The 72089-nt window shown below is 33.5% G+C and overlaps 1 protein-coding gene across 2 annotated transcripts; it reads left to right on the top strand.

The window, feature by feature from the left end:
- Positions 1-29140: 29140 nt before the first annotated feature.
- On the top strand, positions 29141-42359 carry LOC143063547 (GATA-binding factor 2-like). Of its 2 annotated transcripts, XM_076235757.1 has the most exons (7): positions 29141-29280; positions 29598-29958; positions 32325-32786; positions 34121-34186; positions 35097-35242; positions 38120-38245; positions 41422-42359. In XM_076235757.1, exons 2-7 carry the CDS (start codon positions 29742-29744, stop codon positions 41797-41799), a joined length of 1395 nt encoding a protein of 464 aa, XP_076091872.1. In that variant the 5' UTR covers positions 29141-29280; positions 29598-29741; the 3' UTR covers positions 41800-42359. The 2 variants fall into 2 exon arrangements, with proteins under 2 accessions (XP_076091872.1, XP_076091879.1); XM_076235764.1 differs by lacking the exon at positions 34121-34186.
- Positions 42360-72089: the final 29730 nt, after the last annotated feature.

Below are 72089 nucleotides of genomic sequence, written 5' to 3'. Positions count from 1 at the left end.
TATACTATTGTTTATTTTTTGGTCGTGTTTAGCTTGTTGCATGGGTATTGTCAGTTTTTTTTTCGACTAAGACGTTTGATTGCCCCGATTAATAAGTCCGTTTAAATTCCAATGTTAAAGTGACGATATTTACCACAAAAACAAGTAAAAGGATACATTTCCTGAAAATAAAATTGAGAATGGAAATGGGGAATGTGTCAAAGAGACAACAACCCACCCAAATAAAAAAACAACAGCAGAGGGTCACCAACAGGTCTTCAATGTAGCGAGAAATACCCGCACCCGGAGGCGTCCTTCAGCTGGCCCCTAAACAAATATATACTAGTCCAGTGATAATGAACACCATACTAATTTCCAAATTGTACACAAGAAACTAAAATTAAAATAATACAAGACTAACAAAGGCCAGAGGCTCCTGACTTGGGACAGGCGCAAAAATGCGGCGGGGTTAAACATGTTTGTGAGATCTCAACCCTCCCCCTATACCTCTAACCAATGTAGTAAAGTAAACGCATAACAATACGCACATTAAAATTCAGTTCAAGAGAAATCCGAGTCTGATGTCAGAAGATGTAACCAAAGAAAATAAACAAAATGACAATAATACATAAATAACAACAGACTACTAGCAGTTAACTGACATGCCAGCTCCAGACTTCAACTAAACTGACTGAAAGATTATGATTTCATCATATGAACATCAGGCACAATCCTTCCCGTTAGGGGTTTAGTATCATACCATCATAACATATATGAGAAGAACATAACCCGTGTCATGCCAACAACTGTTTTTAGAATAAATGTGTTTAGTTCCGATGCAAAGACCTTATCAGTTACTCAATATTAACGCCAAAATATGCAATCTTTAATGACTTGACAACAGTATCGTAATTATATCCCTTCTTAATAAGTCTATTCAAAGGTTTTGTAAGTTTCTGAGGTGAATACTGACACCTTTGTGCTTTATAAAGAATATTACCATAAAAAATTGGATGTGAAATACCTGAACGTATTAGAAGTCTGCATGTTGAGCTATATTTACGAATGATGTCTTTATACCGATGATAAAATTTAGTAAATGTTTTGACTAGTTTGTGATATCGAAAACCCTGGTGTAATAATTTTTCAGTAATACATAAATTTCTCTCGTTAAAATCTAAAACATTGTTACATACACGAGCGAATCGTACAAGTTGAGATATATAAACACCGTAAGATGGTGACAAGGGAACGTCACCATCTAAAAACGGATAATTAACGATAGGAAATGAAAAATCATCCCTTTTATCATAAATTTTAGTATTCAGCTTTCCATTAGTGATATAGATATCAAGATCGAGAAAAGGGCAGTGGTCATTGTTAGTATTAGCTTTATTTAAAGTAAGTTCAACAGGATAAATTTCATTAATATACATACTGAAGTCGTCATTATTGAGAGCCAAAATATCATCCAAATATCTAAAAGTATTATTAAATTTGTTTATCAGATGTTGTTTCGATGGGTCTTTGCTTATTTTTGTCATAAATTGTAACTCATAACAATACAAAAACAGGTCCGCAATAAGTGGTGCACAGTTAGTCCCCATTGGAATTCCGATAATCTGACGATATACGGAATCCCCAAAGCGAACAAAAATGTTATCTAGTAAAAATTCAAGGGCATATATAGTATCAAAGCATGTCCAATTAACATAGTTTTTTTGTTTATTGCTACTAAAAAATGACCTAAAAGAGTTTGAACATATATATTCACATTCTGATTTTTTGAATGCCCATTTAATTAAGTGTGTGAATTTTTTCTTAATGAGAATGTGAGGCAATGTGGTATACAGGGTAGAAAAATCAAAACTTTGAACAGATTCAAAATCACCAATATAAGCATGCAATTTATCAAGTACTTCCAACGAGTTCTTGACACTCCAAAAGTAATTTTGGAGTGTCAAGAATGCATGAGAATAACATTTTATAAATTTTGTGCTTTCGAAATGACCAAACGAGACACAAAAAGAATAGCACACGCCTTATATAAATGGTCGATTTTGCCTATAAGGGCATCCGATAAGGAGAAACAGACTTTCAATTTTGTTCAACATTAAACATTTCCATCCAAAATTCCTATTTCTGGAACCATTCAAAAATGAATTTTATTAGTTAACAAAACTGACGTTTAAACATTGAAATCGTCAGTGTTATGTTAATTTCAAAACATGAAATATGCGAAAGAATCTTATCAATTTCCTGTCATTAAAACGGCTTTTGTTTTATAAAATATAATCACTGCTTTGACAAAAATTAAATGTGTGCTTCTATGTAGAAAGCAATCTGCGTAAATTCATTAATAAAAAGTTGACTGTTTCTGAGAGATAAGAAGAATTAACAGAGGCAGTGTTGTGTATTCGATGCTTGTCATGTATCAAATATGACCTAGAAGATAAAGCCGATGACTATCAGCTCAAAGATGGATGGTTTCTCCAGAATTGATCAATCCTTTAATTATATTTTAGATAAACGCATTAAGTTTTTTCTTGTACTTCAGCAAGTTAAACCTATCAAGATTGTTCCTTATCGCTATCTCCAACCGATATGAAAGATTTCAATCAGATTGGAATTTATAACAGGATAGTCTTTAAGGTTTTCATCTTATTTTTATTTCTTCCGGCGTTCACCTCCACTTGTGATGCTTAAATCAGAACATAGTTTTTCTACAATCTGTTTTCTTTTATTCGTATATGTTTGCACGAATCAGTAAAACTGACTTAACATAATAGTTCGCGGACAACTGGATTCGTATTATTTTTGTTATGTATAATGCAGTGTGTTAATTTGTTTTCATGTATGTCATCAATCCCATTGGGGTATAATTGTGCAATATTTCAATAAGAGTGATATATGGATATATCAATGTACATGTACCAACACATATTTACCTTTTGTAAGATGACATTAGTAGATGAACAAACTGTAAAGGTAGAATCTCTTCAAGAAACAGACTTAAAACGACTTATTTCGTCAATGTGAGAATCCTAACTTGGTACACTTTTTAATGGATGCCACATGTTTTTTCGGATATTCTTAACCTTCTGGACACCTGAGATCAACCCAAATATTTGTTGGGTTCGTGTTGCTCAGTCTTTAGTTTTCAATATTGTATTTTGTGTACTATTGTTTTCTGGGTCTTTTCTGTTTGTCTGTTTGGTCTTTTTTCTTTGAATAATCATGGCGTTGTCGTTTATTTTCCCTTTGGTATCTTTGCCTCTCTTATTTTTAACAGTGCCGTGTATTGTTGCTTGATGTCAAATGATCTTAAACACGTTATTGGGGTAAACCACCACCTCCCGATGTCATATCTTGTATCTTCCAAGAGTATACACTATAAGTACACTAAGAGTACAATACACCTATATCAAGTCTGATAACGAACTATCAGAACATCTATTTCAACAGCAATTTTGAAGTACTGTGGCAAAATACCTACTTTCACCAAGATGTGATTCAGAAATAGATCATTTCAATTATTGATATCTTGTTCAAACCAAATGTCTTTAGAATTTTTAATCCTTCATCGTGAAATTGAACGAGAGTGTCAAAACTTCTCTTATATGTTACCCTAATGTAATATAAGAAAACATACTTGCTGTTAGGGAGCTAAAAGGGTCATGTTTGTTGTCAAGAGCACACTGATAAGAATAAAAGACAGAATTCAGAATGAGTTTTTAATCAAAAATATTTTGTTAAACTCGGTAGATCGATTTTCATTCAAATAGTTTGTACTTCGAGTGCATGGCACTAAATGCACATTGCTCATTGCAAATTTATTTCTTAATTCGTATGAAGTAGAATTAGTTATGCATGATTTACAGCGAAAAACAACACGAATAGATGTTAGCATGTAATCATAGAAGATGAGCTTCCTTTTGCTGATAACAGATTAAAAACTTTATCTACATCTCATTTATCCCAATGAGCTAGAAATTACGGAGAGTACGGAAACAACAGTCAATTTAAACTATACATGGACTTTCACCTTGGATTTTTGATACATTTAAGTCTGCCTCATCCGTTGCCATGCATCCACTGAATAACCGATGAGGGTTGGGTGAGAACAAAATTTTACAATAAAACAGATCAATTTAGCTATCTAAATTTTAATTTATATTACCGACTTTAATTTTGGTTTTTCTGTTCGATTTTTGATTATCTTTTTGATTTCTTAATTCGATAATTGTTTTAACAATGATCTTCATGAAAAACGTGATTAAATAAGACGGTAAATTTTCTTTTTCGAGTAGCAGTATACCTGAATCATCTGCATCTCCTCTATCCTGTATTTACTCTTTGATGACATTGAAATGAAATCGGTTTTCCTGCATAGATCATGCTTCACCAAAGTTTCGGACGAGATTGTATACAAAACCAAATGCTACCCGAACACCATTTGAAACATAATGCCCATAACCCACTTTTCAGAATTTAGCTATCACACTGAGGAACGTTCAAACCTAACAATTTAAAAGCCAAGTGAAATAGTCTTTCACATTAAAGAGTTGAACACTTCATCAATTCAGTGCTTTTGTATGTATTTTTATCAGGAAGGCTCAAACCTAAGAAGAATTCGTTTTGGCTGTGCGGGATGTATAAATACGCAGTCACGTCTCTTTGAAATGAGGACGTTAAATGCGATATTTTTTTTGACAGATCAAAACATTTGTTAATTGATTGATTGATTGATTTTTGTTTACTCAATGTCCAGCGACACATATTTCATGTTTAGGATGAAAGCAAAGTTACCAATACACACATTAGGAAGGCATTCTAATATGCTGTCGAAGGGGTAGAAGCGCCAAATTTGGACTGCCACAGAGAAATAGGAGTATATTGTATATATAAAGACTGAAATTTTGCCTTTGAACACACCAGCGATATACAGGTTCCTAAAAGATTTGTTGCCTAGCTCCTTAACGTTCGGAGAGCGTGACATTTCATTTTCAGAAGGTTTTTGGTTAAACGTCCGCGTTCTGATCGGACGTTGTTGTGAATTTATACAACCGGCACAGCCAAAACGGACGCCCTACTTAGGCTTCGGTTTTACTACGGCTGTCTAAAGAAAATATCTCTATAAACTAAATGGTCGACTGTTGAAACGAAATATTGTCACACGGATTCTCACATTCGTTGTAGTAAACTCTTGCTACAGAGGAGTGTCCGTTTCCGGGCTGTACGGGATGTATAAATACGCAGCCATGAACGGATATTGGCCCCATTTTGTAACATTAATACGCCCACTAAACAATACATGCCCAAGTTTTGAGTTCCCATTTTTTGTAACCTGAAAAATACGAAAATTCTGAAAAATTATTTTAGATTTTATAGGACTCGAAATAATGCCGTTTTGCCTAATTTCCGCCAATCGCCATCTTGGAATATCAGTAACTGCAGGTATAGGTGTCAGACCACCAATTAAAAATCCCTATCTGTTCAACCAAATTTTGCAATTTTCACAGCTTTCTAAATATTTTACTTCATAGAAACCAGGTATATCCTTAATTTTACATGTATCAGCTTTCTACATGCCAATTTTCACTATGCCTTTAAAGCCTTCTAACAAAATAACTGACCTTCAAACAGAGGTACTCCAAAGAAAAAACCTGGTTTTCTGGAAATCTAAAATTAGTATACTATGGAGCGCATTAATCCTCATTTTTTAATGCAAACTCATAGACAAGTAAATTTTGGCTCAAAATGATCTAGATATATTTCTCTTTCACCAAAAGTTTCATTTCTGCAAATTTGTTGGTTAGTTTAAGTAAACAAGGACATCAAAAGCACTATTTTGTGTCAGAGTAGGGCTACCTTTACGTTCTAAATTGGAGGGAGTAATTGGTGGTCTGACACCTATAGACACCAGTTGACTCAAATCAGTAATCAATAAACAACCCAGATTAGGAAACACGTAAAGCTGAGATACAAGTTGATCCTTAATGATGATATGGTATGAGCAAGAAAATGAGAAAGGATCCTTGCTACGAATGTAACATGAGCAAAAGATACCAGAGGGAAAGTCAAACTCATAAATTGAAAATAAACTGACAACGCCATAGCTAAAATATAAAAAAAGATAAACGATCAAATAATAGTACAAACAACACAGCAAAAAAACTAAAGACTATAAGCATGAATTGTTTGAGTATTTTGAACTAGCAGTTAGTTACTGCGAGTATTCTCAGATCTTCACTTTGAGTGATTTTTTGTTGTAAGGAATTTATAAATTCACTCTCATAAAATTGAGAATGGAAATGGGGAATGTGCCAAAGAGACAACAACCCGACCATAGAAAAAAACAACAGCATAAGGTCACCAACAGGTCTTCAATGTAGCGAGAAATTCCCGCACCCGGAGGCGTCCTTCAGCTGGCCCCTTAACAAATATATACTAGTGCAGTGATAATGAACGCCATACTAATTTCCAAATTGTACACAAGAAACTAAAATTAAAATAATACAAGACTAACAAAGGCCAGAGGCTCCTGAATTGGGACAGGCGCAAAAATGCGGCAGGGTTAAACATGTTTGTGAGATCTCAATCCTCCCCTATACCTCTAGCCAATGTAGAAAAGTAAACGCATAACAATACGCACATTAAAATTCAGTCCAAGAGAAGTCCGAGTCTGATGTCAGAAGATGTAGCCAAAGAAAATAAACAAAATGACAATAATACATAAATAACAAAAGACTAGTAGCAGTTAACTGACATGCCAGCTCCAGACTTCAATTAAACTGACTGAAAGATTATGATTTCATCATATGAACATCAGGCACAATCCTTCCCGTTAGGGGTTTAGTATCATATCATCATAACATATATGAGAAGAACATAACCCGTGTCATGCCAACAACTGGTTTTTGAATAAATGTGTTTAGTTCCGATGCAAAGACCCTATAAGTGAATCAATATTAACGCCAAAATATGCAATCTTTAATGACCTGACAACAGTATCGTACTATAACTATATCTCTTCTTAATAAGTCTATTCAAAGGTTTTGTTAGTTTTTGGGGTGAATACTGACACCTTTGTGCTTTATAAAGAATATTTCCATAAAAAATTGGATGTGAAATTTACAGTATGTGTTTTTAGTTGTTTTTTGTTTTTTGCTTTGTTTCGATCGTACGAGTTTTATTTAGTCCTTTCAAACTTCTGTTAATATGTTGATCTGTTACATCACTGTCTAAGTTTAGGCAGAAAGTTTGGCGCTAGCAAACATTTTTACACCTTTCTCAAGTCAGGAGCCTGTAGTTCAGTGGTTGTCGTTGGTTCATGTCTGTCATATTTATTTTTCGTAAAAATTGATTTGTCATAAATTAAGCCGTTAATAGTTTTCTCAATTGAATTTATATAATAATTCACATTTTTCATGTTGAACTACAACTTGTATAAAATGAACAAACATTAGATATTTTGGGTAACAGATATCCTTCTTCAATAATAGCACGATGTCAAATAAATCATGTCAAAATATTCAAACTGAGAAACTTTTTCTAAATCTTGAAATTTATACAATTTAAGCGAACACCACAGACGCTGATACAATTTTTAAATTTCCAAACACGGCGCAAAGATTACAAAGATATGCCAAATGAAAATAGTAATTTTCGATGTGAACTGGCACAACTCTAAATTTCCAAAAGTTGTGACAGTTTAGATGTAATAACTGCATTGAGGGCAGTCCTCAAACAAAAATATCAAAAATGTCCTAACCGATCCAAGTTTGTATAATATTTCAAATTTGACAACGGTAGGGCACAGAAACTACATATTTAAGCCTCCCAAAACGAATAGCAGTCTAATAATAATGATTAGAAAAATAAGTTTGATCTAATAAGGTAAAATAATTGAACGTGGCTACGTACTCATACATCCATCCTGAATGAATGAAACCCTGTAATTTAAACTGGTATTTTAAAAAGAATTTCGAACTGTAAAGCCAGTACTAAAGCCAGAGTTACTGGAAACAAGTGATGACAGGAAAATGTTTTTCATTAATGCCCTCTGGGGCAACTGTCCGTAACTTTCTTATCCAAAATCTTTCCCGAGCGACTCTGTCGACCTTCGACCAACCCTCGTTGTGGTCTATGATTGTGATGGTAAGGTTTTTGAGATCAGCTTGTGTGTGCCCAGGTGATCTCAAATGACGACTTACGGGTAGGTCGGGCTTGCAAGTGTAGTCACTTCGATGATCATTCATGCGTTTGTTGAATGGCTGCTCTGTCTCGCCAACATACTGCATGCCACATCGACACTGAAGGAGGTATACAACATTCTGGGTTTTGCAAGTTACATTGCAAAATATAGTGTACACAGACCCAGTTGCGTGGCAAGTAAATGTTTGAGTATTTAGTATTTGTTGACAAGTCAGACAACGTCTGTTACCACATGACTTGCACCATCCTGCAATTGAACAACTTTTATTTGAGGAGACGTCAGCTCTAACAAATAAGTCTTTGAGACTTGCTGGTCTCCGAAAAGCTAAGACAGGAGGATTGGGAAAGATCTTGGATAATTTAGGGTGTTTGGCAATAGTTTGGATTGTATGTTAGAACAAACGGGACTATTTTGCTGCGCCTCTTCTGTTTGTACTGTAAGAGGTCATTGCGGCTGTTATTGTTAGCGCGCGCAAACCCCTTATCTATGTTCAATTTCTTATAACCTCGTTTTGTCAAAAAATCCGCAAAGTTCCTGTAACCGTTTCGTGACAACCTCAGAGGAGCAAATCCGCTTGACTCTGAGAGCTTGACTGTACGGGATACTTTTTGTACAGTGTTTTGGGTGACAGCTTTAAGGAGAAAGGTACTGATGTTTATCTGTGGGTTTACAGTAGAGGTCTGTTGATATGACACCGTCCTTTATAGATGTGGTTGTGTCTAAGAAAGATATCTTAAGAGTCGGAAATTTCATACGTAAATTTAATTGAATGGTGGGCGTTGTTTGCATGTCTGATGAAATCATCCAGTTTTTGTTGGGATTCAATCCATTTCATGTCTCAATGACTTATTTGTTAGAGCTGACGTCTCCTCAAATAAAAGCTGTTCAATTGCAGGATGGTGCAAGTCATGTGGTAACAGACGTTGTCTGACTTGTCAACAAATACTAAATACTCAAACATTTACTTGCCACGCAACTGGGTCTGTGTACACTATATTTTGCAATGTAACTTGCAAAACCCAGAATGTTGTATACCTCCTTCAGTGTCGATGTGGCATGCAGTATGTTGGCGAGACAGAGCAGCCATTCAACAAACGCATGAATGATCATCGAAGTGACTACACTTGCAAGCCCGACCTACCCGTAAGTCGTCATTTGAGATCACCTGGGCACAAACAAGCTGATCTCAAAAACCTTACCATCACAATCATAGACCACAACGAGGGTTGGTCGAAGGTCGACAGAGTCGCTCGGGAAAGATTTTGGATAAGAAAGTTACAGACAGTTTCCCCAGAGGGCATTAATGAAAAAACATAGAATGAGTCCCTCTGCATTTTCCTGTCATCACTTGTTTCCAGAACTCCGGCTTTAGTACTGGCTTTACAGTTCGAAATTGTTTTTAAAATACCAGTTTAAATTACAGGGCTTCATTCATTCGGGATGGATGTATAAGTACGTAGCACGTTCAATTATTTTACCTTATTAGATCAAACTTATTTTTCTAATCATTATTATTAGACTGCTATTCGTTTGGGAGGCTTAAATATGTAGTTTCTGTTGCAATTGCCCTACCGTTGTCAAATTTGAAATATTATACAAACTTGGATCGGTTAGGACATTTTTGTTTGAGGACTGCCCTCAATGCAGTTATAACATCTAAACTGTCACAACCTTTGGAAATTTAGAGTTGTGCCAGTTCACATCGAAAATTACTATTTTCATTTGGCATATCTTTGTAATCTTTGCGCCGTGTTTGGAAATTTAAAAATTGTATCAGCGTCTGTGGTGTTCGCTTAAATTGTATAAATTTCAAGATTTAGAAAAAGTTTCTCAGTTTGAATATTTTGACATGATTCATTTGGCATCGTGCTATTATTGAAGAAGGATATCTGTTATCCGAAATATCTAATATTTGTTCATTTTATAGTTATTTAATGGTGATGTTGTACCCTTTTTGACTTGTTATATATTATATTTTGTAGTGTACAGAATCATATTACATGATCCAACGCCTTAGATTGATCGTTGACTATTTATTCAGTCATTTTATATATATGTATATATATCAGTCATTTTATCTCATACCTTCAAAAAGAGAAAAGAAAGACCTCAAACGGACTTTCAAACCCATAAGTGAAAAATAAACTGACATTGATTGCCATGGTAAAAAAATGCAAAAAGACAAAAAGACAAACAACAGTATACATTTACACAACATGAAAGAAAAATACTGCATGATAAACACGAACCACACCAAAACCGGGCGTGATATCAGATGCTTCGGAAGGGCAAGTACATCTTGTTCTACATTTGGCACCCCTTCTGTTGGACATGTAAGTACGAACCCAGTGATGTTTCCAATTCGGTATAGGACATGATTTTAGTGTTAACGATAAATGGTGAAGCTTCGTATCTTAATACCAGTACTATACCTAGAATAAATAACTTTCACATGCATGGCCGCCAACATTCTACTTAAATAATCTTATTATATCCCCAAACTCTATATATACTAGTGCAGAGTGATTTCAACTCTCATTATTGTGACTGCCGACACTAAAATTTTTAATCAAATATGATACGGAAAATTTCACAGTTCATATTTATCTTTGGAGTATCAATTAAAAAATGAATTAAATTATAATTAAAAAAATCCAAGTCAACATGCTAATTATTATAATATTTTATCATTTAAAAGCAATGGTAGAATTAACCATGTAAATCAAGTACAGATGTCACACCCGTGTTGTGTAACATTGCTTTAGTAAACCTAAAGTGTGCAGTGTTAATTTGTTTCTCCGTACCCGCTGATGACACCGGAGTGAAAAGCGGTGTGCTTCGACGTCATCGAGTCCGAATACGAGTCGAAAATTAGACAGTAGAGTGCGACATCAGAAACACGTGACATTGACAGCTTAACTGATCGAAATAAATAGTTTTTTAATCGCATAAAAAGTAGACGAGAATTAGCTCTGCTGTAATAGTCCAACGTTACCATCAGATTGGTTATAACTGAGTGATCGCTCCTGTTGATTTACACGTTTCATTGTCGGGAAACTGTAAAAGGAGAAATTTACGCACCCCGGGTATGCTCGGAAATTGAATTTTAATGACATCTTAACTTAAAGAAAGGGTTAAAAATTGTATTGGGTTTTGTAAGATATTCTGTAAAGGTTAATGCGGTTTACAATGAATTGAAAAGAATATTAAAAAATATTTGTTTTAAGTATCTGTATCCATGCAGACAACGCAGATTTTGTCATTTTAATAAAAGACATTTCAGTGATTTTAGAGAAGACAAAAATAAACCCTTAAAATAAACCCAATCATTCAAAAGCATATATAAAACAAAAAACAAGTATTCATATATCTATATAAAAAATGCCAGAAAATACGATCGTCTTTCAATTAATCTACACCTCGTTCTATGATTTTTTTGTTGTTGAAATGAACTGGAGATGGTATAAAAAAGATTTCTCAAGCACCTGGTGAATATCATCTTTCTGAACGGGAGCTGATCATAACTCTCAGGGAAGAGCGGATCGTAACCCTTAGCTATAGAGAGGATGGCTGAATATAGGATTTAACTGATTCCCAACATATTTCCTAAATATGAGTGCCCTTGCGCACGATCTTAAATACATATCTGAAGCAAATCCTGCACGCCTTCTGATTCGTTCGTCTTGCTCGAATCGGTTATATGTGTACTTTTAGTGGACTTGTCTTTCTTACTTTTTCTTTTGTCCGTGGTATTATTGTATGTCTTTTGTTCGCGTCAGAAATTATTGGTCTCACAAAATAGCGAATGTGTACGAAGTCTGAAAACAACGACGTTATATCTGATGTATGTAGATATATTTGCAATGACCGAATTACAATAATTGCAGGTTGATATTAATTTATTAAATCCATCAAACAAATCGTGATGGCATCATATATGATCAGTCCTTTCTAATATCATGGTATATTGATTTTATAAACTGATTTATGGTTCCTGCAAAAATTCAAATGCATGGTTTAGTTGAAGTCAATCCTTCGAGCATTTGTGAATGCTGTAAATTTGTTTGATCATCTCAGAAATTTCTAGGTTACAACAGTCCATGGATATAAGTTCCGTCTGTTGTAGCCACAATCCCGTCCGGTCTTGATAACATTAATTAGCTATACACGATGGGTGCTAAAATGGAAAAGGAACTACTTCACAAAAAGAAAATACACGCACTACAATTTAAAGCAGTTTTATAGGGGTGTATTAGGGTGGTGGATGAGATAAATAGGAGTTCCATTCATATCCCTGATTGGGATGGAAGTAAAAATAAATTTTATAATTATTAACTGTAACATATTAGGGCTTCACTGACAAAGAATGATATATCAATCATATATTTATAGGTGATAATTTTTTAATCAACTCACGTATCTGAAAATATGTTTCATTAGATAGTTCTTGTCTATACTCATCTGAAATGAATGTGTCACTTGAAAACAAAATGATCTGCATGCATTTTCGATAGTAACACATTAAAAGACAATTTACACCATATTCTACAGTGTATAAACTTTCGAACCATACACTGTATGTATATAATTATATATATATCTTCTATCATGCATGTAACTGGCAAATATTAACTTGTGCATGTATATTATGTCAATCAATTGTATCTGATTGTGTGCCCTTTATTGGCCCTGTAATTTTGGAAATAAAAATATTTCATTCTATTAAATATCTTTTATTATACAATTATTGACTTTTGATGAGGTTGAATGATACAATGATTTATCAACCCCAGAGATGTGATATTCACCAAGGCCAACGGCCGAGGTGAATATCACATCTGGGGTTGATAAATCATTGTATCAACTGATATCAAAAGTCAACAATTGCTTTATTATATGACTCTTTAGTTCTCAGTGTCATTTTCATATTTTTAGATTGTGAAATATATCTATATAAAATCTTCTTACTTTCCTCATTATTTAACGATGGAAAGCGTTTTCAGTAGCTACTTATGCTGCTCCAGCCATACTTTGTTGCCGGAAACATGTAACTGTCGTCTGTTAGAAACGATTTTATGTCGAGAGCGCTGATTGGTTGATATTTATTCGGTCGTCCAATTAAAAACCATTTTATTTATACAATCCTTAAATAGCTAACAAGAATTCCCCGTTTCTATATTTAGGTACACGGACGCTGTTCCAAATCTTATATTAACCTCTCGTGATTTTTGACGCGGTGAATATAATGTTTTATCAAAGAGGATTTCCTATGCTTTTACCCAATGAGAAAACAGAAAATTTATAGTCATATAATAAAATGTAATGGCGAACCACTCTATACATATTCATATATCTTATACAGTGTGACTGCAGAACTACACACTCGGATACATTTTTTCGGGGTCAGATCAGTCATTTCACAAACTTATGAATGGTCATCTTAATATATAGTTAAAACCAAATATAAACAGTTTATTTCTTGTTAAAGCTAGGGACATCAACGGTATGTCAACCACAAACAAGGGAAGAAAACAAAACGAGACAAACAAAGAGTATTACATATAAACATTCAAAGACATTACATGTAAACAGTATTATATACTAGTATATGATTTTTATAAAAAGTTTAAAAAAAAAAAAACGACTACACATGACGATTGGAGATTGTACGCTCGTATAAATTATCACTAACTTGAACAAGGAAATAAAATGGAGTCCTTCCGCTCAGTATAGATGACCGCTAACTTAGACAAGGAAACAAAAGGCGACCAACAATTTGTAAAGAAGGGTCAAAACGTACTCGCTACTATACAGAAAAGCCGGGTCAACATGTACTCGACACCATACGGGAAGCTAGCTTAGATAGTCAGTGATAGATTACCAACAAAGCAGGGTCAAAACGTACTCGCTTCTAAACAGGAAGCTAACTATAATATGGCAACGGATAGATGACCCACAAAGCAGGGTGAACACGTACTAGCTTCTATACAGGAAGCTAGCTTAGATAGCCACAGAGAGACGACACATAGAACAGGGTCAAAACGTACTCGCTGCTATACAGGAAAGCAGGGTCAACATGTACTCGCTACTATACAGGAAAGCAGGGTCAACATGTACTCGCTGCTATACAGGAATTAAAGCCGGGTCAACATGTACTCGCTATACTATACAGGAAAGCAAGGTCAACATGTACTCGCTACTAAACAGGAAAGCAAGGTCAACATGTACTCGCTGCTATACAGGAAAGCAAGGTCAACATGTACTCGCTACTATACAGGAAAGAAAGGTCAATATGTACTCGCTGCTATACAGGAAAGTAGGGTCAACATGTACTCGCTGCTATACAGGAAAGCAGGGTCAACATGTACTCGCTACTATACAGGAAAGCAGGGTCAACATGTACTCGCTGCTATACAGGAAAGCAGGGTCAAAAGTCTTCGCTACTATACAGGAAAGCAGGGTCAACATGTACTCACTGATATATAGGAAAGCAGGGTCAACATGTACTCGCTACTATACAGGAAAGCAAGGTCAATATGTACTCGCTGCTATACAGGAAAGCAGGGTCAACATGTACTCGCTGCTATACAGGAAAGCAGGGTCAACATGTACTCGCTACTATACAGGAAAGCAGGGTCAACATGTACTCGCTGCTATACAGGAAAGCAGGGTCAAAATGTACTCGCTACTATACAGGAAAGCAAGGTCAACATGCACTCGCTACTATACAGGAAAGCAAGGTCAATATGTACTCGCTACTATACAGGAAAGCAAGGTCAACATGTACTCGCTGTTATACAGGAAAGCAGGGTCAACATGTACTCGCTACTTTACAGGAAAGCAGGGTCAACATGTACTCGCTACTATACAGGAAAGTAAGGTCAACATGTACTCGCTGCTATACAGGAAAGCAGGGTCAACATGTACTCGCTACTATACAGGAAAGGAAGGTCAACATGTACTCGCTACTATACAGGAAAGCAAGGTCAATATGTACTCGCTATACTATACAGGAAAGCAAGGTCAACATGTACTCGCTACTTTACAGGAAAGCAGGGTCAACATGTACTCGCTACTTTACAGGAAAGCAGGGTCAACATGTACTCGCTACTATACAGGAAAGCAAGGTCAACATGTACTCGCTATTTTACAGGAAAGCAGGGTCAACATGTACTCGCTGCTATACAGGAAAGCAAGGTCAACATGTACCCGCTGCTATACAGGAAAGCAAGGTCAACATGTACTCGCTGCTATACAGGAAAGCAGGGTCAAAAGTCTTCGCTACTATACAGGAAGCTAGCTAAGATAGCCAGGGATTGTTGTTTAGTACTACCACTCCGAAAAATAAGACAATTGAAAAAAAGTCCTGAAAAATTTCATGACGTTTCATCATAATAGCTAATCGAAATCAGCAGTTTTTATGAGAGGGCAGTATATGAATTAAAAATCGTCCAAAAAATAAATATTTTAAATGAATGAGTTTGAGTGTAAAGCCTTTAGTCCTTAATGTTGGAAGATGCACGATTTTCCCGTACATTAATATAGACATTTTATAGGCACCAGAATGAAACTGTCAATAATACGTGCTGCGCATTGTACACTGCACAAAGTTTGGATGAATAAATACATGCGGATTGTTCGGTTACACTGACACAGAGAATACAACGAATACATTCGAATTTCTGTATCTAAAAACAGAAGCAATGTCAATTTAGAAGTTTTTCTTCGCTAAAACTGCTATTAAACTACATTCTTCAAATCTTGAGTACTCTTAATTAAAATTGTTGTGACGAGAAAACAATTAAGAAACGATAGAGAAATAAAACAATTACTCCGTCAATTTACATCTATTCTCTGACACGGGCACCAGGCGGAATAAAACTGTCAACAGATTCACAGACCATTGTAAATTTAATTTAGTCACATTAATGATTTTATAATGAGAAAAGTATACCCTTGCCCATATGGTCATTTTGGTTTAATGATCTCCGCCCTCCTACTCGATTAAATGGTTTCTCTGTATTTAATTCATTTGTTTAATGTGTAAATTAAGAGTTATATTATTACAGTATTACAGTTATACGATTAGCGGATCAATGAGTTTTTAATCTGTCAAGGGGGCGTGGTACAAGTGATAAATCTGATATTAATTTTATACTAAAGTGTAACTCGATAATTTAAATAAATATTTGCACGAATTATTTATTTTTGAATACAGTATGATAAAAGATTCCAAAAGGCAATCGATATATAATAGGCGAATTTTTAATATTAAATACACACTGAATTTGGTAAAGTAATATTTTTGGTAATATGGAGGACAGTACTATCTTACTGTTGGAAGTATAATACTCTCATGATATAATGAACTTATACTACAGAATAATGGGAACAAATTAAAGAAGGAGAAAAAGGTGATAAAAACGAAAGAATAGGGTGTTAAGATATAAAAAATATAAAATAATTGGCTATAAATATAAAGAAAAGAGAGAAAGGGGCTTAATATTTGAAAAAATACAGAAAAGGGAGACCCCCAATCAATGCCATTTTCTATACATCTACATTTATCAATAGATTATAGACGATTTTAGTCATACAGGACTGAATAGACATACAAATAGTTCCTCATAATATATATATATTTTAATACAAGCCATGTTCACACTTATATCAAAAGCCCTCTTTTATCTGTTTTGCTGTTTGTCAGATGATATCAAAAGCCCTCTTTTAGATAAACACTATATTGTTTTGCTGTTTGTCAGATGATATCAAATGCCCTCTTTTAGATACAAACTATTGTTTTGCTGTTTGTCAGATATTAATTTGATAATGAAGCGAAGGTGTTAGAAAGTAGTCTGTGTGCTTTAGTACTTTGCTTAATTCTACGTATTATACAATGAAAAAAGTCTAAACAAGGAAATTATCAACCTCCGTCCTTTTATATACTCAAAGTTTACGGAAATAAAGACAAAAACAAAGAGGATGAAATTTATTGTACACAAGTAGCCATATTTCCCGTTCTTATATTATCTTACTTAACATCTGTTAACCAACGCTTCCGGTTTTTGTTTTAACAATGATATAAATCGGATTCAGTGCTCAATAAAAACCACAGCATTTCCCTTGGTCCTGGAATTTATAATTTATGGAAAACGATCACTAAAAACAAAAGAAAATCAGGAAGATTTCATTACATTTTTTTCTTAATTTGTTTTATCTAAGCAGTTAAAAGCTGTTTTAGTAGTATCAGTGTGTATATAGATATATATCCTGCTTTAGAAGTTTGTGAAATTGCATGCTTGTAGGTCCATAGGCAGCATGCAGTACGGAGATTTATGTTTGTTTTTGTCTTAATCTTTTAAATTCAATCGGTCATCATTTACATTTTTAATGTGTTTTCGAATATTTAATGAAGTTTATCGGCATTGCGAATAAGATTGAAATTCAGTAAATGTATATTTGACATGCATTACCTCGATATCAGAGTTTGGTGTAATCTTGAAACCCAAAAACAAGATACAGAAAAAAATGTCTATTTTTTTTAATTTATTCACAACCCAATTTTCACTATCAATTTCACCATTTCTTACTAAACAATAATGTGTAACACTATAATCCATAATTGATATACAAGTGTTTGTAAAATACGAGACAGCCCCTTGAACTCACAGAAGTTTAACGGGGAATTGATTTGTAGCTTAGAAATATTATGTTAATTTATATAAAAATTTACTGTATATATAAAAAGAAATGAATTGTCGATCGTCATTTTCACAAATGAATAAAAAAAAAACTTGTACATCCTTTCTTTGACATATTCCCCATTTCCATTCTCTATTTTATCATATGATTCGTTAGGGAAAATACCAAGGATATCAAGCACATCTTTAGAATTTGCACAAAATGATTTTGTTTCTATAATTCAACATTTTTTTATTACAAAGTCTCAACATATTTCTTTTCGTTTGATGTCAACAATTCCATAAGTGTCTATATAATTACTCTGAATATCACCACAACAATGTCAAATCTGCAAAGTTTAGTTGTTCGCTCGATAGGATTCGAAATTATGTTATTGGGATATCGAGTCAACACAGCTTGCACTGTGTCCAGTGCCAAATAGCATGCGTTCGAATCCCGACATGGGAAAAACTAAAACTTGTTTTTGCAAATTGGGAGTTTTCATATTGTTGTGCTGATATTTAGAGTAACAATGAATATAATATGTGTTTTTAGCCGTGTATGACCTTCACTGGTGACCTCATGAATGGGTCCGTCATAGAGTTGTCACTTGTTTATACGTACTTATTATTTATATTTAGTTGGCTGTTGATATCCTCAGTGCACTGCTATATTGATAACTTAGCTGTAGATATCCTAAATGAACTGCTAGATTGATAACTTGGCTGTTGATATCCTCAGTGTACTGCTTCATTGACTACTTGGCTGTAGATATCCTAAATGTGATGCTAGATTGACAACTTTGCAGTAGATATCCTTGATGTACTGCTACTTTGACGAATTGGCTGTAGATATCCTTGATGTACTGCTACATTGATGACTTGGCTGTAATTATCATCGATGTGCTGCTATATTGACAGTTTGGCTGTAGATATACTCAGTGTAATGCTACATTGATGACTTGGCTGTAGATATCCTAAATGTGCTGCTACATTGACAACTTGGCTGTAGATATCCTCAGTGTACTGTTATGTTGACGACTTAGGTTGATATATATTCAAAGTACTGCTACATTGATGACTTGGCTGTAGATATCCTCAGTGTACTGTTATATATACGACTTCGGTTAATATATATTCAAAGTACTGCTACATTGATGACTTGGCTGCAGATATCCTCAGTGTACTGTTGTTTTGACGACTTATGTTAATATATATTCAAAGTACTGCTACATAGATGACTTGGCGTTAGATCTCCTATGTGTGCTGCTACATTTACAGTTTGGCTGTACATTTCATCAGTGTAATGCTACATTGATGACTTGACTGTAGATATCCTCCATGTTCTGCTATATTTATGACTTCGCTGTAGATGTCCTCAGTGTACTTTTTCATTGACTACTTAGCTGTAGATATCCTAAATATACTGCTAGATTGACAACATGGCTGTAGTTATCCTAAATAAACTGCTAGATTGATAACTTGGCTGTTGATATCCTCAGTGAACTGCTACATTGATTGCTTGGCTGTAGGTATCCTAAATGTGCTGCTAGATTGACAACTTTGCTGTAGATATCCTTGATGTACTGCTACTTTGACGAATTGGCTGTAGATATCCTTAATGTACTGCTACTTTGACGAATTGGCTGTAGATATCCTTGATGTACTGCTACTTTGACGAATTGGCTGTAGATATCCTTGATGTACTGCTACATTGATGACTTGGCTGTAATTATCATCGATGTGCTGCTATATTGACAGTTTGGCTGTTGATATCCTCAGTGCACTGCTTCATTGATGACTTGGCTGTAGATATCCTAAATGTGCTGCTAGATTGACAACTTGGCTGTAGATATCCTCAGTGCACATCTTCAATGACTACTTAGCTGTAGATATCCTAAATGAACTGCTACACTGATAACATGGCTGTTGATATCCTCATCGTACTGTTGTATTGACGACTTAGGTTAATATATATTCAAAGTACTGATACATTGATGACTTGGCTGTAGATATCCTCAGTGTACTGTTATTGTACTGTTATATTGACGACTTAGGTTAATATATATTCAAAGTACTGCTACATTGATGACTTGGCTGTAGATATCCTCTGTGTGCAGCTACATTGGCAGTTTGGCTGTACATATCCTCAGTGTAATGCTACATTGATGACTTGGCTGTAGATATCCTCCATGTTCTGCTACATTTATGACTTCGCTGTAGATATCCTCCATGTTCTGCTACATTTATGACTTCGCTGTAGATGTCCTCAGTGTACTTCTTCATTGACTACTTAGCTGTAGATATCCTAAATATAGTGCTAGATTGACAACATGGCTGTAGATATCCTCAGTGTACTGCTACAATGATGACTTGGCTGTAGATATCCTAAGTGTACTGCTACATTGATAACTTGGCTGTAGATATCTTCGATGTGTTGCGACATTGATGACTTGGCTGTAGATATCATCGGCGTACAGCTACATTGACGACTTGGTTGTAGATATCTTCGGTGTACTGCTTCATTGCAGACTTGCTTGTAGATATCCGCGGTGTACTTCTTCATTGACGACTTGTTCTGTAGATATTCTAGGTAAACTGCTACATTGACGACTTGGCTGTAGATATTCTCGGTGTATTACTACATTGACGACTTCGCTGTAGATATCCTCAGTGTACTGCTACATTGACGAATTTGCTGTAGATACCCTCAGTGTACTTCTTCAATGACGACCTGTCTGTAGATATCATCAATGTATGGTATTACTGACGACTAGGCTGTAGATATCCTTGGTAATCTGCTACATTGACGACTTAGCTGTAGATATACTCAGTGTGTTGCCAAGTCTTCAATGTAACCATACGTCCAGGATATCTATAGCCAAGTCGTCCATGTAGCAACACACTGAGTATATCAACAGCCAAGTCGTCAATGTAGCAGAACACCAAGGATATCTACAGCATTAATCGTCAATAATACTGCTACACTGACGTTTGGCTGTCGATTATCCTCAGTGTACTAATACATTGCTGACTTGGCTGTAGATATTCTCTGCGAACTGCTACATTGATGACTTGACTGTAGATATCTTAGGTGTACTGCTACATTGACGACTTGACTGTAGATATATTAGGTGTACTGTGAGACTGACGACTTGATTGTAGATATCCTCGATTTACTGCTACATTGACGATTTGGTTGTAAATTTCATCGGTGTATGGGATTATTGACGACTCGGCTGTAGATATCCTCGTCGTACTGCTACATTGGCGAATTGACTGTAGATCTCAGTGTCCTTCTTCATTGACGACTTGGTTGTAGATATCCTCGATTTACTGTTTAATTGATGACATGGCTGTAGATAACATGGGTGTATGGTATTGTTCACGACTCGGCTCTATATATCCTTGGTGTACTGCTACATTGACGACTTGGCTGTATGCATCCTCGGTGTACTGCCACATTGATGACTTGAGTGTAGATATCCGCGGCGTATTATTACATTCACGACTTGGTTGTAGATATCCTCAGTGTACTTATTCATTGATGACTTGTCTGTAGATATCCTCAGCATACTACTTCATTGACGACTTGGTTGTAGATATCATTAGTTTACTGTTTAATTGATGGCATGACTGTAGTATCATCGGTGTATGGTAATATTGACGACTCGGTTGTAGATATACTTGGTGTGCTGCTACATTGACGACTTGGCTGTAAATATCATCAGTGTACTGCTACATTGATGACTTGGTTGTAGGTATTCTCAGTGTACTGATACACTAACGACTTGGCTGTAGATATCCGCAGTGTACTGCTACATTGGCGACTTGACTGTAAATATCCTCGGTGTTCTGCTACACTGACGACTTGACTATAGATATCCTCTGTGTACTGCTACATTGACGACTTGGCTGTAGATATTATCGGTGTACTGCTACAATGACAACTTGGCTGTAGATTTACCCAGTTTACTGCTACATTGACGACTTGGCTGTAGATATCCCCAGTGTACTGCTACCCTGATGTTTGACTGTCGATATCCTTAGTGTACTGCTACACTGACGACTTGACTGGACTACTACAATAACGACTTTGCTAAACATTTCGTCTGTGATTTGTTTGTTTTGTATGATGGCGACTGATTGTTATCAATGTCAGTGTGTCTTGTTATATGAACCTAATGTGTATTCTATAGATGTGTTTACATTCTTTGGAGTTCCACTGACGACTTTTCTGTAGATATTAGGACTGCTACACTGACGACTTTTCTGTAGACACCAGGACTGCTACAATGACGACTTGGCTAAAGAATTCCTGAGATCATTTCTAACTGACGACTTGGTTGAATATATATATTCTTATAGTGGATTACAACACTGATTATTTTGCTACTAATATCCTTAATGGACTGCTATACTGACGACTTGGCTGTAGACACCGGGACTGCTATACTGACGACTTGGCTGTAGACACCGGGACTGCTATACTGACGACTTGGCTGTAAACACCGAGACTGCTATACTGACGACTTGGCTGTAGACACGGAGACTGCTATACTGACGACTTCGCTGTAGACACCGAGACTGCTATACTGACGACTGCGCTGTAGACACCGGGACTGCTACACTGACAACTTTGCTATAAATCCAAGGTGAACTGTTCAACTGACAATTAAGTTATATTGGTATCTTTGGTAGACTGATTTACACTGATGACGTGATTTTAAAGATATCCTCCAGGACTTGTACACTGATGACGTGACTATAAAGATATCCTCCAGGACTTGTACACTGATGACGTGACTATAAAGATATTCTCCAGGACTCTTACACTGAGGACGTGACTATAAAGATATCCTCCAGGACTGTTACACTGATGACGTGACTATAAAGATATCCACCATGACTTTTACACTGATGGCGTGACTATAAAGATATCCTCCAGGACTTGTACATAGATGACGTGACTATAAAGATATCCTCTAGGACTTGAACACTGACGACTTGACTAAAGATATCCTCCAAGACTTGTACACTGCTGTCGTGACTTTAAAGATATCATCCAGGACTTGTACACTGATGACGTGACTAAAGATATCCTCAAGGACTTGTACACTGATGACGTGACTATACAGATATCCTCCAGGACTTGTACATAGATGACGTGACTATAAAGATATCATCCAGGACTTGTACATAGATGACGTGACTTAAAAGATATACTCCAGGACTCTTAAACTAATGGCGTGACAATGAAGATATCCTCCAGGACATGAACATAGATGACGTGACTATAAATATATCCGCCAGGACTTGTACACTGATGACGTGACTATAAAGATATCCGCCAGGACTTGTACACTGATGACTTGACTAAAGATATCCTCCAGGACTTGTCAATTTGTACACTGATGACGTGACTATAAAGATATCTTTCAGGACTTGTACACTGATGACTTGACTAAAGATATCCTCCAGAACATGTCAATTTGTACACTGATGACGTGACTATAAAGATATCCTGCAGGACTTGAACACTAATGACGTGACTAAAGATATCATCTAGGACTTGTACACTAATGGCATGACTTAAGATTTCCCCAAGGACTTGTACACTGATGACGTGACTACAAAAATATCCTCCAGGACTTGTACAGCTGATGACGTGACTATAAAGATATCCTCCATGACTTTTACACTGATGGCATGACTATAAAGATATCTTCCAGGACTTGTACACTGACCACTTGGTTATATATATATTCTCGTTGGACAGTTGGTCGCCATGTTGGTTATATATATTCTTGGTGGACAGTTGGTCGCCATGTTTTGTACATGCATTGTTTTGTAGTTTGCAGTATATATGTAGGACTCGGAACCGCGATGGTACAGCGAATACGACGATCACGATGGTTTGACGCTGAAGTGCATATTTCATCACGCTGAAGTGTGATGGTTTGACGCTGAAGTGTGTATTTGACCACGCTGAAGTTCGGAGGTGGGATTTAGACGCTATCTTGTTGATTATTTTATATACGCCGAAGTGCGATGGCGGTAACGCTGAAGTGCGAATATTTTCAAGGTTTTTTTCATGTCGATGTAGAAGTTAATTTGTTTGTGAGGAGGGAAAAGTTAAATTTTTGCAGCTTAATTCTTTTCTAAATCTACAAATTGTTTCTTTTTTAAGCACGATGCAGCGTTGCATTCTCTGAATACAAACGGGGCCACAGACAGACCTTATGTTCACATACAGCAAATCAAAGAGGACTATCTCATTCAGTATGCAACTGTAAATAAGGACATACGTAGACAGTAACGAATGCAAATCTATATTGTGACTCACCGGCCTATGACTATTGAATATTTGTAGAATTTGAACGTGCCACCACGCGAAGTTAAGACTACCGCACACCAGAGAGATTACCGAACATATGCGCAAACAAAGTTTTGTGTGCACAAATATGAGTAAATGTAAATATTTAATTAAGATAGTTCTTCAAATTCACGGACCTGGAATCTCGGGGTCTATTTCTTTAATGGCAACATACTATCCAATAGTACGAATACCAACAAATGACAACATTTTACGTTTATGTAGGACAGGAAAATATTTTTTCACATTTGGTCACCTAAGTCAAGGAGGTAACGTATAAGAACGGAAACTTCCGAAGTGTTATATTACAAAAATGTGCCGGGATCCGAAGTTTTACGACAAGTGGGTGTCTTTCCAGGAAATTGCAATATATACTCCTCGTATTTTCCCCATTTTTGAATGAATATTTCTGGTTATAAACATATGTGATAATTCGTATATTATATTGCTGTGCATGTATATATTAGAACACATGATCGTGTCAACAAGTCAATGAAGCTCGGGCTTTTAACAAAATGAAGTATAACGTTACGAGGTATGATTTAGCATTGCCGCAGTTCTGACTTAAAAAATTTTTTTTATTATATTTCTTTATTTTTATTTAAAAAAACGGTTTTGCATTGAGTTAGGGCATGCCAATTTAAAGTGAGCCAAATTGTAAAACATTGGAAATCAAAATGAGTTAATAAAGGAAATGGTCTAATTTTGCACAGACTGAAACTTTTTTGCGGTTTCAAAAATTGCAACTGATCACCGTAACGAAATTATTTCTAATTTCAAGATTTAATCTTCTCTGTTATTACATCATGGCAAAACAAATTATAAGCAGCTATCTTTTTTTTTATATGTATCTATGACGTTTTCAGTCTATTTTAACAGTATTTTTTAATTTGTTTGAATGTGCTTGCTTGACATAACAGAACACATCTTATTTAATGTAATACATTAACGATGCAAAACAAACAAAACAAAATATATGGAGGAACAATTTCTCGCATGCAGTCAGACTAATAATTAGATACTGCATTTCTTTCATGTAACTTATTTTGTAATCGGGATTAAAATCCTTCATAAGCATTGAAATGGTATACTTTTTTGCAAGATTAAAATGGTCTTCGTATTGGATAAAATCATACAAATCTGTCATGGTTTATATTTGTAGATATGCAGATTAACAATTTTATTTCTTATGTTAGATTTTGTTGTAACAATGATTTATATAGCGATATATTCTTCCTATCACACAAAAGACAGATGTGTTAATGTTTGATTTATACACTTTCTCTCACCTTTTTGTGTATTTTCGTGTCAAGATTTTTTTTATAATCTTAAATATTCTTCTTTTTTCTTTTGTGAACATTAATGATGCTCCTCTATCAACACGAGTCTATACTCCTCCTCACAAGACAACCTCTGATCAGATAAGCATGACTTTCTATACTGAGTATCAATTCCTCCTCACAAGACAACCTCTGATCAGATAAGCATGACTTTCTATACTGAGTATCAATTCCTCCTCACAAGACAACCTCTGATCAGATAAGCATGACTTTCTATACTGAGTATCAATAGGATCGCTATCTGGACACAGAGAAGCAGGAGTAGACGAATAAGTCAGTAACATTGGTGGTAGGAATAAGAAACATTCAGTCACTCGCTTTGATTATTTTGAAAAAAATGACAACTTCCGCAATTTGGCTTACAAATTTGATCTATAGAAGATTTCTTCTCGTCTGTTTTTCTAGAAATAATGTCCAGGGGCCGTGTCAACAAAGCTGTCCTAGGACTAAGACATGTCTTAGGATGGTCTTAGGACACGTCTTAGTCCTAATTCGGGTTAACGAAAGTCTCCTAAAATAAGTTATGTCCTAAATTTGGTCCTAAGTTAGGATATACAATTAGGTGTCTTAGGATAGTCCTAAAGGTTACATCGTCCTAAAACGTAATAAAACCAACAAATATGGCATAAACTCAATACTAAAAATACTAATACAATATTAAACTATCATTAGATAAAATTAATAAAAAAAAATATTGTTTAATGTTTGTTAAAAATTTAACATATTAAATGTTCAACTTTAATTCTGTTGTAGTTAAATATAAAATATAAGTGTTTGATTGTAGTAACAAATATATTACTATTAAATTCTTTATGACTTTGAACAATACAGTTTATCAGTATAGTATGCATAAATAAACAATTTACACTATAGACAATGCAGATTATCAATTTGATATCAAATAGACATCGACGTAAATAAAACGCGAAAATTATAATTATTTTCTTTATACGGAGAAAAATCAGAGAATTATTAAAGTTATTTTATACTCACATTTATTGTGTTACGAAACATAGCCTTTTTTTTTAGAAACAATTCAAATTTCCCCTTTATTCTTTTGAAGAAAAAAAAACTTTTTGTTTTAATTTTATAATTTAAAAGGGAAACTTTATAACTCCATATAACTGAAACTGAAAATTACATATTGTACAATATTGTACATCGCCGATAGGGTCTATTCAAATATTTAAAAAATATGATTGTTTTCAATCACATAATTAGTCTTTTCCTTCCAATATTGTTAAAAAATATGATAGGCAAATATGAACAATTAGTGAATAGGTGTGATAATTAGATAATTATTCATTTAGTAAAGGTGTTATATCCGCCAAGGAGCAATCATAAAGTAGCATTCACCAATCATAAAGAGGCAAGTATATAAGACGTAGATAAACACATTGTGATCATTACTTCTCTAATCAAATTCTGATAATCAGTAACAAGATAAACACCTCTGTGGAAATTAGATTTTTGTATGATTTCATTATTTCTGTGTCTTTTAAAAGGTAGGTGATTTACTGATATAAAAATATAAAGTTATTCTAAAATATATAGTTGGAAAACAATCAAAACTAAAACAAAAGAACTGTTTGTACCTGAATAATATGTTCGGCTTTAATATCTATGTAAGAGTCCGTATTAGAAAACTTGAGAATTTAAAAAAAAATGTTTCATTTATAATAATTTTGTATTATGACAGGTTATATATTCGAAGTGATTTTTTTTAACATTTTATCGAGTTTTGTATTATCAATTATATGCAAAAATTATCTATTCCACTGGAAGTAAAATAAATTTTCATAAAAACTAAGTATTTCGTTTGGATAACACGTTACTAAATACTAGTGTCTAATCTGTTTGTACATTTTGAACAATATTAAATGTAAATACTAAACTAAATTAGTATTTCTTTTCTTTGTAAGGGCAAATAACATTCTAAATTAGTGTGGTACTTCTCGAAAACAAATATCTATCTTTATAGATAAAATAAAAAAAATCTTTTAAAATTACAACTGAAATAATTTTATAAAACAAAAGAAAAAAAGAACATCCGAAATACATCTAGATTTCTAACACAAGGTTAGTACAGTGCTCCTCTCTGAGCTTAGTGTACAGTTACAATATTTTATGCCAGTAAATAAAGAATAATTTGCAAAAGAAATACAAAAATCATCGAAATTTAAACTTTTGTTCATTACTGTTATTATTTAATAATTCTGAAATGCAATATTTTAAGCCAGAAAAAAATCTGAATATCACCTTTAGTTTGACCAAGGAGGTTATATAAAAATCTCATATAACCTCCTGGGTTTGACAATACAAAATATCTATATTTTTTGCTGAAGGGAAGACCAATCATAAATAATTAGGAATATCCTCCGCAGACAATACATACTATTTAATATTGTGTGATAATTAGATAAATAAGATAGTGGAAAGGTGAGATACTTTGATAAACAATAGGAAAAGGTGATATAATTAGATAAACAATAGGAAAAGGTGAGATATTTTGATAAACAATGAAAAAAGGTGAGATAATTACAGGTGATAATCAGGAAATCAACTATTAAAACTTAACCAATCATATTTCACGAGGATATAAGTATGAATACATAATCTATTGCAATAGTATTTATATCATTTGTTTGAAGGTTAATGATCACATCTTTTAACATCAACCAAAAACTGTTAAAGAGGTATGAAATACTAATGCTTTCCACAATTATTAACCTAATACTTTGAAATATGATTTTAATATTGGTAATTAAACAAACAGAATTTTGCTTAAGTACTCTAATACATAACTTTAATACGATATTAAAACTATTCGGTAAGTGTAAATTTGTTACATTTTAAAAATAAATTGGATTTTTAATGTAAAACGGAAACTATTTTCATAAAATAATAAGGAGTAATTCTTAACCGTCTAAAATTTGAGTCAGTATGGCGACGGATACGACTTTAGCTATCCAATTTTACGTTACAAGTCTACATTAAATTCATCGCATTAAATCGAGATCTTGCCCTTTAATTCCATAAAAGTGTAACGTTGTAACACCAGCGAAATGTGTATATAATTATGTACAAGTCACTTAATCCACCATCGCTACCTTAAATTCATAAGGGTAACGCAAACATCTTTTATTCAAAAGCAACCAAGGGTGGACTCTAGTAATGTGCTCCATTTGCCATCCTTAAATTTATTGCTATTCCCAAATAATTATCACCACAAGATGAAAAAATCAGCATCTTTTTTGTCGTGGGCGGGGCTTATCCTGTTCATGTACAAGACAATTGGCACTTATCTCGCAGATCTGATATTGATCTTAAACACGCCTACTAAACAGGAGCTGGAGGCATGTACGATTGATTTTTGTCTGATATTATTATCTGATTGACAAAAGAAAATGAAATATTGAAATACAGAAGGAGGAGTCATAGGCAGAAAGAAATTAAATATAAAGAATAAGATATTTGATTGGTCTATTTGTTTTTGTTGCTATACCCGCTGAGGATACCCAGTGCTGCCAATTGTAGAATGAAACAAATGCGGTGTTGTTTTTTCGATTCATATTGATGGTTACTGTTGGGAGCGATTCAAGTGTTCTTAACTTTGTATTTACCTACTTAAATATATATTGTGTTTGAACAGATGCAGATTTCAAGGATTTCAATGAAGGCAAAAATGTGTGTTTTAATTCTAATACTTTTTGCTACTATTGTTTTGGTTTAGGTTTTGCGATACTTATATTAAATCTTTAAAGAGCAATAAGTATATATGCACGTGTCGTATGTTTACATTCTTGTTTGAAGGGGTTGGTTATCTGATTATCTATGATTATCGAAAGATCTTTAAAATTTATTATAATTTTTCATCACTTAAAACATTTACATATTTATACTAATGTTTTAAAGACATCATCATTTAGATACTTATAAGTTTATTTCATCTGAATCGTAGTAAAACAAATGCATTTGAATAATACCAATTTTATTTTTTGCAGATAATTTGAGTTATTACAAGTTGGAACTGTGCATATTTGAAGACAATTTGCTTAAGATATTTCGTTTATTACTGTTTGTGGATTAACACGAATTCGGAATATTTACTCTTATAAATAAATATTTACAATCACCATAAAACAACTATGGATGTGAGCGCTGAGCAACAACATGCATCAAGCTGGCTTAGAGCCGAAGCCCCACGAGTAGGGAGCTACGAACCAACACCAGGAATGCTGCCGTCTGAAGACATTGGGGAAATGTTCACTCCTCATTTCTTAGATCAGAGTTCTCATATGAATGCTGCAGCAGGATACTACAACCAGGCTGCAAGGGCAATGGGAAGTTACAGATCATCTCATGGTAAGAATCATATTATCACTTAAATAGTCATTTTTAAATAATTTTCAATAATCTAAATAAAATAAATACTCTAGCAATTGTAAATATTGAAATTTAAACGAAAATATATCTTTTTGGCCGTCTTGCTGCTTGATTAAACTTTTATTTATTTCTATCCAAAGAAATATTAATTTAAGAATTATTGTTAGTTATATTTATTTTGATATATTTGTTATATATATAAGTTTTCAAGTCCTAAATGGTCCCCAAAAATTATTTAATAAAATGAATGTATTATATCAAACTTTCGTAAAATTTATAAACAATAACAAAACATGTAGATATGAAATAATACTTAAAAGATGTTATCATGTCTTGTAAGAATGTCCGTTCAACGGAAAATGTGTTGTTTATCTATATCTTTAACATATAGGAAACCACTACAACCTATTTATAGTCTAGCAAAGGAAACGCGCCGTTATAACAATGTATTAAATATATCCGATCCCAAAAGTTCAAAAAATATTTTAAGTTTTTAAACTATACAGAGACAGTTTATTACAATGAAAACGAATCTCCACAATTATACTGGCTAATCCCCGTCACGGCGTCAACCAGACTCGGCTCGCTCTCGTGTTTCACTTTTAAAATTGCTTGAAATTGAAATAATGGGCTATTAAGAATATTATTCTGTACTGATGTAACATAAACAAAGTGTTTTTAGCTTCTGGTTCTGAAACTGTAGGTTTTTAGCTGAATATTTCTACGGATTGTCCAGTTCGATTTTAAAGTTTAACTAATACCGGAATATTTTTGGGTTGACATTCTTAACGAAATAGAATTATTTGATTCAATATTTTGAATGAATTGTAATTATAGTATTACCTTGCATAAGAGCGGCGCCACATGTTCAAAATTACGAGGGTCAATTTCTACCAGTTAAATTACATTTCTAAAACGTTTTATTCAAATGTTATTTTAATAAAATTAGATGAGACTTTCCCTTTATCAAGCTAAATATTTATTTAATATGGAGTATTTATTTGTTGATGATAAAAGACAGAGTTCATAAAATGACACTTGTCATGTTATCCACTGCGCGATGAAATCATCCGTTTAACACTCTTACTTTCTTCCAGATGTTTTCAATGCCAAATATTCTACTGGGTTACTCAAGTGTCCTAGTACTTAATAATGTATAATTTTCTACATTGTAAAAATGACGGTTCGTAATGTCTTAAGTGGAAACCCTGCTGGTTTGATTCCTACCAGGTCCTAACCCCCAACTGATTTAAGCCGCTTATGTCAATGTAATGAACCCCGACACTTCTGGCGACTGACCACCACTGCACTGAAATATACAGCGCTGTAATCAATTACTCACTGATTGGCTTTAATTCATAGACAAATTGTTTCAATTTATTTAATAAAATTCCACTTCAAAACGTGGTATTTACCAGTACATTTTCTGCCACAGAAAATAAACCAGGCATATAACTGGGAAATAAATCTACCAGGATAAAAAATAACCGTGGGATTCAATGTAAACTGAAATGTACATTCAAAATAAAATCTTACAAAATGTGAATTTAAACTTCTCTCTTACATTTTGATTTTCACCGATATTTGAAAGGGCTAATATTTATGAAATTATGTATTATTTTACTATATTTGTAAAACGAACTGCATTTCTCTGTCAATTATTTTATATACAGAAATTATGTGAAAATATGTTCAAGCATGTGAAAAAGTCTGAAAATGCAGTTTAAATTATAAGATCAATTTGATCTTGTTTCTTAAATTGAAGATAAATGAAAGAAGTAAAAATGGGAGTTTTTTAAGGTGTAATTTTACGTGAACTATTTTTGCTTCTACACCAGATCATCATTCCAACAAATTAACTGATTAAGTGACTGCTGAGAAGGAATTGGAACTGCTATACCAATTAATTTGCAAATATTACAAAAAGTATGGGAAAAAGAGAAAGTTTCTTATCACACGGATTTGACATTATATTTTAGTATAAAATTCTCACGCTGCAAAATATTACTGAAATAATCTTGTTTTTATAGTTATGATTTTATCGAATCAAAGATGTGAAATCTGGTAGCCTGGGGTCAAAGCAACAAGTTGCTAATATTTCTGTTACTCGACAGTATATAATACATATATAATACCAATGCTTTAATTTAACACAGATACGAAATATTATCTTCTGATAGAATCTATATAAAAAATAAGATTGAAAATAAAAATCTTTTCCTAAAGATAACAAAATATATCTGCCGGAGAAATAATGAGAATATAATACATTTATTTTTCCCTCTATAGCTTATGAAGATTTTTTTCCTCAAAATAAGATTTAAATAAACGATTTTCTTTTTCAGTGTCCGCATCAAGCCAAGTATGTCGTCCCCACTTCCCTACACCTCTCCACTCGTGGATAACAGATGCAAAATCCATGGTACCACATGCACATTCCGGTTGGCCGATGAGCCCCTTTAACAGCAAAGGTCTTAGTCATGTTTCAAATTCAGCGGGACAACTGTCTGGTTCATCCTCATCCATACCTACATCAAGTTCATTCAATTTCCCGCCAACTCCACCCAAAGACGGAACACCAGAGAATGTGAACGCAGCCACAGAATACACACCAGAATCAAAACCAGTCAAAACAGACATACATGACAATCAGTCGCCGTCATACAGCCATACAGCTCATCCCATGCCGACATATCCATCTTATGTCACACCAGGTTCTGACTATGCCGGAAGTCTGGGATTCCACCCTGGTAGCATGTTCAAGTCAACAATCCCTCGACCAAGAACAAAAACCAGATCAAGTGCTGGTAGGTTATTCCTCTTTTTTGAATTTGCTGTGAATAAGTTTGACAATTACACGTCATTTGATTTTTCAAGATTAATAAATATCGAATCAATCACAAAGTATATTTAATTTAAAATTATTGAAGACATATTTTGATAAGTGATAAATTTTGTTTTTGATTTTTATCTAAGATATATTTTTAACATACTTCCGTATTTTTAGCAAAGTTAGAGTTTCTAGTATAAGCCACGGATACAAACACTTGAGCGATCCGATAAATCCGGAAACACCAGTTCAAGTCGTCAGTAGCTACACTTAATTTTAACTTTATAACGTCAACAAACAGACACTTCTCTAACTTTGAAAGTTCGCTGGCCTCATTTCCCTCAAACAGAATAGGAATTATTATTTAATATTTTTTCGGAGAAATTTTAATCTGATATAAACACTCAATAGAAAAGTGTGCATATAATGCCTGCTTATTAATGTTCTAGTTATTCAACTTTACTAGATATATATGTTTTTATTAGCTTATTAACATGCGTAGTGCTACCATATGGTATGGTTTTAATTAGAGAGCAATTGATGCTGTTAAAAATGATATATAACAAGCACTCTTACATTTAAGTGTTTGTTAATTAGTTTACACATGTTAAGGTTTTTTTGTCAATAGTTGCTTTAAGAGGTGGTAGAGGTTTTATTTATGTTTTTTGTCAAAAGCTAATGTAAGAGGTGGTTGCGTTTTTTTTTTTTATGCACAGCTTATAATTTTATCAAATCAGTCTTCAGTCCTTAAATCAACGTTCTCTTTTTTTTTTTTACTAAATCGACACCAGCAAAATGAAATGAAACAGTGAAATTATGTGCTGTTAAAATTTACTGTAGAAAAGAGAGTTCCGGATAAGTGTAAAGAATTTTTCGCGAAATTTGAAGTATTTTTTTTAATTCAATTAAAATTTGTATTTACATAAGAAGTGCAAAAAAAAATCGCACGATTTAAAATCTTTTTAACTATAACAGTACATAATTTTGAACGCACCACTTGATAAAGAAACTATCAATCTTTTGAACATTTTTACAAATCATGGTATATATTATTGATAACATTGTATATATTATTGATAAGATGGGATATCGAAGGATTACAATCGATAAATTATTTTCATTGGATTAAAAGGACACTATAGATGCAATTATCGCGTTCTCTAATCATTTCGTCGTGATTTCACTGCATTTTCACCGAGCACCGTGCACAAATTTACTTTTCAAATCACCGTGTGTAGTGATGGTTTAGCATAGATTGGAAAAGGTTTAGAAATAAAAATTAAATAAAAGCCACTTTTCCAATTGTTTTAGGACGCTGTTCTGCCGACGAGATGTATTCGATGATTTTACCAGGAAGCCAAAGACATAATATCCCAGGTCAGAATTAACTCCCTTTATTTTTTATAAATTCTAAACCTAAAATTATCCTCAAATGTAAATAAAACAATCGCATTAATTGTAATAGTTCTCATTCAGAAAGTTATTATAAACTTTACTACGCTGTGTCCGTTTAAAGGATTATCAGTGACATGTAAATTGTAAGCGTTCCGAAATACAGTCCAACTGCGGTCGCGCCAGGGATAAGTAAATTTACGCGCAGCAAATAAAATCAAAATATTTTAAAACTAAATATTTGTTAATCTCTTCCTTATGTTTACGAGACATTTCAATCTAAGGTATTTTGTAGTTTAGTATTGGCGACAATTATAACATTTAACTTATTATATAAATCTAAATTACGCGTTAATTGGCGGATATAGTTCTAGCCCGGGGTGGACTTGGAAATTAAAAAAACTCATACAGTACCGCGTAAGTGGACCTGACGACATAATTCTTCATCGTTACTACCGTAATAGTAAATCGTGTTGCGACATTGTTAACTCTGTGGCCGTAAGACGAGATACACTTTTAGCTCGAGTGTTATAACGTCCGGAACTCTACAACTTGTATCAAATTCTAATTTTTGATAACTTCAAAATTATTTTTTATGCATTGCAATTGTTCTTATGTTCAATAGAAGGACACTTAGTTTGTATATAATATCATAACAATTAGAAATTTTCCCATGAACAAATCCAGACAGAGGATTTTGCATTCCTATAAACAACTCTTACATGTAGCTGAGTTTGGCGCCATATGTAAATCCTCAAAAGTCTACAGATCTAGTGAAATAAACTTTAATAGAGTAATATTTCAAATATTTTAACATCACGAACATGTATTTAATAAATAAAAATTAACGGAAACGGACACAAAATTAAACAATATGTTTCTTTTTTATTTTTAGAGGGGCGAGAATGTGTAAATTGTGGAGCTACTTCAACGCCCTTATGGAGACGAGATGGCACTGGTCATTATCTGTGTAATGCTTGTGGACTGTACCACAAAATGAACGGCCAAAACCGACCACTCATCAAACCTAAAAGACGCCTGGTAAGTCATATTACTTGTATGGCAACTTGGGGTAACCTAGTGGAATAAAAAACGGGATTTTATGGGTGTTACGAAACACGATTTGTACTCAGCTTTTAACAGCCTGTCAAGTTTACATCAGCAATATGTTTATTTTCTTTACACTAATATTTCTTCGTCGTAAGAAATGTCCATAACGACTGCTGCTTTCTAGGTAATGAATCATTCTACGTTTACAATTCAAGCGTACTATTTTTGACATTTCTCATCAGGAAAGACGTGTCAATTGCACAACAAAAATGCATATTCGTAAGTTTTAGGGCGAAACTTAAAGAAACTATATGAATTTTATAGGGTAAAACTAATAAATGTACGAAGTTATTTTGCGAGTACATGTCAGTAGTTTAAATTGTGAAAAAAGGATAGACGACACATAGTGTGAATCAGTATTTTTTTGTGGGTGGTCAAATTATCTGACACTAAAATAAAAAGAAATGTAATGAATCTTTATGTGCTAATTATTACTAGGGCAAATCGTTCGCTATTTTTGAAAATATACGTTCTTTTTTTAAATAAACATATTAAATTTTGTTAAAAAAACATAGGGTGGTCAAAAAATTATTTTTACCCAATAAAATCCCGTTCTTATCAGATAGATCAGCACTCTTTTGTTTAAACAACATTCCTAATTAGTACTACAAAAATTTAAAGTCCATTGGTAAATAAATGTCATAAATACATCAGTTTTATTGATACAAAGAGGCAAATGAAGGAAGGAACTCTTTTGTATTGAAGGGTATTATTCAAAACTAAATCACCCATCTCACAAATATATACAATGTTATAGATATTGTGATAAGAGGTGTAAGATCTATCTGATATACCACAAAGACAAATGCAGAACTATTGATGGGTAAACGGACCGAGATTCATGAGCTGTGTAATATCAGATAATTCGAAGCGAATGCTATGATCTCATTCATCGAAACCAAGATACGGGGTCGTGTGTGTCGCCCAAAATATGAGCTGCAGTGTCGCGTTGCCTGAGATTTAACAATAAGTTTTCATGTATTTGTTTGTTTCCAATTTGTCATGACATATATGTTTTTGGAATAGAAATATTTAAGATGTTTATCGGCACCAGCTGAAGCAAATCTTTAATACTTATAGAAACTATAGATCAATACTAAAAGATTGATTCGATTGATTTGTTTGTTTCTACTTATTGATCAGATATGGGATCCGACACTGATCGTGTAATTTGAGTGATGGAAGGAATATAAATGGTCGAGGTAGATGTCTTAATGCCAAAATAAATGTATCAATTAAAGCGATCATGGTCCTCGTCACGATAAGCCGTCACGATGATGTTTCTCGATGTTAGATTAAACCTTGCTGAAGTGCGTAAGGCCTGATATAAAACTATCAGCCCTGCTTGGCAGTGGATATACATCTTATCGGTCCGAGTCCTATCATCAACACATAAACGCACATTCGTATGACCAATACATATAATCAAATCTCTTGTGTAACTTTATTTATCTTTTAAGAAATATTTCCTGTAAAATAAAATTATAGTTATTGTAATAATGCTTTTTGACCTCCTTCTGTTAATAATAACTTCATTGCATTGAGCATCCGATTTCATTTGAATACGGAAAAATAAATCATACATGTAAGGTCTTTGGTATGTTTTAAGTTTATTTTTACATTAAAATGAATTACAAAGCACTAGCGTAGTTCATTATAACTGGCTAAATTATTTTGATTTGGCTAATAAATAATAGTTCTCATAATTTTAAACACTTAAATTACCGGACCAAAATTTTCTATAAAAGCCTAGAAATAAGATACCATTGTACATTTAATACAGGATGAAAAATTAATACATGAAATTTTCTTTAGACAACAATGGAGCTTTTAAAAAAATGAACTATCCATTTTCTGTGTAGAAAAAAATGATAAAATGTATTTGTAATAAGTGGTGATATCGGGCACGTTGGGCGTGAAGGTTGTTTTTTGCCTTAAACATTTTGTTGGAAAATCTCTGTGGGAATATACAAATTTAAGGATACAAATTTCGTTTGAGCTTTTGTTAGTCCTAATTCAATATTTTCATTAACACAATTGTGCTTTGTGTATAACACATTCGAATGCACCTAGCACGCTATGATATATATCATGTTTCTGCTTTTACAGTATTGAGCAGCAACGGCACATGAGTTTTAATTTTCAAAATTATATAAAGGAAGAATGTCAGTTTCTATTTCTGCATATATTTAGTTTCCTTCTCTGTGTGGGGTTTTGTCTTTATTCATCAATCACAACTCGCAATTCACAAATATTTGATAACATACGTTTTCGTCAAACAATTAATACAAATTTGCTTCGCCTACGGAAAATTCGACTCCTGCGTCAGCAGGTACGGCGCCATTTGCTCCAGTTGGGTGGGTCAAGTGGCTCGAAGGAAAATTCAGTTTTCTCTTTCCTCTCCTTATCTATGTTTCGTTTGGCATAAATGCATGGCCGATCAGCAGTTAAAGATACATTTGAAATCAGTGCCGCCAGGCTAACATATCCCATTTATTTGTTTATATAGTGAATAAGTAAAGTAACTTATCCCGCAGCTTGGTTTATAAATATTAACAGAAATAGATTCTTCTAACAATAAACAACATGAAAACAAAATAACAATATTTCAAAGTATGCATTAACGTATGATTTAAACTGTTGACTGAAGAAGCATATATTTACGTACACACCCATTAGTACTTTGTCATATATATGAAAATATGAAATATAATGTTTTTCAAAATAAGCCATTTTGTGTACTCATTTTTTTTTACAAATTTTTAAAATAAGCACTTTTGTACTAAATTTATTTTTTTTTGTTTACAGTCTGCTGCAAGGCGAGCTGGAACCAGTTGTGCCAACTGTGGAACGTCAACTACGACATTATGGAGACGGAATCAAAATGGCGACCCAGTCTGCAATGCTTGCGGCCTTTACTACAAACTTCATAATGTAAGTTTTAAAAATATTTTCAGTGAAATATTTAAATTTTCGACTGACATTAAACAGGACAATACAATGCATGTATTTAAATGACCGTAGGCAAAATTAAGACATTTGGCATGTTTTACACAAGAATAAAGCTGTTAAACAAACGAAATTCCATCTACATGTAACTGACCTACGGACAAAACTTGATGATTTTATCAGTATTGAAATTTTATTACTAGTGGACAAGACCGCTATCTGGTCATCTAAATTTATCAGAAATCAAAATCTCTGGCCAGTGTCCCGTCCTTTGTCGGTTAGTGTGACCGAACAAGTTTTTTGCTGTAATTGTCTGTGAGTCATATACCCTTTTCAATTGTTAAATCTTTTAATTGCATAATTGCTTTTAAAATATTTTTCTTTAACAACTTAATGAAAACTGGTCTTAAAATTCTTCCTTAATTACAAACAATGGCGACAGTTTAAGTTTGTATATCTCATCTGTTGTAAAACTGTTCTATTATTAATATTTTACATTAAAATGACAACCCGTGCTATAATATAATTTTTGTGTAAAAAGCTTTTCTAAATTAATATCACTTTTCTACCAATAAAAAGTGAGTTTTTGTATTGGTGTTTTTGGTACTTTGTGGTACGACTTAATATGTGATCGTCGTATAAGTTAGAAACACTCGGACCAAAGCTCTATCGTGTCTCGTCAATATAGTTATGGATTTCCTAATGCATATAGGAATAATTTTCTTGTCAAATTGTTACAATACAGGAGCCAAATCATTCTATTTAAATATTGCAGTATATTGGTTTTTGTTGGGGTGATTATGTCTGGGGAGAGAGTTGAAAAATTTCCAGTCAAATTACCCTTAAAGATTTCTATTGATCGGCATAACTAGACGGCCTCGAATTCACGGCCAACAATTATTATTTCGTTATTTTCGTTCCTCCATTTCCGTGACTCATTTTACTGCTATTTTGTTATTGATTAACCCTAACTTGTCAATGTTTTTTTTTTATAATTTTCATCCATTATTTGGATTAAGCGGTGTGGCATAATTTTTATTCAATTGCAAGGGTAATGTAACATTATTTAAAAATTCTTTTCAAAAAGGAAAATGTTGATTGACTGTAAATCATTCATTCCAAAATATCCTCAAGTAGTTAAAAATAATATCATAAAAGCTAACATTCGTGCACTTTGATTTAAAGAAAAACTAAATATTTCACATTGGAAGTTATTAAAAGAAATTTAAAAATGAAAACAATTTGAATTAAGAAAAAAAAAAGAATTATAGAGACACGCACCTCAATTTCTTTTTCTTCATTTAAATCTATTATAATGATAAATTGAATAACGTTACGGACTTAATATATATTATTTATATGAATTTGATACACTATGAGAGATCAAAGGACGGTGTGTAAAGCAAGGATATATAAGGTTTCAGACTTTACGGAGACAACATCAAGACGAACTACGGGTGATTAAATTTCACCCAATTACTCTTCATTGCAACTCGCTTTCAGTTTAACCTTGGGTGTATCTGTTCTTTAAACCTCCTCCGCTGAAGAGCTGTAGTTAAGACCATGCTTGATTAACTATCGTTTGTGTTTATTTTTGACATAATTATACCACAATACTTAGGGACAGGGTATTGACTTCCCGATAATACCCGTGATGTTTGGGTCACGCCCCTCATTTCATGGATAGATATATGTATTGAATGCCACCAATTCCACACTTTTCAACATGTAAGGATAATAAAGTGATCTTGGTTATGTCGTACCTCTGGCGACAACTTCAAATATCTTGCATTCTTTTGCATTGGGCCTCTATTTCGTAATAACGTCTATACCCACGAATTTGGCCCATTACTGTCATCTTGGTTCAAAAGTAAAACCACTGAAATTTCTTTATTGCTATAATTTCTTTCCAATAAAATAATTTCATATTGTCACATTTAATCAAATGAAAATTGTATGGTGTGAAAATTCTTTGTCGGTAGGAAGCGCTAATACTCGATAATTACAAAATTTTGTCCATTTCTGGTTACTTTTGTCGATTAATACCTGATCAAGTAGATAAACCCAACCTCTTGCTGTGGTAATAGTGCAGACCAAAAGGTGTCTGCTGTCCTTAAAAAGCACCGCCGTGAAACATGCTAATCGTTGAACCCGACCACGCTATCAGAATAGACAGTTGTAATTATCAATCTATAAAATTTCAAATTTAAGGATTCCTTCTCATTTGATATAAATAATTGTTTTAATAAAGATAATGAATTTTGAACAATAAAATATGAATGATATGAAAACTCCAATTCATGAATTCTAACGACTATGACAAATCTCTGATGCAATCATGATAATGGGTTATTTATAATTATTCACTTGAAAAGATGCCCTGAGAACTAGTCTTCATACTTCATTTCTGCAAATGACTTTAGTAGAAAAGTCCTCTGGTTCTCCCCTGACAAATCATACCTGAAAATGACCAATCTAAGTATTGATAAACATTCAGGTAAATAAAGTTTTAATCAATGTCTCCGGCTTCTGAAATAGTATATTACCGCCGATTAACCCTCTATGGGACCATCACATCGACGGCGATCACGTCGCTTTTCCCCCTGACCACACGTTTGAGTGACAAGGTAATTCAAAGAAATAATAGTTTGGATAATTTAAAGTAAAAAGGCACTGACAAGTCGAATTTGTGTTCGTTGATTCTCCATACAATGACGTTGTAATCAGCTTTTGCATGGCTGGTTTCGCTGTTATACCTTGTGCCAATGGACCGTTAAACACACTGATAGTTAAAATCAATTATAATCTTGTGTTATTACCGACTCTACAAGGCGACATTTCCAAATAGAAAACGATTTCTGTGATTTATGTTTACGTAAACGTTCCTCATGTAAATTACATATATCATTAACTAACTATATTTATTGCCTATTTATTCATGATGCACAGTAGTAGTCAAGTATAATATTTACAATCAGAATATGCACGGAGAATGAGCAATGAATAGCAGAATATCTATTGTCAGACAATAAACTTCTGAAATTATTTGTCTTGTATACCAATTATCCGTTCTCAACCTTGCTCTGAGATAATTGGCCAACATTCCTGCTTGTGCTAGATTTTAATGTAATATTGCAATAAATTATTTCTTTTCTTTGCAGGTTAGCCGACCTCTTACAATGAAGAAAGATGGCATACAAACACGTAACAGGAAAATGTCAACAAAGAGCAAGAAAAACAAAAAAGGAATGATGATGTCAGATTTTCTGAAACCATTAGAGAAATCTTTCGGAGGTTTTCCGGGAATGCAAGGCATGCACGCTCCAATGCCAACATATATGGGAGGATATCCTTCGATGGGATCAGGACACATGCAAAACCCCACAGGATTAAGTCATGGAGGCTTTTCTGGTGGTTCTAATTATTTCACTCCATCAAGCTACGCATCATCATTTTCGAGCATCCCGAACATTTCATCATCAGGGTTCTCATCAGGACTTAACTTGTCAACGTCATCAATGGTAGGAGCAATGGCATAAAACTGTACAATTAAAGTCGTTTTAATGTTGGTTTTAAATCCACTTCGGCGCACAGTGCGTTCAAATGGTGCTTCCGGTATAAATGTTCTGATATTTTCCGGGATATGGCAGTGTTGGCCGACATCTTGGAAAATGTGACAATGTTATGGGCAGTGACTGAATTAACCGACGATGGCTAATATGACAATGACACAACTAGCGTCTCTGTAAAGAAAAGACACAAACTTTTAAAATGCATCAGACTATAACAGAGCCAGTGAAGGTGTTCGTTTGCGTGCAGAGACATCATAACTGAAAAGTATATTTGTCACGTAAAACAACATTTTATTAATATTCCATTTGTCACGGAGATTGACAATACCTGATCATAGTATTCCGGGTATCATTTTTCTACATTCATTCAAACCTCTACGCAAAACTACATAATTTATGAAAACCGAGAGCCACGACGCGTTACCATGAGGAGAGGAGTTCGAGTGGAATGACCTAGGGTGACTACAAAAATACATTCTATCCGGCTCGCGTATCACCCTCTAAATTCACTTAGTGTCATTTACAGTATTAACTGTGCTGTAGACATTTAAACTTCAAAGGAAACCAAACCCTATGAATGTTGATCTCTTTTTTCAGGTATCCCACAGTACTTGTCAGTGGTCAAAATTAGCCATCTAGAGCGTGAGACTTACTTTAACACAAAAACAGTTTATATGTGTTTGCTCAAAGTAAATTAACAAAGATTATGTCGTGTTATTACATTGTTTAATGTGTACATATTAATTTATTGTCGATTGACTCAAATATTTTTGAGCTAAGTACATGACATATGTTTTGTATGAGAGAAAACATTTGATTCTAGTCCCAAAACGTATGGAAACGTGACTTTATTGTTCAAAATAATTTGTTGTAAACCGTTATAGGTTTCCACGAGTGCTATGCCATTTTTTTCATTTCATGACTTCCGGTTAGTTATATCCGGAAATTTGAGAGTCACGTGCTCGTCACGGATCAACAGAAATCCATTATGTAGTGAGTTAGGTTTTTGTCTTCGGACAACATTCCAGTGTAATTGTGTTTCAGAGTGCTCTTTAACTAGATGCAGTGTTATTAATAGAAATTGTACAGATTTTCATCTTGTTATTTTGCCGTTCATGCTGTGTACAGAGATATAATATTGTAATGAAGATTTGAAGAAATGTTCAATAAAAGTGTCTCAAACTTGAAATTTCGTATGATTATATTTTCCAAAAACTAAATATTATTTGAATGAAATTTAAAGAAAGATAGATAGATAGATGAATACAATTGGAGTTTTTGTTTTACTCCGAACACTCAAGATAAAACAATAAAACATAAACTAACACTTGCCTATACAAAAGAAGCCTACATTCAATACTATATACTTTTAAATTTTGATCTAGGAATATTTAATTCATAGCTCGCTGTGTTCTCCTTGAATTTTCATTGTTCCAATCCCAGTGAAAAATCATCAATATTATATCAAAACATCAATGTAACCTACAAAATAAACACTTATCTGCATAAAATGGTATGTAACTACTTTCCAGAGTATTTTATTGATTTCTGTGTTGGATTTAGAATTATCAACCGGAACATTAGAACCGATTGCTGTGTTGGATTTAGAATTATCAACCTGAACATTTGAACCAAACAATCTCTGCAACATTAATGAGACGAACACATTTTTCTGTTTTAAACAGGAATAATCAACAACTACAAAAAATAAATAATACAAAATACATATTAAAGATGTGAATCGACCTAGATATTTACAATTTATGAACCATGAAATGATGAACAATAAAAACTATTTTTTACATTTATATTGTAAAAAAAGAAAATAGAGAATAATTAGTTATTGAACGCAAATTTGCTGTCAATACAATTTAACTCTAGTAATTGTTAGACAAAAATACAACAAAACAATACTTCAACAAATACCATTCATGAAGAGTCATCGTCAATAAAATATGTTGTCCGGCATTATGCATTTATCTTCTACAAGGTTTTGAGCATATATTATATACACAGACGGTATATTAATTTAAGTGTAATATTCCATCAGTTACTCTCGTGAATAAATTCAGGTGTAATATTCTGTCAGTTATTCTTAATGGTGTTTTTTTTTCACGGTGAGGTTTACTTTTGATAATTTGGCAGGGAAATATCGTGGTTTTGTGTTTTGCTTTCAATGCCTTTTATTCCCCCGCTTGATAGAGTTTAGCTACATAAAAATCCTAATGTCCGTCTGCCCGTCCTTCATACTCTTTGTTTCTCCTATGAAAAGATCAAAATTATTTCGTCGTTTTTACTTTTACCGTTCCGGAGTTATGGTACTTGATTGTTGGAAAAAAAAATGTGCTTTCCTATAAATAAATGAAGAACCTCTTTTTGAAATTGATTATAATATTTTGGGCCACTCTAGTCAAAATTATGATTCTCAGTTGCTACAGGCGAGGGTATTAATTAACACATGGTCACCCCTCTAGTTATACTCGCCGTTTGTTGTCGATTTTACTCTAGTAGTAGATTTTTAAAAGAGATGACGCATCTTGAATGTTTCAGATATTGCAAATTATCATTGATGAACAGAGTACGTATCATTTCACCTATTATTTTAATTGACTTATAATTGTTTTTCAAGCTTTAAACAATTGTTTGATGAATTTATAGACGGTAATATGGACTCGGAAGTAAACTGTTTATTTGAATGATTGGATGCGGAGGTGTAACTAATATCCCAGCTATCATGCTTTCATAGATTTCTACAGATGACTTTAAAGTACTCAACTAATTTGGACTTTCCATTTTTGATTATTACTGGAAGTTTCTTGCATATGTATTTTTTCTCAGATCTACATATTAAAGTTTACTTTAATTGATAAAAGGTTGGTGTGGTCTTATGAACTGTCCAACATTGTTGGTAATTCCTGTTATTTTTATGTATCCATTATTCTTTTCCAAATCTCTCCATTTAGAACGCGTCTATTCCTTGTCCTTTGTTGAATTATTAGCTTGAGATAGGTATTCTTTGGTAATATGCTTTGTAAATATGCCTTTTTGTTTTTCATTAACATATGACGTGACACATTGTTGTCAATATAATGGAATTTTATACGTCTATTGTACAAGTGAGAGGTTAAGCTAGCCATAAAACCAGGTTTAATCGTTATAGTTGATGTGTTTACCTCAGTTTTAGTTTGTAACCTGGATTTGTTTTCTCTCAGTTGATTTATGATTTTCGAACAGCGGTATACTACTGTTTCCTTTATTAATCCACCATTTTCTACATTAGAAAATACCTGTACCAAGTCATGAATATGACAATTATTTCCTTTAAGCTTTTGAAATTGCCATTTGATTAGGAACTTTCCGTTTTGAATTTTCCTCGGAGGTCGTATTTTCGTCACTGCAAGATGTTAGTTTCAGACTCATTTTTCTGAGTTTAGGGAAATTGTATACAATATTTTGATGGGGTTGGTGTTACCCCCAATATTTTGATGGGGTTGGTGTTACCCCCAATATTTTGATGGGGTTGGTGTTACCCCCAATATTTTGACGGGGTTGGTGTTACCCAGTCATTAATTTTATATGTAGTGTTTTGATGATTTGTTTGTTTTTTCGTCGTCTTTCGGTTTTTGCCACGGCGTTTTCAGTTTCTCTCGACTAATGCTTGTTTAATGTTCATTAGTGTCTTGCATAATACAATGATATTTTATTAAAACTTCTCATCAATTTACCGAATTTTTCATTTACAATTTATGCCCCATGAACGTAAACTATTCAAATTTCTCGTGAAAATGTTATGAGCCTGCTCATTATTGAATATCTACATATTTTATTATGGTTACTGTTGATGACGCATTATTTTTTGGTATTCTTTGTATTTTAAACATAAACAAGCGTCGAATACAAAACTAGTGTTTTCTGTCTTCTTCAATAATATACGCATCAAGAAAAAATGATAGCTCTTTGTTGTTGCAATTTTCAAATGACAAAAATCGTTATTTTCTGAGTAACGTAGCCTTCAACTTGGCATGTTGTATCAGTGTTATACAACTTATGGGTATGAATGATGAAAACGTTTCACATGAATACAACGTTAATTTGTAAGAACATCAGAGGCATGCAAGAACAAAAAAAAAAAATCAGTATTTTAAGCTGGTGACTTCTGCAGTAAAACTGACAATACGGTCACAAAGAGATATGGTCTGACTTTAACCATACTATGCACATGGACAATGATGTTTACCAATAAAGTCATCATAGATACAAGGATTAAAATTGTGTACATCACACGCGCGTTTCTCCTTTAAAAAATCCAACAGTGACGCTCTAATCAAAAGAGCTAGAAAAGCCAAACCAAGAACGAAGTTTAAGAACATCATGGACCCTTAATTCCGAATAGTTTTGCAAAATACAACACAGGTAATCTAATCCAGAGGTAGAAAATCTAAGTATAGTTCCAAAAAGAATTGTATGAAGTCGTTTTCAACAAATACGAGCTAGTAAAGTGAAATACTGCTTACAAGTTAGGCTTACATTCTATGCACATAAATAAATCACAGTACTAGAAATGAATATATGACAATATTTGTTCTGACATTATGTAAAAAGTAAAACACTAAATACTAAAACAGATTTATCTCAGACATTGTTTAAATGTTTTTGTATATATAACAAGAATGGTATGTATGTTGACATGTTCATAACAATGTTAATTGGTATATATTGCTTAATCGTTTTTCTACCATTATTTTAGATTCAAAAAGAATACGGATATATATATATATATATATATATATATATATATATATATATATATATATATATATATATATATATATATATATATATATATATATATATATATATATAATATATATATATATATATATCTTTCGACAGTAAAGCTTATCGACAAGTTATAGGTATTCCCATGGGCACCAATTGCACCCTTTTATAACAACTTGTTACTGTTACGTTATGACTCACAGTCTATGGCCAAACTCATATACTAGTAGTAACACATATTTGGTTTGGGAAATTAGCTGTACCTTACTTGTTAGATAGATACCTCATATAAATGTAAATAACAATTTCATTGACTACGAACATGCTTCATTTTAGCATATATGAATGATATATAATATAGTTTCAACACAGGAATCATGATATGATTTAGCAGATACTGTAAGCCATGACATGTTCATTCATATACTTTCTCTATTGATACATTGGAGAGCAGTATAGTTCTTCATTAAAAAGCAAATGATATAACGTTTGAAAAACCGCAGTTACACTGTTACCTTTGATTAAACAATTCATTTTACAAACCTATTTTTTCTAGACCAAGACAATACTTACAGAAAAGTTTAATGACATAGTGTATTATTTATTAAACTTTCGTTTCACTATAGTAAACAGTTTAGAATTATATTGCACGGATTAATGAATAACAAGGACTTTAAATCATATAAGGATGTTTTTGGTATTGTTGAAATGTTTGTAGCATTGCACATAACTTGAATAAATATTTCCATTTCAGGTGAAAACCAAAACGAGAAGCGTCTCAAGGGAGATCATTAGTCTAGCAATTAACTTCTGTTAACATGAAATAGTAATGACATTCAACATTGTAATCAAATGCATAATTAATAAGTATTGAACTTTTATGTTGCTTTTACAATTTGTTTTTGTAGAAGTTCATGTTAAGTTTTGGTCTTAAACTTGTAATTCACGATTCTATGAGCAGTAATTTTACCATAAAAAGCAAAATAAAAAAAGGATTCGTGATAAATGCACGTGATAAAAGAATACGTGATGGATGCATACGAGAAAGGATACGTGATGGATACATATACGAGAAAGGATACGTGATGGATACATATACGAGAACGGATACACGATGGATACATATACGAGAACGGATACGTGGTGGATACATAAACGAGAACGGATACATGATGGATACATATACGAGAATGGATACGTGGTGGATACATAAACGAGAACGGATACATGATGGATGCATATAAGAAAGGATATGAACATGAGAAGGAATACGGGAGTGATGTATAAGCGAAAATAAGGATATGGAATAGATGCACAATAGACAAAAATATCGTGAATTACAAATGGATAACTAATATATCGAAGCACAGCGCTTTCATTAACCTTATTTATCTTGAACGTTGAAAGGTCTTGAAGGTCAACACGAATCGTAGTGTCGAACAATGCCGACTACTGGAGATTTATCATACGCTTGTGAAGGAACAGTTATCAATTAATTAATTATTAAAACCGTTGAGGACGTATTGCAAAGTTTATAAGAAATCCAGAAGAAGATTCAAAATAACGCTTTGGCTTTACAAATTATATAATCTTCTTTTTACAACACTCAGATGAAACATGTGCTGGTGGACTATAAGCTCATTAATCAGTACTACTGAACTGATAAAAATTAAAATCACAAAAATACCGACTCCGAGAAAAATTCAAAACGGAAAGTCTCTCATCAAATGGCAAAATCCAAAGCTCAAACACATCAAATGAATGGATAATAACTGTCATATCCTGACTTCGTAAAGAAATCTTCTTGTGTGGAAAATTTTGGATTAAACGATATGATAATCTATAACGTACCTATTTCTAAAATTCACCGTTTAAAACTAATTAAGAAGCTATTAAGAAAACTAATCTTAGGTTTCAAGTCAATTAGGCAAAGATGACGTGTGAAGTCTCCTTTGATTATATAAAGCTTCCTTTATGTTTCTCTGTTTTATAAATCTTTGGCTTTCAATTGATTGTCTTTGAGCTGTCTGATGAATTTAAATCCAGACAATAAAGCTTCGGATGGAAAACATTTATAACATTTTAATTTTGTAGACTAACTCTTGGTTAATGATATTTCTGTGGACTGCTAGTTCTAAATGGTATCATAAGTTTAGTTGTGAGTCAGTATGTCGGTAGTGATACAAGTTCTGACATACATTACCCATACTAATATATAAATTCGCTAATTAAATAACAACAGACATGGCTTCCACGATTCATTTATATACGTGTACCTCGATTTTGACATAAACGGTCATCTTAGTACTAGAATCTATGACAAACGAGCCAACTTTAATTTTGAAATTATACATTTCTCCCACCTATTGCAATATATATAACTCCTCCTGCATTTGATATACATTTCCTAACGTATTCGGTATTCAAGAGCTTGCAGCTACTACGCAGACTTTATAAAACGTCAGCAGTGTCTGAGCAGACAATTGATGAACCAGTGTTATGTCAAAGAATATCTCGTCCATTTTCCAAGTTCATCGGAAGATACCAGGATCCTGTTTATAAATATTCCGTATCAACTTCCAAACTAGTACATGACGGTCTAGATGTATAGATTCTAAGAAATGATGTAAACTATCATCTTAATACAACATGTAGCTTGTTATAGGTGTAATACCACCATTGATTTTCCCCTATTAGTCTTTGTTAAATTGGCACTTTTAAAAAAATTGTACAGTATTTACCTTTATTTCAACCAAAGAAATACTTTGCATGAATAAAGTTTAATCCTTTCCAGTGCTACAGTGAAAATTTCAAACTACATTTCATTGCATATAAGAAAGTAACCAACACCGGAAGTAAACAACCCAATTTTTACACTGTTATTTACTGGTTACCTGCTTTGGTAACTATGTAACCTTAACTTTCCAAAATATTTTATAAAACCATCAAATAAAAAAGAATGATGCTTTCAGACACCCAACATACATGTTTATGACTCAGAAAAATTTAAGTGCATTGGTACCATGATTTGGTGGTATTACACCTTATAATATCTTTTTAATTTGTTTTTGTATATTTATAACTTTTACTGTTAAGAGTCCTTGGCAATATCTTTTTGGCATGGCTCGGTATTAATAAATCCTGCCATTGTGCTATGGTCATTTACTTGATATTCTATCCTTCAATTTTGTAACTGAAGAATAGACGAAACGCCTGTCTTGCATATCAAGTGATGCGATTGTAATACAATTGAGCGGTTTGGCTAGCTTTAAAAACAGGTTAAGCCCATCATTTTTCTTAACATGTCCTGCACCAAGTCAATGGCAGTTGTTATCTTATAGTTTGTTTCTGTGTGTGTTGCATTGAGTTTTTTTTTCGATTGCACTTCAGTGTTTCTGTTGTTTCGTTGATTTCCTCTTATATTGGTTGTGTTGCCTTCGGTTTTAGTTTGTAACCCGGATTTGTCTGCGCTCAATCGATTTATGACTTTCACACAACGGTATACTACTGTTGTCTTTGATTATAATCCTGGTACCTTTAATAGCTATTTGCACCTCTGGGTCAATGCCACTACTAGTAGACGTTTCGTCTCGCTTCTATGTGTGTTGGCGTTTGTTTTTGCTTCATTTAAGTGTTCCCGTTGTTCCCCTTACAGTTGATGTGTCTCCGTTGCTTTGGTTTGTAACCCTGATTTGTTTTCGCTCAATCGATTTATGACTTTTGAACACCGGTATACTACTGTTGCCTTTTTTACCGCTGTTCTTGTTGAAAGGTTTTTGTCCTCTTTAAACAGTGGTAGTAAGTGTATATATCAATATAGGAACCTGCTGTTCAGAAGTTGTCATTTGTTGGTGTAGCTCACAAGTGTTTCGCGTTTTTTTTCATATAGATTAGACCATTGGTTTGCAAGTTTGATTGGTTTTACATTAGTATTTGTTTTTTTTTTTATATCTAGCTGTTTGGGTTGAGCCAAGGCTTCGTGTTGAAGACCGTACTTTGACCTATAAGTTTAATTATACAAATTGTGACTTGGATGGACATTTGTCGCATTGAAACGCATACCACATCTTCTAATATCTAAGCACCATGTCCTCCATTAATACCGATATTGACCTGTAATTAATAATGGTGTTGACCTGTGTGTATAGTACATATGATCACCTGTAGAAATTTTTTTTAACAAAAATACCGATGTTCGCCTGTTTGAGTAATATTGATGGTCCCTGTATTGTCTACGTTCACCTGTAATAATGGTGCTTTACTATTTGTATAGTACATAGTTGTTCATCTGTAGTTAAAACCAGCAATAACGATGTTCGCATATATGCATGGTACAGAGGTTCACCTGTAATATCGATACTTAACGACGTTTACAAGTGAATTATACAAATGCTCACCTACAAAACCAATGTTCACTTAGTACTGTAGTATACATCTTACATCTAGAAATTGACCATGACGGTCGATTGAAAACGAAACTTCACGACAAAAGAAATGACTTCAGCTCCCCAATAGTGAACTTTCTATTCCTATGTAGCAACATTCCAGCAGCGCCTGCATACCGAGTATATATCTCCCAATTGATACAATATTCCCGGGTTTGTATTTCCTATCACGATTTCCTTTATAGAGGGTTGCTGCTCACAAGAAAGCTATTAAACCAAGAGTTCTAAATATCAAAGTTGGAAGCATCCCTTCGTAAATTGTACAGACACTATCACGATTTGGTTGACCGTTATTGAATAACCGTTTCACAGATGATATCATATATGTTTCTTATGTCGTAACTACAGTCCCCTTCCCTTTTCACGAATGTGACCTACCGAACTAGACTATTTACTGGGTTTGTACGTACATGAGCAACACAACAGGTGCCACATGTGGAGCAGTATCTGCTTACCATTCCGGAGAACCTGAGATCATCCCAAGTTTTTGGTGGGGTTCGTGTGCTTAGTCTTTAATTTTCTATGTTGTGTCTTGTGTATTATTATTTGTCTGTTAGTTTTGTTTCCTTTTTAGCCATGGCGTTGGCAGTTTATTTTCGATCTATGAATTTGACTGTCCCTCTGGTATCTTTCGCCCCTCTTTCTAATATATAGTTCTAATGAAATTAGTTTGTAACGATATTTTTTTTGACAAATATTTTGAGGGTTTAGATTACACGTTCTACCAGTCCATAACTAAGAAAGCCACCATTTTGAATTCCAATTTTTTTTAAGGTATGTAATTTCTCGAAAAATTCACACAAGATAGTCACATTTGGAGCCTCAAAATCTTCTTTTTGTCTAAAAGTAAACAAACGTTTAGTATGTAAGTTTGACATCCAAAGTATACATATGACGTCACATTGCTTAGAAGCTAAAGAATATGCAACAGTTTCGCGGACTTTTTCATTTATGGCATTTTTAAGCCAAAATATTTATCAAATGAAATTTATTTTAATATGTGGCAGTAGAATGGAGATAACTGTATTGTATTGTAAGCTTGGTCTTCGTAAACTTGATTTTACTGTCGCAAATATCCGTTTACCTATCTCCGCTCCGCGTCGCTAGGTAAACTCAATTTGTGACCGTAAAATCTACGTTTTACGGAGGCCAATCTTTAAATACAATACAGTTATCTCCTAAGTAATAATTTCACCAATTCTATAAACAAATGCAATCTGTTGTACCGATCTTAACATGTATCATTTAATTAAGTTACCTATACACCGTACCTGTAAATACCAATGTTCATGTACACAATCGATGTTCGTAATATCAAAGTAAATTAATCAACTTAATCAAGTCGGGGTGCACAATAAGTTTCCATTATAATACCGAATCGCTGTCATGTAATAACATGTCTTGTTGTATGTGTTGTTTGGATGATGACGTTTCACTGAAAATTTTTCTAGTGAATATTTTGACTTAAAGTAGAAAATAAAATATTATAAAGCATCTTGTGCTACATTTTTCATTAATGTAAATTATATGTTTTGTTACTTATTGTGTTATTGAAAACATTTGATTATGTTAGTTTTTGTGGATTTCCACTATTTCTGAATTTGCTTTGGTCTTTTTTTCAAACTTATTTAAACATACATGATGAACAATTGTTCATTGATCTTTATATTAAAATTGACAAGGACATAAATATTATAACACATATGATATATAAAGTCAATCAATAAACCGCTTCACAATTATATCATTATTGTATTCAATAAAAATTCACAAAAAATGCCTTTGAGTAAATGTATATGTTAATTAGAAGAAGGCTGTTACATGAGGACGTTAATGGTATCCTTACCCAGCAATTAATAAAAAGTTAAATGTAAAACTGCTGAAAAATCAAGAAGACTTTTTATAAGTATATACAAATGAGATAAGTGACATATGTTCAGGGTAATTGTAAGTTGGTTAGTGGAGACAGGTTGCTGATGAATTATTTGTTTTTATAATAAAATATCCTTGAATTGCCTTGTAATATGATGAATACACAAGTCGACAGCTGCATCACACGTCCACATTATCATTTAGATTTTAAAAGTAGGACAGTTTTCTCTACTATTAATATCATGTGGTATGATTGCCAATGTGACTATATATTCATTTCTATTCCTAATCGCCGAATTCGATAAATTGCTTTATTTATGAAATAGTTATCAAAAGTACCAGGATTATAATTTATTACGCCAGACGCGCGTTTCGTCTACATAAGACTCATCAGTGACGCTCATATCAAAATATTTATAAAGCCAAACAAGTACAAAGTTGAAGAGCATTGAGGATCCAAAATTCCAAAAAGTTGTGCCAAATACGGCTAAGGTAATCTATGCCTGGGATAAGAAAATCCTTAGTTTTACGAATAATTCAAAGTTTTGTAAACAGGAAATTTATAAAAATGACCACATTATTGATATTCATGTCAACACCGAAGTGTTGACTACTGGGCTGGTGATACCCTCGGGAACGAAACGTCCACCAGCAGTGGCATCGACCCAGTGGTGTAAATAGTTATCAAAAGAACAAGGATTATAATTTAGTACGCCAGACGCGCGTTTCGTCTACATAAGACTCATCAGTGACGCTCATATCAAAATATTTATAAAGCCAAACAAGTACAAAGTTGAAGAGCATTGAGGATCCAAAATTCCAAAAAGTTGTGCCAAATACGGCTAAGGTAATCTATGCCTGGGATAAGAAAATCCTTAGTTTTACGAATAATTCAAAGTTTTGTAAACAGGAAATTTATAAAAATGACCACATTATTGATATTCATGTCAACACCGAAGTGTTGACTACTGGGCTGGTGATACCCTCGGGGACGAAACGTCCACCAGCAGTGGCATCGACTCAGTGGTGTAAATAGTCATCAAAAGTACCAGGATTATAATTTAGTACGCCAGACGCGCGTTTCGTCTACATAAGACTCATCAGTGACGCTCATATCACAATATTTATAAAGCCAAACAAGTACAACACAGACACAAACACAGACAAAAAAAAATCTACTTCAACCAACGTTGCTTATTTTTGCTCTGACCTCATAATTGCGAACTTATTACGCAATTGTACATACAAGAGAATAATCCGTTATTTTTACTCGATTAGTTGATGGCCATTATATCCCATGGACTGTTAATTTCAAAATCTTAGACCCGTTATTACCAAAATCAATTATGTTCTATTTTCTTAAAATGTCATGTACCAAGATAGGAATATGGCAGTTTCTTCCAAATAGTCCGTTTCTATGTATGTTGGCGTTTGTTTTTATAGCAGTATAGTGTTTCTGTTGTTTCTCTGTTTTCCTTCTATAGTTGATATGTTTCCTGTGGTTTTGGTTTGTGACCCAGAGTGTTTTTACTGATTCGATTTATGTCTATTGAACAGCAGTATACTACTGATTCCTTTATTTACATATATTGGACTAAATAAATGAAAAATAAAATTGCAAAAATACCGAATTCCGACAACAATTCTAAATGGAAAGTCACAAGGCAAATGTGGGTGTTGACTGGATTTGTTTTCCCTTAATCTACATATGAATATTGAACAGCGGTATTCCTCGGTTGCCGCTATCAAGGATCATTTATAGAGCTTGATATATTGTTGAATACTGTATACATGTTAACCTCTAGATGTCTGTCGGATACTATTTTCGTTCAGTTTTTGTTTAAGCGACGTATACCCCATGTCTATTATTCCTATTTTCTTTCCCTATGTAAAACATTATACATCAATTGAGAAGTATATGAACAATGGCCGATAATGTGTGGGTGATAGTTTTGTTGTGAACAGTTTAAGAGGAAATCCTGGATAATCATATGTCTGTTCTATGTTCCTTTGGAATTTCAACCATAGATGAACAACTGCATCTTCCATCACTGTAGTTTAAACATATTTTATTTGCTTAAGTATGCAAAAGGGATGAGACACAAGTTAATCAAACTTATGTAGTCCCATCACTGTATTGGATACCAGTACTACATAAGTATTCTTACAAACAGTATTATATTTCTGGGTCTTCAAAGTGCTACACATAACCTGTTTCAAAATTATCAACATCAATTTTATCATCAATAAAAGCCGGGCATCAACGTTATTGTGAAACTGTCTATTCCATGGGTGGCGCGAATAAGAGGTTGATGCTGCAAAAATATAAGACTCTTTCATCTTGCAAAAGTATTAAACATTTGACTTTTCTTCACCTAAATTTAAGTATTCCAAACTAAAAGATAAATTGAAAAAAAATAGTATTGCTTTGTTTCATGAAAAAAGAATGGCTAACATAGATACAAATTAAGTATCGTGTCTTAGGGTAGAATACAAAATCACTCTATTTCAAACAAAAAGATCTCTGAAACTGACATTATATGATTCTTGATTTACTGATAGACAACATATTTGTTAGGTTTGGATGATTTGTTTTTCAACAAAATAAATTGGCATTCCTATATATGGGAACCAACTCTTATCCTCTGCTAGGCGACTTGACCCTTCATTCGTATGAGGCGGACTTCATACAGCAAATTCTTAAGAAGAAAAAAAGGAATTGAGCGGTAGCCTTTAACTTCACTTTCCGCTATATAGATGATGTTCTCTCACTAAAAGAAATAAAATTTAGTGACTATGTTGGACGCATCTATCCCATCGAACATAAGATAAAGAATACAACAGATACTATTAAGTCTGTGTAATATCTTGACTTATATTTACAAAACTGACAATGTGGGTCGGTTGAAAACAAAACCTTTCGACAAAAGAGATGATTTCAGCTTCCCAAGCGTGAACTTTTCATTTCTATGTAGTAACATTCCAGCAGCACCTGTATACGAAGTATATTTCTCCCAATTGAAACGAAATTCCCGGGCTGGTATTTCCTATCATGATTTCCCTGATAGAGAGTTGCTGCTCATAAGGAACCTATTTCACGAGGAGTTACAATGGTGAAGTTGAAATCAGCCCTTCGTTAATTTTACGGACGCCATAACGAGTTGGTTGACTGTTATGGCATATTCGTTTCACAGATGATTGCAAATATGTTCATAATGTCATAAACACAATACCGTCCCCTTTTCACGGATGTAACATACCGAATTAAACTTGTAATAGGGTTTGTGCTGACATGAGCAACACGACGGGTGCCACGTGTGGAGCAGGATCTGAATATCGTTCCGGGGCACCTAAGATTACCCCAAGTTTTGATGGAGTTACTGTTGCTTAGTCTTTAGTTTTCTATGTTGTGTTTTGTCAACTATTGTTTTTTGTTCTTTTATAAGCCATGACGTTGTCAGTTTATTTCCGATTTACGAGATTGAATGTCCCTCTGGTATCTTTCGTCCCTCTTTTAAACAATACGCAGAATTTTTATTCGTCTCACATTATCACATAAAAAAGTTGTGGTATGATTGCCAATGAGACAACTATGCACAAGAAAACAAATGACACAGAAATAAACAATTTTATTTCACAGTACGGCCTTCAATAATGAACAAAGCCCATACCGCATAATCAGCTATAAAAGGCCCAGAAATGACAAAGCAAAACAATTCAAAAGAGAAAACTAAAGGCCTAATTTAAGTTAAAAAAATGAACGAAAAACATATGTATAACACATAAACAAACGACAACCAACGAATTACAGGCTCCTGACTTGGGACAGGTATATATCAAAGAACGACCGAAACGTTTAATTATGCATAATTTAGTTTTTGTTTGTTTTTGGAACGGTTATATTATTAAACCGTATTTCTAACAAGATGCATTATCTATGGACGTAAACCCCTTTTGAAGATACAACATACATAAATTTATATCTTCGCAGCTATATTTTTTCACTATCCACTGTCGTTTTTGGAATTTGATGAATCTATATATTCAACATTACCATTTGATTTTTTTTTATATACATAAATCTTTACAATTGGTTAATCTAGGGAAGGTACATGTGCTCTGTATCTCGTCCCTTTGACCTTGTGGTTGCTTATGTAACAAACATCACCAAATTTAATATATGAAATTGTTATTCCGTAAAACAGAATTAAATATATCCACTAAAAATGGGTGACGCTTCCTATTTAGTTTACGTCAGGGAAATCCTTGAAGTATCCAGGTTTCCGTTTAATCTCCTACTTGTCACAGTAATTAGGTAACATATGTAAAAATTCACATGTACCAAATATTTGAGAAATAAGTAAATTCCTAGTGATAACTTACTTGAACAAACATCGGTATATATCATTATCTGCTTGTATAAAATAAAATTGAGAATGGAAATGGGGAATGTGTCAAAGAGACAACAACCAGACCAAATAAAAAACAACAGCAGAGGGTCACCAACAGGTCTTCAATGTAACGAGAAATTCCCGCACCCGGAGGCGTCCTTCAGCTGGCCCCTAAACAAATATATACTAGTCCAGTGATAATGAACGCCATACTAATTTCCAAATTGTACACAAGAAACTAAAATTAAAATAATACAAGACTAACAAAGGCCAGAGGCTCCTGACTTGGGACAGGCGCAAAAATGCGGCGGGGTTAAACATGTTTGTGATATCTCAACCCTCCCCCTATACCTCTAACCAATGTAGAAAAGTAAACGCATAACAATACGCACATTAAAATTCAGTTCAAGAGAAGTCCGAGTCTGATGTCAGAAGATGTAACCAAAGAAAATAAACAAAATGACAATATGTTTACTTATATTTCATATATATACAATCGGCTTATTTTATCCATTGTAAATATTCGAAGCCGGTGACACAAAACAAAAACCCTTAATATCATAGCTTCATTACATCAAAATATTATTGTCCCAACAGAATATATTTCTTACGAAATACATGTCATTACATCAAAGTTACCGTTTTTGCATGTATGCGATTTATTTTGTCCCCTATAGAATATTTATTTCATTTCTCGAGAAAAATAAAGATGGATGGAACCTTAGCAGTAAATATTATCTTCATATCGTCTGAACGATATAGTGAAATATGTAAATACCCTGCTACTACACCTACTCGCTCGGCTGGAATTTTAAACTCATAGGCTAGCTCAAATGCTACATGTTCCCCTACTCCTCAACATTATTCCAACTTCCAACCAAACCTGCAGTCTACGTACTCAAATACATGCTGCATGCCTAGTGATGAAGAATAAGCAAATAACAATTGTAAATAAAAAAAGTAGATGTGGTATGATTGCCAATGAGACAACTCTCCACAAGAGACTATAATGACAGAGAAGTCTTTGTTTTGATCATGGAAGTACTTATTGAGAAAAAAGTATACTTTTATTTCTTGAAACAAGAAACGACATTTGAAGTCAACCTTCAAGTGCAATTGTCCTCAAAAAGATGTTTGAGTGACCTTTTTACACTAAAAAGATATTTGAGTGACCTTTTTATACTGTGATCTTGCTAAAGTGCTAACCAGGAGCATATACATGTGCTCAATGTGCTATCAGGGATAGTTTAAAAAGAAATTTGTTTTGTAACCACAGGCACTTGTCTCAGAATGTTTTTCCTATATACCTTAATATAACATGAAAATGAAACAAGATCAGATAACTCCGATTATCATTTACTTTCCCATATAAAATTGACCAATCGGTAACCGAGATATATAAGGAGACATGACGCGTTTATTGCCAATTCATCAGCGGTTGGCAAAATTATTACGATTGACATACTTTGGTAGGATTGCTACGGATGATTCCGACAATAAATGTAGGCATGTTATACACCATTGTAAAGATAAATCAATTTAGATTTACAATATAACATGTTTTAGTGGTGTTGATAGCCTAGAAAGCGGCAAATAACTGAATTTCGTCACCGCCTGACATTTTTCTAAGTACCTTGTGTTATATTTAGGTATATAGGGAAAACAATTCTGAGACAAGTGTCTGTGTTTGAAACGTATGATTTAGCTCTTCTATATTCTTTCATTTATTAAAAAAAAACCAAATAGACTGATGAACCAGAATATAATTATTTCAAATGCTATTAAGTTTCATAAAATTATCGCCACGATTTATTTATTATTTATTCAGAAGACGTTATTGCATGACGGACAGTGTAATAGATCACCTTTAATGAGTATAAGATATTAGTTGGAGTCACGTGCACTTTCCGGTGATGCGCAGAATCCTGTTTCTTTATCTTGTGATGGTTTATCTCATTCGCTTTATTTTGTAGTCACAATGCAAAAAAAGAGTTTTTTTGCATTTGTTTACTGGAAATTGATGGGATTTTCTGATTTTTATTGGACTTCACTATTCACCCTGCATATATTTCTTCAACCTATTTTTTTTGTTACAAAAAAGTGTGAATTTACCTCTATTGTTTTAAGAATAATTATACTGACAGATAATTCGCACTATTTGTGATGTTCAATTGTATATAATTTTAAAGTAACTTTGGTTATATAATGTCAACCTCAGATATGATGGTTATGATTTGGTAAAGTCGAGTATTTTAAAGAGGTTAAGGGCCCTTTCCCTCGTATTTGTTGCAATCACAGATCAAAATCTTTAAAATGTCAAGTTATCCATTTAAGAGTCTATATCATTTACTTTAAAAAATCATCAGAAGGCAAAACTGAAAGCCTACATAAAAAAATGAGTTTCAATTGGGAGAAGTGCTGATGCTAAAAGACTTACATTTAAACATCTTGTTTTATTGTGAAGGAATACATAAACTATTGGTATGGACACGTTATGTCTTTTAATATCTTATAATAATCACTACTAGTAATTGCCATTTATGTTGTGCTATTGTTGTCATTGGAGACCTCATGGTGTTCTGTATTTGTTTCTTCTGTTGTTTTATTGCTGTTTTAGAAGACTTTGTGTTATTCTTTATTTGTTGTTTCTGCTGTCCTATTGTTGTCATTGGATACCTTATGTTGATTCTCTATTTGTTTTTTCTGATGTGTCATTGCTCTCATCGGAGACCTTATGTAGTTCCCTATTTGTTGTTTCTGTTGTGTCATTGCTGTTATCGGAGACCTTACGTTAATTCTGTTGTGTAAGTTCTGTAATAAAATAAACATTATGTTGTCCTCTATTTGATGTTTCTGTTGTAGTATTGCTGGCATTAAAGACCTTATGTTGATCACTATTTCTTGTTTCTGTTGTTTGATATCTTATGTTGTTCTCTATTTGTTGTTATTGTTGCGATATTGCTGTCATTGGAAATATCATGTTGTTCAAAATTTGTTGTTTCAGATATGATAATGTTGTATTTGGAAATCTTATGTTATTCTCTATATTTGTTGTTTCTATTGTGACAATGCTGTCGTTACTAACTTTATGTCGAGCTCTATTCCTTGTTTCTGTTGTGTTATTGTTGTCATGGGAGACCGTATGTTGTTCTCTATTTGTCGTGTGTGTTAAATCTGTCATTGAATATAAATAAAAAATCGATTTCAGCATAGACTTGTGTTTCGTGTCATTGGAAGCTGCTTCATGAGTTTATACCACATACCTTCTTTTATAAAAATATGGAAAATGATTTATTTTTTGTAAAAAATATCATAAATTTTATATTTTTTATTTATTTACAGTATATTCCTATCTTATCTTTTGCTTGTTTTACATCTTCCTGTCCGCCACTGTTTTATCTTTTATCATGAGTTATAAACCATTTATCATGAGTTCAGCCCTCTTTTCACTGACTTTTAGTTAATTGGCTTGCGTATATATGACGTGGAATGCAATACTATTCGACTTAATTTCTATATATTATGTTGATGTACAGTTACATCTTGAACCTCACTGAAGATTTTCTCACTATTTATAACTTGCCACTTTTTCCTTTCAGTATATATTTTTTTATTATGAATGTTTGTTGTTGCCGTGATGCACATCAATTTGTTCATTGGCTTTTCTAGATTTTGTTTTCTGGGCTTTCTGTTTATGACGTCTTTTCCTACCCTAAATCTTTTGGATGATGGTTGTGTAATGATTGATAATTTAATGGTTTGTTTTCATTCGTTTAAATATGCTTCGATCTATATGTCTGATCTTTACGTAGTGTCTTTTTTGTTGTCGGGATGTAAAAGTACCCGGCCACGTCCCCTCTATGTTTTTGCTAGAGTATCCATCTGATGAGTTAAGCCTTGTTGAACTGACTTTCATAATTGGTTCTTATGTCGTACTGTTTCACCACTGTCCGAAGTAAGGGGAGGGATGGGATCCCGCTAACAAGTTTAACCCCGCCACATTTTATATGTATGTGCCTGTCCCAGATCAGGAGCCTGTAATTCAATGATTTTGTATTTTGTTGTGTTACATATTTATTTTTCGTTAATTTTTTGATTCATAAATTATGCCTTTTCTTATCTACCTTGAATTGTTTCACATTTGTCATTTCGAGGCCTTTTATATCTGATTATGCGGTATGGGCTTTGGTCATTGTTGAATTACGAATACTGTTATGATATTGTAATTATTATGTTTATTTATGTTGGCCTAATTTGTGTTGTATGGCCTGATAGTTGTTTACCAAATAATCTTATAATTGTGCAGTTTAGGAATCACTGGAACAATCACAGAATGATTGGAACTTTCTAGAATGATCCTTATAAAAGATGCGTAATTTAAACTTCTACGTTATTCCAGAAACTTCCGTTGTAACTTTCCAGGATTTTCCACAATGTTCCATTATAGAGTGTTCTAGAATTTTCCATTGACAACACTATATATACAGACACTAAAGTTAAACTCTCATAATTAAAACTTGGACATAGACATTGATAGACATTAGTATTCACAGCATTTGGATTGACACTTTTATTCTACAAACAACATCATACTGGATTGTGACATTAGTAGTGAACGTAATATTCAAATTGGATTCCGAAAGATTTCCGGATACAGATAAAGATAACAGATTGGACTCATATTTTGACAGTTAAGTTAACAGTAATATTTGTGTAATACCTTTTGTAAACTTTTGTAGATTAAATATTGTTAAATTTTATTATTGATTTGTGTCTTTTGTTGGCTACAATTTAAAGGCGATTTCTGGCCGTAACAGAAATTGGGGGCTCGTCCGGGAGACTAAAAATATATTATTTAAATTTTTTTCAATATTTTTATTATAACTAGCCAACAAAATTCTACAAAATGGCATTTGATGCCGGTAAATTTTTGAAAACGCCAGACCTGGAGAGTTTTGATAATTTAAAGAAAGACGAATTAGTGTTGCTTGCTAAACATCTGCAGTTAAATTTTAAAGTATCTATGAGAAAACAAATTATAAAAATTTGGTTATAGACAAATTAGTTGACTCAGAAATTTTAGGTGAAGAGGCTCTTGAACTTAAGGTCGAAAATGTAGATGCCTTTAAATTAAAACAGCTTGAATTAGAACATGAATTTAAATTAAAACAAGCAGAACTGGAAATGAAGGAAAGGTTGGAAATAGAGAGAAAAGAAAAAGAAGATGAATTTAAATTAAAAGAACTGGAAATGAAGGAGAGGGAGAAAATAAAAGAAGATGAATTAAAATTAAAAGAACTTGAAATGAGAGAAAGGCTAGAGATGGAAAAACTGAAAATTGAAATGGTCAAAGAAGAAAGCAACACTAAAGTCCAGTCGAAATCAGATTATTTTGATGCAGCAAAAAATATACGTTTGGTTCCAAAATTTTGTGAAAAAACAGTCGATAAATATTTTCCACAGTTTGAGAAAATTGCTAATAATTTGAAATGGCCAAAGCCATATTGGACTACAATGCTACAAAGTGTTTTTGAAGGAAAGGCCGCTGAAATATACTCTGCACTTCCATCAGAAAAAAGTTCCGATTATGACACCGTGAAACAGGAAATTTTGAAAGCCTATGAGCTAGTACCAGAAGCATATAGACAGAAATTTAGATCTTATAAAAAGTTTGATTCGCAAACCTATGTGGAATTTGCTCGGGAAAAAGAAGATCTATTTGATAAATGGCTTACTTCAAAGAAAACAAAAAACAATTTTGATCAACTAAGACAATTGATGTTAATAGAAGAGTTTAAACAATGTGTTCATTCAGAATTAAAAACACATTTAGACGACAAAACTGTTGAGTCAATACATGATGCGGCTGTAATTTCAGATAATTATACTCTTTCACATAAAAGAAGTTTCAAGAGTCAAAATGTTAATACTTCCAGTGGAAATTACAAAAATCAAAGCACTGAGCGTACTGATAGTAAGCCTGTTCCACAGAATAAGAGTCAGTCCAGTTATAATATGTCTAGTCCAAAATTTGATACTTTTGAGAAGAAGTCACTGACTTGTGCTTATTGTAAGAAGATTGGTCACCTGATGGCTGATTGTTTTAGACTCCAGAAGAAGAATGAACGAGATAATAAGCCGAAGACCAGTGCTTGTACGACACCTTATATTACCAGTACATTGGAATGTCCTGCGAGTCAGGCTTTTAAGTCCAGTTTTTGTGATTACATGGAGGAATATAAACCCTTTATGTCTGATGGGTTTATTTCTATTGTTGATGATACCACTCTTCAGCCTATTAAGATTTTACGGGACACTGGAGCTTCTCAGTCTTTATTGTTAGAAGGTGTGTTGCCTTTGTCCGAGAAGACTTCTGTTGGTGCCTCCGTTTTGTTACAAGGTGTAGAGTTAGGTTGTATAGATGTTCCTCTCCATCGTATTTATCTGAAGTCAGATTTGATAACTGGACCAGTTGTTGTAGGTGTTCGTCCTAATCTCCCTGTTGAGGGTGTTACCTTATTGCTAGGAAATGATCTAGCTAGGAACAAAGTGGTTGCTGAACCAATTGTTACCAGTGAACCGGTGGTGGATGTTAAATCACCTGAAGATGATGCTGAATTGTATCCAGCTTGTGTTGTTACTAGGGCGATGGCTAGAAAACAACAAAATGAGAATTTGCAAGAAGACAAGTTTGATTACATGGACCTTTCTGACACTTTTATAGCTGATATTGAAGATCCTGGTAACTCAGAAAAGGCTATTATAAAACCACCTAGTGTTAACAAAAATGTTATTATGCCATGGCCAGATGTAAACAGCCATTCATTAGACCGAAATAATTTACTCGAAGAACAACATAAAGACCCTGAGGTTCTTCAGCTCAGCCAGAGGGCTCAACCACAGGAGGAAGCAGACAAAGTGGCCGAATGCTTTTACCATCAGGACGGCATTTTAATGAGGAAGTGGAGGCCTCCTGAAGCCACCCCAGAGGAGGAATGGAGAGTGCTATACCAAGTGGTGGTGCCTAAAGTTTATAGGCAAGAAATTATTGGTCTTGCCCATGACACCCCCTTGGCTGGACACTTAGGTATAAGGAAGACTTGCCTAAAAATATTGCAACATTTCTACTGGCCCAGACTTAGAAACGATGTTGCAGAATACTGCAAATCATGCCATATATGCCAGGTTGTTGGTAAGCCTAACCAGAAAATACCACCAGCACCTCTTCTGCCTATTCCAGCCTTTGACGAACCTTTCAGCAGAGTTCTAATTGACTGCGTTGGACCTTTACCAAAGACCAAGACTGGAAATGCGTATTTATTGACGATCATGTGTACATCTACCCGCTTTCCTGAAGCTATTCCGCTCAGAAATATCAAGACACCTACTATCGTCAAAGCTTTGATCAAATTTTTCACATTAGTAGGACTTCCTAAGTCTATACAGTCCGACCAGGGATCAAATTTCATGTCGGGTTTATTTCAGCAAGTCGTATACCAGTTAGGGATTGCTCAGTACAGATCAAGTGCTTATCATCCAGAATCTCAAGGTGCCTTAGAACGTTTTCATCAAACATTGAAGAACATGATTAGAACTTTTTGTCTTCAATTTGACAGAGACTGGGATGATGGAGTTCACTTTCTACTCTTTGCGGTTCGAGAGGCTGTTCAAGAATCCCTTGGATTTAGTCCCTTTGAGTTGGTATTTGGTCATACTGTAAGGGGACCGTTAAAATTGATTAAGGAAAAGTGGCTTACTGAACATACTGACTTGAATCTTTTAGACTATGTATCTAGATTTAAAGAAAAATTGTATACTGCTTGTCAAATTGCTCAGAAAAACTTAAAAAATGTACAGAACAAGATGAAAATATGGTATGATAAAGCTGCCAGGGACAGAGTTTTTGAGCCTGGTGATAAGGTACTTGTATTTCTGCCTGTCCCTGGACATCCTTTACAGGCTAAATATTGTGGTCCTTATACAATAGAGAATAAAATTAATGATTTGAATTATATTGTAAAAACTCCAGGTCGGCGCAAACAAAATAGAGTGTGTCATATTAATATGTTAAAACCATACTTTGAGCGTACTAATGAATGTGAGAGTAAACCAGTTGCCACTTTAGGCATGGTTAAATTTGAGAACAATCATGACAAACCAGATGCAATTGAACCACCTTTTAGTTCTAAAACTATGGAAGAGACAGTTAGATTGAAAAATTCAGAAATTTTGTCAAATTTAGATTCAAAACTTGCACATCTGTCTTTTGATCGTAGAGAAGAAATAAAAACTTTGGTATTTTCTTTTAAAAATCTTTTTCCAGATGTGCCAAACAAAACCACTGCTGTTTGTCATGATGTTGATGTAGGAGATGCTTCTCCAATTAAGCAACATCCTTATCGGCTCAATCCACTCAAACTTGAAGTTATGAGAAAAGAAATTAAATATATGCTTGACAATGATATTATTGAACCGAGTCACAGTGAATGGAGCTCTCCTTGTCTCCTTGTGCCAAAACCAGATAAAACTTTTCGTTTCGTGACTGATTTCAGAAAAGTAAATTCAGTCTCAAAATCTGATTCCTATCCGATTCCAAGGATAGACGATTGTATTGACAATATTGGTCAAGCAAAATTTGTGAGCAAATTTGATTTATTGAAAGGTTATTGGCAAGTTCCATTGACACAGAGAGCTCGTGAAATATCAGCTTTTGTTACACCAGATGGCTTATTTCAATATACTGTAATGCCATTTGGCATGAAAAGTGCACCAGCTACATTTCAAAGAATGATCAATAATGTTATAAAAGATTTAGACTGTTGTTATGCTTATATTGATGATCTTATTGTATGTAGTGATAGCTGGGAACAGCATTTAACACATTTGTATGATACTTTTGATAGATTGTCATATTCAAATTTGACTGTTAATCTTGGTAAAAGTGAATTTTGTCAGGCCACTGTTGATTATTTAGGGCATACAGTTGGCCAAGGTCAAGTAAAACCTATTATGGCTAAAGTGGAAGCTATTTCCAAATTTCCACCTCCTACAAATAGAAAACAACTTATGAGATATTTAGGCATGATAGGATTTTACAGGAAATTCTGTTCAAATTTTGCTACTGTTGTTCAACCATTGACTCATCTTTTACGAAAAGATTCTAAATTTATCTGGAGTGAAAATTGTCAAAAAGCTTTTGAAAATAGCAAATCACTTTTAATTAATAGTCCAGTTCTGATTACTCCAGACTTTGAAAAACAATTTAAACTTGCTGTTGATGCAAGCGATGTAGGAATAGGAGCTGTTTTATATCAAGAGACAGATGATAATGTTGAAAAACCTATATCATATTTTTCTAAGAAATTAGATAAACATCAGAAAAATTATTCAACTATTGAAAAAGAGTGTTTTGCAATGTTGTCAGCACTTCAACATTTTGATGTATATTTGAATCCCACTGTATATCCTATTCTTGTTTATACTGATCATAATCCTCTCACCTTCATGCATAAAATGAGAAACAAGAATCAGAGGTTGACTAGGTGGAGTTTATTGTTACAGGAATATGATGTAATTGTAAAACATATTAAGGGTAAAGATAATGTAATAGCTGATGCTTTATCTAGAGCTTATTAAATCACTTTGTATATATTATGTATTTTTGTTCATATTATTCATGATAAGTTTTTGTTACACTAAAACTTCTTTTAAGGGGGGAGGTGTTATGATATTGTAATTATTATGTTTATTTATGTTGGCCTAATTTGTGTTGTATGGCCTGATAGTTGTTTACCAAATAATCTTATAATTGTGCAGTTTAGGAATCACTGGAACAATCACAGAATGATTGGAACTTTCTAGAATGATCCTTATAAAAGATGCGTAATTTAAACTTCTACGTTATTCCAGAAACTTCCGTTGTAACTTTCCAGGATTTTCCACAATGTTCCATTATAGAGTGTTCTAGAATTTTCCATTGACAACACTATATATACAGACACTAAAGTTAAACTCTCATAATTAAAACTTGGACATAGACATTGATAGACATTAGTATTCACAGCATTTGGATTGACACTTTTATTCTACAAACAACATCATACTGGATTGTGACATTAGTAGTGAACGTAATATTCAAATTGGATTCCGAAAGATTTCCGGATACAGATAAAGATAACAGATTGGACTCATATTTTGACAGTTAAGTTAACAGTAATATTTGTGTAATACCTTTTGTAAACTTTTGTAGATTAAATATTGTTAAATTTTATTATTGATTTGTGTCTTTTGTTGGCTACAATTTAAAGGCGATTTCTGGCCGTAACAATACGGTGACCTATAGTTGTTAATTTCTGTGTCATTTGGTCTCATGTGAAAATGTCTCACTGTCAATCATACCACATCTTCTTTTCTGTATTATTCATTGTGCTGTGATGTCGTATTATTTCATGAAATATTATATACTATTTTAAATTGTTAAGCAATTTTGACAAAGGATAAGAAGTAAGATTGTGCCCCTTGTTAATGCGATCCTTGTATAAGGATAATTTTTCATGTATGTGAGCTTTTGCGAGTTTTCTTTTTATAACCACCAATTTAACTATCCTCTATTACTATCAAATGGTTGATGCACTTACGAAGAAACGTGAAAGTAAACTTGATAGATTACGCAAATTGACCATGCATGCTCCTTCCATCTGATGTGTACAGACAATAAGTGCAGGTTTGAAAAAGGGAGAAAATTCAAAACAGGCCAACGAAGGAAAGAAGGACAAAAACAATAGTCAACATAACACAACACAGCAGAAAATACGAGTGATTTACAAGAACTACAAAACTTCATTTTATACAAATCAATGAATCAAAGCCAGTATATTAAAAGTAAACAGCACACACATTAACACGTTAATTATCCCCGTACACAACACACTCAAAGATAAAGCAAAACAAACTCATTTAAGGACTAGTTTTGTAAAGGTTGATTGAAATATTACACATGGAAATTTCCCTCACATATATTGTGATTCTCCAATGATAACATTAACGGTACTAATTTTCCTGCACCAGATGCGCATTTCGACAATACATGTCCCTTCAGTGATGCTCGTGGCCAAAATATTTGAAATCCAAAGCTTATACAAAAGATGAAGAGCTATAATCCAAAAGGTCCAAAAAGTATAGCCAAATCCGTGAAAGGAATCAGAGCTTTGCATGAGGGAGATACATTCCTAATTTTTTAATAATTTCTAACATTTTGTAACAGCAAAGTTTAATAAAACAAAAAAAACGTATTTTCATGCCAGTACCGAAGTACTGGCTCCTGGGTTGGTGATACCCTCGGGGACTAACAGTCCACCAGCAGAGGCATCGACCCAGTGGTAGTAATAACATTAACGGTACTAATTTTCCGGCACCAGATGCGCATTTTGACAATACATGTCTCTTCAGTGATGCTCGTGACCAAAATATTTGAAATCCAAAGCTTATATAAATGATGAAGAGCTATATAATCCATAAAATTAATGAATTTCATCCAAACGAGCTTATGATCGAAACTCACGTGTAAGCAGTAGATATGAGTTTTAAAATAAAATAAAATAATTTAAAAAGCATCTTGATTTTCAAATGTAATCAAAATCTAGAAATTACAATTTTGTTGTGTTCAGTTCACGTGAAATACATACTATAAATCTCACATGAAAATGTTCACGTGAGTGTCACGTATAAGCTCAATTCAGATGAATTTCACAGGAAATTCAAAACATCCAAAACGTTAGAATTGCAAAGGTGTATCTGGTTTTTAGGAATAAAGAAAGGCAACAGCAGTATACCACTGTTCAAAATTCATAAATCGATTAAGAAAAAAAAACCAAATCCGGGTTACAAACTAAAACTGAGGGAACACATCAAATATAAGAGGAAAACTACGACACAACAGTAACACACCATTAAAATGTAACACACACAGAAACGAACTATAATATAACAATGACCATTTTCCTGACTTGCTACAGGACATTTTAAGAAAAAAGTTGTGGTTGAACCTTGTTTTGTGGCATGCCGAACCTCCCGCTTTATGGCAATATTAAATATAACATTAAAATGACAACATTATGTGACAGGACTACAATACAAATAAATGGGAGAACATATAAAACTGAGAAACACACGAATAATAGCTAACAAAAGGTACTAGGTTAAAAAATTATTACGCCAGACGCGCGCCTCGTCCAAACAAGACAAACCAGTGACGCTCAGATGAAAAAAGTTTGAAAGCAAAACGAGTACAAAGTCGAAGAGCACCGAGGACCAAAAGTTCTAAAAGGTGTGCCCAATACGAAAGACTATAATTGAAAAACAACTATCATTAAAGCAAATTGTTTTTAATAGCATTCCTATCGGCACCAACAGCACCCCCTCTTGTTTTCAAAACATGTTGCTATTGTTATGTCTACGTTTGTATACATTTCTATTTTCAGGGGAGTTGGTTGTTGGTATATTGTACTATTTAATATGCGTGATAACTTCGGATAACGATTTAAGGGTTTAATTATAGACATGCCTCGTATAACCAAACGACATTAAGATACATAAGTTTCAAGAAGGATTTTCTCTGGAAGTGGACAACTCAACTGCTCCCACAGCCCTTACCTTGGAGTTCAGTATTTATGTTGATACTTTTTGTGTTAAAGCTAAAGTCAATTAGAAACGTCAATATAACTTTAAAGACAAGAAAATGTATACAACACTGACTAATGTTTTAAATGTCTTGAATTGATCTTTACAAAATATTGTTGTGCATACAAATGTATCTATGATTATACATTTTGTTATGCAAATATTTCTTATCATGTTATGTTTTTTTTTCATATTTATATTCTTGTGCCCTCATGAGGTCTTATTTGATGAATAAAAACTCAATAAAACAGGTGGTTATTTTTTGTCAGTTGCAAATAAATACATGAAACGATAGATTATACGTTTGCATCCTTTTTTTCCTGACTTTATTTCTTTGATCTATATTAGTATAAAGTGGAGTCAGTTTTACTGGATGATGACGTGGAATTTATGGCATGACCACAGAACGTAAGGAGTGGGAAATGAGTATGATTTTTTTTGTAATGCCAACATAAAAGTTCAAATGTTTAAGTCCTTGTTGGAAAGAGAGAAGGTTCAAACGAAAGGCTACACCTGCTGCGTCATATTTAAGATACATGCATACCTTTATAACTTTAAATTATAAATCTGAATATTAAGGAACCACCTTCTATAAATTGATTTGTTCTCATAATCACCCACATATTTTTTGATTTGACGTGTAAACCATGACGTGACTGTAGCGGACATATTTCCATGTTTACAGAACACATGTTTGTTGTATTTCTCATCGTGTCGTTTACAGTTTGATGTCAAAGTGAAATGTTAATTTCTACTGGCATAACAACTGCGTCTCTTTGGCGAACCAGCAGTTGTTATAGGAAATTAACTACTTTCCCAAGTGAGGCGGGGAGAAAGATTTGTAAAGTTATAAGTTTAATGACTGCTGTAGATTATTTAATTAGGAATTCTGTCAGAAGATATGTATTTGTCAATTACAGCTAAAATTACTGCCTTGAGAATTTCTGTTTTATAATCAGCCTTGTCTCGAGTTGCCAGAAATATACTGATGGGAAAGAATTCCAATTGTTTTGAAAACCCTGTGAACAAATATTATGAAAAATCGTATAAAACTTTCGATTAGGGAAACCTTCTGCCGAACGTGATAGAATGCAAACTATACGTAATAATTACTTGTTTTGAAAATCTATATTTACAGTATCATTGTCCTTCCCGGGTATTGATATTGAACAAAAATGGATTGCAAGTGCGAATTTCATAAAAAAAAATAAAATCCAACATCCTAATTGTTTAAGAAGAATTACTTCAATTTTGCAATAGGATTTCTCGATAACGATCACAAAATAAGGTCATGCATTGTATATTCGATTTTCTTTTTGCTACAAATTCTAATGAATTTAGTGATCTATATTCAGGTTTTTCACCATCAGATAGTCTGATATATACAAAAAATTTATACAAGAAATAAATTTCATATATGCATTATGTCACATATATGTCACCAAGCTTCTAAGTTAAGAAACACCTAAAATGAACGATCTGTCGTGCTAACCTTACAACCACTCATTAAAAGTATTAGAAAACAAGAAGCATGTAGCTGGCACTTCCGTTAAGCGCAAAAACTGTTTAGCTCATCACAGCAAAAAGTGTGTAAGAGTGTAAGTGTACGGGATCTTGTACATCCTAACAGCAAAATACATTAAGTATAGATCTGCGAGTACTCGCAGCTACTGACAGATAACAAGAAATCTTACATCTACGACTATAATCAGTCAGGACACATCCAACATCCGTTGGATTTAGTGTAAAGAGTTAAAAACAGTCAGACAAAAACATGACCTTGAGCAATGCCAAACTTCAGTTATCGGACAAATTTTAGTCATGAAAGTGCATATGAAAATTTTTAAATTGTTATTTGGATGGAGAGTTGTCTCATTGGCACTCACACCACATCTTCCTATATCTATATGCATATAACAATAATATTTAGTTTGCTTTAAATTAACTGATATTAAAATCAATACTTATACCAATAAAACAATATTCAAAGATCTTATTACAGTGGTGAATTGGTATAAATAAACTCATCATAGATATTAGGGTTGAAATTTTGTATTTACGCCAGACGCGCGTTTCGTCTACAAAAGGCGCA

This window comes from Mytilus galloprovincialis, chromosome 1 (genome assembly GCF_965363235.1).
Source record: "Mytilus galloprovincialis chromosome 1, xbMytGall1.hap1.1, whole genome shotgun sequence".
NCBI classification, from domain to species: Eukaryota; Metazoa; Mollusca; class Bivalvia; order Mytilida; family Mytilidae; genus Mytilus; species Mytilus galloprovincialis.
Note: the sequence above shows the minus strand (reverse complement) of the source record. Positions and strands in the feature narration are given on the sequence as shown.

Bases quoted from the DNA above. Each gene is read 5' to 3' on its own strand.
- LOC143063547 (XM_076235757.1), top strand. From the start codon at position 29,742: ATGGATGTGAGCGCTGAGCAACAACATGCATCAAGCTGGCTTAGAGCC. The intron at 32,787-34,120 runs GTAGGTTATTCC...CAATTGTTTTAG, and splicing joins AAAAACCAGATCAAGTGCTG to GACGCTGTTCTGCCGACGAG. The intron at 38,246-41,421 runs GTAAGTTTTAAA...TTTTCTTTGCAG, and splicing joins TTTACTACAAACTTCATAAT to GTTAGCCGACCTCTTACAAT.